Source organism: Loxodonta africana, chromosome 14, assembly GCF_030014295.1.
Source record: "Loxodonta africana isolate mLoxAfr1 chromosome 14, mLoxAfr1.hap2, whole genome shotgun sequence".
Lineage (NCBI taxonomy): Eukaryota > Metazoa > Chordata > Mammalia > Proboscidea > Elephantidae > Loxodonta > Loxodonta africana.
The window spans coordinates 45,918,673-45,990,761 of NC_087355.1; the positions used below are offsets into that span (position 1 = coordinate 45,918,673).

General features: G+C 40.4%; 1 protein-coding gene and 1 non-coding gene across 3 annotated transcripts; both read right to left on the reverse strand.

The window, feature by feature from the left end:
• Positions 1 to 18,623: 18,623 nt before the first annotated feature.
• On the reverse strand, positions 18,624 to 55,253 carry CFAP418 (cilia and flagella associated protein 418). 2 transcript variants are annotated; one of them, XM_003408400.4, is made up of 6 exons: positions 54,995 to 55,244; positions 48,271 to 48,358; positions 46,642 to 46,706; positions 46,026 to 46,091; positions 26,373 to 26,468; positions 18,624 to 20,782 (listed from the first exon to the last, which is right to left on the reverse strand). In XM_003408400.4, the coding sequence occupies exons 1-6, from the start codon at positions 55,135 to 55,137 to the stop codon at positions 20,629 to 20,631; spliced, it is 612 nt and encodes a 203-aa protein (XP_003408448.1). In that variant the 5' UTR covers positions 55,138 to 55,244; the 3' UTR covers positions 18,624 to 20,628. The 2 variants fall into 2 exon arrangements, with proteins under 2 accessions (XP_003408448.1, XP_064123986.1); XM_064267916.1 differs by lacking the exons at positions 18,624 to 20,782; positions 26,373 to 26,468 and adding an exon at positions 28,295 to 39,114 and having other exon boundaries at positions 54,995 to 55,253.
• Positions 55,254 to 55,657: 404 nt separating this feature from the next.
• Positions 55,658 to 55,739, reverse strand: TRNAS-AGA (transfer RNA serine (anticodon AGA)). The gene has a single exon. It is a non-coding gene; the product is annotated as a tRNA-Ser (tRNA).
• Positions 55,740 to 72,089: the final 16,350 nt, after the last annotated feature.

Genomic DNA, 72,089 nt, shown 5'->3' on the forward strand with positions numbered 1-72,089 from the left:
CTTCACTTGGCTGCTGCGTTTCTTCCCTTTGGGAGACGTCCCTGAGGCTTCACAATGGGTCAGGGCCCCATGGCACCTTGTAGTTCCCCTTCTGAAGCATTCACCTCACTTAGAATTATTTTTGTGGTTTATCAGCCTATTCCACCACTTGAGGATTACACATGTGGACCTCATCTGAGGAAATACACAGGAATCAAATTGTCTACCTCTGTAGAAAGAGATGATGGAGAAGCTCAATATCATCAGTCAGAACAAGGCCAGGGACCAACTGTGGAAGAGACCATCAATTGCTCATACACAAGTTCAAGTTGAAGCTGAAGAAAATTAAAACAAGTCCACAAGAGTCAAAATACAACCTTGAGTATATCCCACCTGAATTTAGAGACCATCTCAAGAATATATTTGATACATTGGACATTAATGACCAAAGACCAGACGAGTTATGGAACGACATCAAAGATATCATACGTGAAGAAAGCAAAAGGTTATCATAACTACAAGAAGATAGCCACGTACAAAACGTGATGACAAGAGCCCTGGGAAGTGCTCAATGAGATTTTCAGAGTGCCTTATTGTTCTGAGAACTCTTAAGAATTATCTGTAAATACATATCTGTATTGCTTATATGAATATAAAGGAACTCTGAAAAGATACACAAGAAACTAATAAAAATGATTACTGGGAGCGATTTGGGTGGGGGATCTGGTCCAATGGCATAGGAATGAGACTTTTCATGATAATTTTTATATTGTTGGAGTTTTGAACCATATAAATGTATTACCTTTTCAAAAATTAAGAATATCCATCAGAGTGCAGAACCACTAGGAGCCGTTATCAGCTCTCAACAGCTGTGGGGAGAGGGCATTTATTTATCAGCTGTCTTTCAAATGGGGACCTGGTTTCAGGGTTGGCCCTGACTGGGCAGGAGTGGTTCCTTTTGGCTAGGGGAGGAAAGTTGCCAACAGGCGTGCAGAACCCAGGGGACTGTGTGGAGAGGTCTGGCCTGGGCAGGTCACCATACCTAATAAGATGAGAGGGAGGGCATTAAGCAGGCCAAAGGAAGGGTGTCATGGATTGAACTATGTCCCCTAAAAATATGTGTCAACTTGAATAAGCCACGATTCCCAGTATGTGTGATTGTCTACCATTTTGTCATCTGATGTGATTTTCCTGTGTGTTGTAAATTCTATCTCTATAATGTTAATGAGATGGGATTAGTGACAGTTAAGTTGCTGAGGCAGAACTCAATCTACAAGATTAGATTGTGTTTTAAGCCAATCTCTTTTGAGAGAAGTGACCAGAGAGATAGAGGGACCTCATTACCACCAAGAAAGCAGCACGGGGAACACAGCATGTCCTTTGAACCTGGAGTCCCTGTGCAAAGAAGCTCCTAGTCCAGGGGAATATTGATGACAAGGACCTTCCTCCAGAGCTGACAGAGAGAGAAAGCCTTCCCCTGGAGCTGACACCTTGAATTTGGACTACTAGCCTACCAGACCCTGGTGGCGTCGTGGTTTAGTGCTACGGCTGCTAACTAAGAGGTTGGATGTTCAAATCCACCAGGCTGCTCCTTGGAATCTCTATCGGGCAGTTCTACTCTGTCCTATAGGGTTGCTATGAGTTGGAATTGACTTGACAGTGTTGGGTTTTTTTTTAGCCTACCAGAGAGTGGCAGAATAAATTTCTGAGTGTTGAAGCCCTCCACTTGTGGTATTTCTGTTATAGTAGCACTAGATGACTAAGACAGAGGTGTAGGGCATCAAGAGACTTTTTCCAGGGGCCCATCTGCTCCTGGCTGGACTCGATAATTTCCAAGATACCTCGTATCTTAATGAAGTTCCTATACTAACTGTGTCTTTTCAACACTCCTAGACTGCTGACTCGTCTGTAAAATGAAGGGGCTGGACTAATAATCTCTGACGTCCCATCCAGTTCTGACGCTCTGATTCTAAGATACCATCTCCCCTCTGGCTCCACGCCCCTTTCCATATCCCAAAGCCCCACCACTGCTCAGAAGAGATACAAGTTACATCCAGGGAAAACAAAATGTACCCTCTTGATACCTAAAACAAAAACACTGAAGAGCACTTTGGAATCAAAGCATCTATCAAGAGCATTCACAGTTCCTTCCTGTGTTTAAAAATTGTTCTTGGAGGTTAAGTGAAGAGCAGGCAATGAACTAGCTGCCTGTGCAGCTGACGTTCTTCCTGCCCGTGTGCTCTGGGGCTCCTGCCAGGCCCTCAAATCCCTCCTGATGCTGTGCACTCACTCACTGCTCAGGGGACATCTGTGGAGTTGAATGCCTGGGCCGCTGACTGTGACCTTAGAAAGGCTTCTGCCTCTGCGAATTTTTGCCCCCTCAACTCTGAGACTCTTACGGGGAAGGCCCCCACCTTCAGAAGGAAGTCAGTCTGAGGTCAGGGGCAGCAAAGGGTTGGGGGTGTGGTGGCAGCATTGGGGGATGACTGGGAGAACAGAAATCTGGGTGCTAGAGCATGGTGGACCCATGGGCACAGGGATTGTGATAGGATGGGAAGATAGGAGGCCCAGTTGGAACATACACTGAGGTCCTCAGGTTTAGATTTTGATATTACAGAAGATGAGGCAACAACTACAGATACAGAGACACACTGACAGATCCCGCAACTTAAAATCGGCATCCAGCCCTAATGGCAGGTCAAGAGCTACAGCATCCAGTCATGGCGGAAGAATAGGGAAGGGGTAAAGAAACCTTCCAAGCCTGCGATGCAGAACCACAGAACCCACCACTTACAATGCACTGTTAAAAATAAATAAATAAATAAAACCCATTGCCATCGAGTCAATTCCAACTCACAGCAACCCTACAGGACAGAGTAGAAGTGCCCCAAAGAGTTTCCAAGGAGCTCCTGGTGGATTCGAACTGCTGACCTTTTGGTTAGCAGCTGTAGCACTTAACCACTATGCCACCAGGGTTTCCATATATATATATATATATATATATACATATATACACATATATGTACACACACACACACCCCCTTATACACAGCTTATATATTACAATGTATATGTATATACGTAATCCTTATATGACTTGTATTTTTGTATTAAAATATTATTTTGTCCAACATAATACTTTAGAGTTTTTGTAACCTTGTTTCGAGACTTCATTTTTAAAAACTTACCTTAACTTGCTACGATAAATGAGAACCAGACTTCTCTTACCAGGAGGCTCTCTGGAGGAGATCGCTGGCCCCAGAAAGCCCATTTCTGAGGCTGGTGGGATAATAGGTGCCCAGGCAGCCAATAGAGAATTGGAACAGCAGCTGAAGAGCTGCTTCAGTCGTCTTCAAACGTCAAGAGCTCAGAGCTTTTGTCTGTCTTTCAGCTGCCCTGTAATGGCTGAGGGAAGTTCCACTGGGTGGTGCCTTCCTATGCCAGGGGCTTCTCTGCTGGGGGCTCCACGTCCCTATCACCAGGTAGCTGGGATTGGATTGCCTAAACTCTCTTTGCCAAGAAGGTCACCATTTATACATATATTTCTTTTTGGAATATGACGTCGATTGGCTCCTCTTACTTTGTATTTCTCAAATATTTTTCATGTGCCTATTTCTCCTTGACCTCCTCCCATTCTCAAGCCTTGCCCGACAGGAATTTTGTAATAAACTCATGTTCTCACTCCTTCCTCACCCCATGAAGTCCTCAACAAGAAGTCTTCGCTGATGGCAAAGTTATGGCTGACAAGCTCATCTGCCACTCTCTGGTGTCAAAGCAAAGGGAGCGGGGCTGAAACTCTAAAGCTATGGCTGGGAGAGATGAAGAGGGAGACAAAGGATCAACTGGATATTTCTTTTCCTTTTCAGGTCTCTGATCTTCAGAAGCTACTTAGGCAATATGACCCAATGTCTTAGATTTCCACTAAATATTATGTATCTACAATTTGAGCTACGCCATATAAAAAGGGGAAACCCTGGTGGCATAGTGGTTAAGAGCAACAGCTGCCCCATGGGGCAGTTCTACTCTGTCCTATAGGGTCGCCATGAGTCGGAATTGACTCAAAGGCAACAGACTTTTGTTTTTTATATAAAAAGGGAGGTTGGTAAATGAAAAGAGTTTGGGCTTTGAAGTCAAACAAATTTGGGCTGAAACTTCAGTTTAACAATTAAAAAAAGCTGAAACAAACACTTTCTTGAGAAAAATAATTTTTTAATTTGACCCAAGAAACAGTAAAGATATGTACAAATCATTATTTCATCCCATTCTCTGTACTTCCCTGTATATTTGAAATATTTCATAATAAATATATATTTTAAAAGGCCAATAATACTAAACAAATATAGACTCCATTCCTTTAGGTAAAAAATAAGTCACTCTCATACATAGTTAGTACTAATATAAAATGGTCCAATCTTATGAAAAGGTAATTTAGCAGTATCAGCTAAATAAAAACTGTGCATATTCTATGATCAAGCAATCCCACTTTTTTCTGTGTGTGTGAGAAAAAAACTTTTTAATTGTGCTTTAGGTGACAGTTTACAGAGTAAATTAGTTTCTCATTAAACAATTAATTCACAAATTGTTTTGTGACATTGGTTGTTGACCCCTCGATGTGTTAACACTCTCTTCTTCTCCACCCTGGGTTCCCTATTTCCATCTGTCCAGTTTTCATGTCCCTTCCTGTCTTCTCATCTTTGCCTTTGGGCTGGCGTGCCGATTTAGTGTTATATACGTGATTGAACTACGAAGCACGTTCCTGTGTTATTGCTTGCCCTATAGACCTGTCTAATCTTTGGCTGAAGGGTGAACCTCAGGAGTGACGTCAGTACTGAGTTAAAAGGGTGTCCTGGGGCCATACTCTTGGGGTTTCTCCAGTCTCTCTTTGTGTGTGTCTGTGAATTTGAAGTTTGTTCTACTTTTTAGTCCTGCTCTGTCTGGGACCCTCTATTGTAATACCTACCAGAGCATTCGGCAGTGGTAGCCAGGCACCACCTAGCTGTTCTGGGCTCAGTCTGTTGGAGGTTGTGGTAGTTGTGGTCCATTAGTCCTTTGCGCGACTTTTTCCCTTGTGTCTTTGGTTTTCTTCATTCTTCTTTCCTCTAGCCAGGATGGGACCAGTAGATGTATCTTAGATTTATAGCTGGAATTACTTTAGAATTTGTCTTTTCTTCAAAGGAGAGTTGATATGAATACATGTGAAGTTTCTGTTTCTTGTGTAAACACACAATTTGACCCCTCAATCAGCTGCTGAGTTATCGCGAGCAAAGAGGAAAACCGTGGAAAAATATTTGCATGGAAAGCATTTCATTGATCTGACTTGTTAACCACACAAATTTAATAAGACTAAAGTTAACAAACATAATAAGGAGTTCAATAGTGAAATCACTTTGGTTTACATTATTTGAAACAAAGCAATCCCACTTTTAATAATCTGTTCATGTGTAAATACAAGGATATTCCCTGAAACATTATAACAGAAATATATTGAAACAGAAATCTCTATAAATAGAACAGTGATTCAATAAATCATGGACCATCCATAGTATGGAATACCATGCAGCCATTGTAAGTAAATGAATCTATTTATACTGTCCTGGAAAGATGTCCATGACACATTGCTTATTAAAAAAAAAAAAAAACAAATGACAGAATAATATATGTGGCAGAACTCCATTTTTGTTAAGAAAAAACAATTTCAGTGAGTATCTCCATCCAGTCATCCAGCCATCCATCTGTCCATATGGACAGAGGATGGGCACCAAATTAACTGTGGGACTTCTGCTTTTTTGAAAAATATATATATTTCAACACACAAAAGAGTGAGAGTATGAAATTACATTTTTTTTCTTTTTTTTTGTACATTTAAATAAAAAGAAAAACAACTTAAAATCAAATCACTGTGTTCTGGGAACGTTTATGCTGAACGATTGTGCTCAAAGGTCATGAAGATACAGTTTCCTGGCCTCAGAAAGCCTGTCAGCAGAAACTGACTCACCCTTTAGTTCCTTCACATGGCTCTGCCAAGCCCGTTCACCTTGATTTCCAATCCTTTGTCATAGTTGAGGAATCATTTCATTGCTCCTCTTTAAGTTTAGACCCACCTGAATTCCTGGAAATGTTTAAGGAATGGGTTTTTCAAACAAATGGGTTAAAATGTCCCAAATTTCTTCCCAAGGAAAGACCACAACTCAAGATGACGAGTACCTCCTAAAAACAAAGACAGGTGGTTTAGACAAGGGATTATTTCTATTTTCAGCCACAGAAAACTTCTAAACTCCACCATACGGGGTATTGTGAATGACGGCAGGGAGATTTTCATGAAAAATTAAACAGATGATTTTTTAGAAAAGATTTCTAGGTGTTTTCAGAGAGACCAAAGTTCAACAAAGACACAAGATCCAGTATTCAGTGCAGGTCTGCCCCCTATGGACTAAATCCTCAATTTAATGAATTGCAGTAAGTCTGCTGGACTCAGAATGAGGGGTCTTTTTAAATCCCTGAGTCCCTGGAGCAAAATTTACATTTTTCTTCTCCACTGTAACTAGCTGTAGCCCCGTGAAGGCATCTTTAGGCCTGCCTTCCTTTGCTGGTCCCTCAGGCCTCAGCAATGTCCTAAGTTGGGCTCAGAATGTGACTTGATGACTCAACAGCTGACCCGAGATCACAGTAAAAATTTTGCACCAACAAAGGGGAAGTTTAAGTGAAGAGCTTTCCTTTGTGCAGTATGTCTGGTGGCAGTGTATATTTCTAGCACAGGATCGACACACAGGGTAGCAGTTTCCATTTTGGTCGTGTTGTCAATAATGAGCAAACTGGGGATGTCCAGTGTTGGATTTCACTAGGTTGTGAAATAGCCTAAAAATATCAATCCTGTCTGTAGATGTCTATATTCTGACATCTGGTATTGACCAGAGCCAAAGACACGTGACCCAAAGATTAATTACAAGTCCTTAGTAAATGATACGTGTTTTACCAACCCCTATGGTTTGCGCTCAGCTACTAACTTAAAGGTTAGAGGTTCGAACCCATCCAGAGGCACATGGCAAGCTACTTCCATAAAGATTACAGCCAAGAAAACCTGATGAAGTAGTTCTACTCTGTGACATACGGGGTTGCCATGAATTGGCATCAACTTGATGGCAACAGGTTTGTTTGTTTTTTTGGTATCCTGTCTGATGACTGGAAGCCCTGGTGGTGTAATGGTTAAGTGCTACGGCTGCTAACCAAAAGGTCAGCAGTTTGATTCCACCAGGTGCTCCTTGGAAACTCTGTGGGGCAGTTCTACTCTGTCCTGTAGGGTTGCTATGAGTTGGAATTGATGGCGGTGGGTTTGGTTTTTTCGGTTTGGGTCTAATGAGTAGGCTTTTGTTGCCACAAACACAACACAGGGCAGCAGCACATTAAGTGAAATGTGCCTGTACTTTGAAGACTTCCTTTAAAAGAGTGTCGCTTTGGGTCTCCTGCTGTCAGATAAAGCTTGGTGGGACCTAGTGGGTATGAACTGCTGACCTTTTGGTTAGCAGCCATAGCTCTTAACCACTACACCACCAGGGTTTCCACTCTCATATATACTTGGTAATCTTGTGAAACGATAATTTGGCAATATCATCTAAATAAAAACTATTCATATTCTATGACCAAGCAAGTCTACTTTTGGGGAGAAGAGGCTCAGGGAGGATGAGTGACCTGCAGAACCACCTCTATAAACTACAGAATTAGGACTCAAATCCAGGCAGTCTGACCCAAGGCCCGGGCTTCTACGTTACTTAATACAGCAGCTTATTTAGGGTGAGAATGGTGATTAACAGTGTTACCTGATTAGGGTCTGTGCCCCGGAGCAGTAGAGCCAATGAAACATACTCCAAGTCAGAAAAAGTGAGAAAGTTTATTAAGGAGATGCATACATCACCAGGGACCGGGCAGCAACACAGCCTGTCTCTATGGAGTCCCAAAGAGCAATTTTACATTAGAGCTTATATAGACTCTTACAAGGGTTACAAGTGTCTTTGTAGTCCCCTGCCAGACATTTTTTTATTAGGCTAAAGATACACATATCAGATACCTGGGCTCTGATTTTCCTGTAGGGGTTGTAGGCCACAGGTAGTCGGACAGAACAAAAGGTTATTTGCATCAGTTTAAAACTAAGAACAAAGTCATTAACATTTGGTCAAAACAAAGTCATTAACAGAGGTATGTGAAGGACAGGTAGGCAGAGCAAGTAGAACTTACAGATTCAGCATGGCATTAGTTATGTCAAGCACTCAGTTTGCCCATTTTGAAAAAGCAGAAAACATGCGGGGTGAGGGGGGCGGGTATTTGGTCATAACAAGGACAAAGGCAAGAAGGGGCATGCAGCTCCTTGGCTGAGGATGTGGTGCTGAGCTCATGAATGCACACCTTATCTGGGCCTTTACTGGGTGTGTCATACAAATACCTTTCCTTCTCATTGTCTTGGTTTATCACTGGATCTTGGATATTTCAGAATAAATTTGTGCTGGAAATTAAAACCCTTCCATAAAAGCTGAGTGGAAAGAAGCCCATGTGATCTTAAGGCATAGTCAGCTGCAGAAGGGAATCAATAGTTTAGTCTCTCATCTCACAAGAAAAATGTAAATATAAAGCATTGTATTCTTTCAGAGCACATTTTTTACAGTTTTCCCTACACAACTTGTGAATGTTACTATTTTTAAAAATTTTTATTGCGCTTTAAGTGAAAGTTTACAAACCAAGTCAGTCTCTCATACAAAAACTTGTATACCTTGCTATATACTAGTTCCTTTCCCTCTAACGAGACAGCACACTGCTTCCCACCATTCTCTATTTACGTGTCCATTCTGCCAGCTTCTGATCCCCTCTGCCCTCTCATGTTTTCTCCAGACAGGAGCTGCCCACATAGTTTTATGCGTCTACTTGATCCAAGAAGCTCACTCTTGACCAGTATCATTTTTTATCCCATAGTCCAGCCTGATCCCTGTCTGAAGAGCTGGCTTTGGGAATGGTTCCTGTCTTGGGCTAAAAGAAAGTCTGGGGACCATGACCTCTGGGGTCCTTCTAGTCTCAGTCAGACCATTAAGTTTGGTATTTTTACAAGAATTTGAGGTCTGCGTCCCACTGCTCTCCTGCTCCCTCAGGGGTTCTCTGTTGTGTTCCCTGTCAGGGCAGTCATCAGTTATAGCCGGGCACCATCTAGTTCTCCTGGTCTCAGACTGATGTAGTCTCTGGTTTATGTGGCCCTTTCTGTCTCTTGGGCTCATAATCACCTTGTGTCTTTGGTGTTCTCCATTCTCCTTTGCTCCAGGTGCCACGTACTCTGAACCCTAAAGGAAATAATCCTGGAAGAGACATTAAAAAAAAAAAAAAAAAAAACCCAAAACACTTTTTTTCTTTTCTCTTTTAAATAGGTGAGAATATTAAATCTCAAAGAGGAAAGTGACACGCCCAAGATCTTACTGCCTTCAGTGGATTTTAATCCTGGCTGCACACTAGAATAAGCGGGTGAGCTTTTCAAAAGTACTGATGCTCTGCCTCACTGAAGACAAATTAATGAGAATTTCTAGGGCTGGGGTCTGGACACTGCCTTTTTTTTTTTTTTGTAATTGTACTTTAGGTGAAAGTTTGTAGCTCAAGTTAATTTCTCATACAAAGATTTATACACATTGTTACGTGACACTAGTTGCAATCCTTATAATGTGACAGCACACGCCCCCTTTTCATCCTGGGTTTCCTGTGGACACTGACATTTTTTAAAGCTCCCTAGTGGGCTTTAAAAGAAGGACCCTGGTCCTTCCTCCATACCCAGGATTATCAAATCCATGTTGTTGTTGTTAAATGCTATCTAGTCGGTTCTGACTCAGCAACCCTATGCACAACAGAATGAAACATTGCCCGGCCTTGCACCATCCTCACAATTGTTGCCATGCTTGAGCTCACTGTTGCAGCCACTGTGTCAGTCCATCTCATTGCGGGTCTTGCTCTTTTTTGTTGTTAATGACTCTTCCTCCAATCCTGATACCCCGTTCTTCTTCATATAGTCCAGCTTCTCGGATTATTTGCTCAGCATACAAATTGAATAAGTATGGTGAAAGGATACAACCCTTACACACACCTTTCCTGACTTTAAACCATGCAGTATCCCCTTGTTCTGTTCAAATGTCTGCCTCTTGATCTATGTACAGATTCTGCATGAGCACAATTAAGTGTTCCGGAATTCCCATTCCCTGCAATGTTATCCATAACTTGTTATGATTCACACAGTCGAATGCCTTAGCATAGTCAACGAAACACAGGTAAACATATTTCTGGTATTCTCCGCTTTCAGCCAGGATCCATCTGACATCAGCAATGATATTCCTGGTTCCACATTCTCTTCTAAATCTGGCTTGAATTTCTGGCAGTTCCTTGTCAATATACTGCTGCAGCCACTTTTGAATAATCTTTAGCAAAATTTTGCTTGCATGTGATATTAATGATATTGTTCGATAACCTCTGCAGTTGATCACCTTTCTTGGGAATAGGCATAAATATGGATCTCTTCCAGTCGGTGGGCCAGGTAGCTGTGTTCCAAATTTCTTGGCATAGATGAGTGAGCACTTCCAGCGCTGCATCCATTTGTTGAAACGTCTCAATTGGTACTCTATTCCCAGAGCCTTGTTTTTTTGCCAATGCCTTTTTTTTTTTTTTAGTGCAGCTTGGGCTTCTTTCTTCAGCACCATCGGTTCCTGATCATATGTTACCTCCTGAAATGGTTGAATGTTCACCAATTCTTTTTGGTATAGTGACTCTGTGTATTCCTTCCATCTTCTTTTGATACTTCCTGCATCGTTTAATATTTTCCCTGTAGAATCCTTCAGTATTGCAACTCGAGGCTTGAATTTTTTCTTCAGTTCTTTCAGCTTGAGAAATGCTGAGCGTTTTCTTCCCTTTTGGTTTTCTATCTCCAGATCTTTGCACATGTCATCATAATACTTTATCTTCTTGAGCAGCCCTTTGAAATCTTCTGTTCAGCTCTTTTATGTCATCATTTTTTCCTTTTGCTTTAGCTACTCGATGTTCAACAGCAAGTTTCAGAGTCACTTCTGACATCCATTTAGGTCTTTTCTTTCTCTCCAGTCTTTTTAATGACCTCTTGCTTTCTTCATGTATGATGTCCTTGATGTCATTCCACAACTCACCTGGTCTATGATCATTAGTGTTCAACTGGTCAAATCTATTCTTGAGATGGTCTAAACTCAGATGGGATATATTCAAAGTTGTACCTTGGCTCTCATGGACTTGTTCTAATTTTCTTCAGTTTCAACTTGAACTTGCATATGAGTAATTGATGATCTGATCTGCACTCGGCCCCTGGCATTGTTCTGGCTGATGATAATTGAGCTCTTCCATTATCTCTTTCCAAGGATGTAGTCGATTTGATTCCTGTGTCTTCCATCTGGTGAGGTCCATGTGTATAGCTGCTGTTTATGTTGGTGATAAAAGGTATTTGCAATGAAGAAGTCATTGGTCTCGCAAAATTCAATCACATGACCTCTGGCACCATTTCTATCACCAAGCCCATGTTTTCCATCTGCTTTTTTTAGTCCTTCTTCTTTGTTTCCAATTTTCGCATTCCAATCACCAGTATCAGGCATCCTGATTCCATGTTCAATCAATTTCAGACTGTGGAAGTTGGTAAAAATCTTCAATTTCTTCATCTTTGGCCTTGGTGGTTGGTGCATAAATTTGAATAATAGTCATATTAGCTGGTCTTCCTTGTAGGTGTATGGATATTATCCTATCACTGAGAGTGTTGCACTTCAGGATAGATCTTGAAATGCTCTTTTTGACGATGAACGCAATGCCATTCTCCTTCAAGTTGTCATTCCTGGCATAGTAGACCATATGATTGTCTGATTCAAAATGACCAATACCAGTACCTCTCAGCTTACTTAAATGCCTAGGATATCGATGTTTATGTGTTCCATTTCATTTTTGACGATTCCCAATTTTCCTAGATTCATACTTCATCCATTCCAGGTTCCGATTATTAATAGATGTTTGCAGCTGTTCTCATTTTGAGTTATGCCACATCAGCAAATGAGGGTCCCAAAAGCTTGACTCCATCCACACCATTAAGGTCAACTTTACTTTGTGGAGACAGCTCTTCCCCAGTAGTCTTTTGAGGGGCTCAGCTTCCGGCACTATATCAGATAATGTCCCACTGCTATTCATAAGGTTTTCACTGGCTAATTCTTTTCAGAAGTAGACTGCCGGGTCCTTCTTCCTAATCTTAGTCTGGAAGCTCAGCTGAAACCTGTTCCCCATGGGTGACCCTGCTGGTATTTGAATACCGGTGGCATAGCTTCCAGCATCACAGCAACACACAAGCCCGCACAGTATGACAAACTGACAAGATGCATGGCAGTCTCTTATTCCCCACCCCTGAGCCTACAGCTTACTTGGCTAATGGATTACAAAACCCTTTCCTGCACTCCTAACCTGGCTGCCTTTTCATACTGTTCCTGGAAGCTACCACCTATCCATCAGCACTGGGAGGCAACCTGAAACCTAGCTACATCCAGGCACTCTTATCTTGCTTCCTCTAAACAAAACCACACAAAATATCTTCAAGTATTACTCTGGTAAAATTGGAAATGTATATTTTCTTAATCCAGTGCATTTATCTATTTGCCCATCAGGGTTCTACTGGGGAATACCAGGGTAAAAGCCCTGTGTTACTCAAGTGAGGCTCTGCTCTAGCTCACCTTGCAGAAAGCAACTTCTCCTTTTCTTTATACACAGCTGCAGAGTTGGAAGGATAAGCAGAGTCAGACGGATCTGGGCTTGAATCTTAACTCTGTTTACCATCTGTGTGAATTTGGGCAAGTTCTTTGTGCCTCAATCTGTTCACCTGTAAAACGAGAATACTGATGAAACTATCTCATGGCTCCATCTTTCTTTCTTCTCCTCCGGTGGTCACCCTGACAAAAGTGAAGCAGCGGGGGCTCTCACGCTTTTCCGGCCTTCTTTATCTGTCTGACCTCCAATGCCTTCAGGCCCCTGAAAATAACTTGTTCTCACTCCTTAGTACTCAAAGTGTCTGCAAAGGCCTTCTGAAGACAATGACTACGCTTCAATCTATTTTTTCTTGGGTACTTTGTACTCTTCTAGCCAGGGATAAACTTTGCAGTCTTCTAACAATTTTGATACTATTTGAATCAATTATATTCAAAACTGATAGCAAAGGATGTAAACTGCTGACTTGAATGCAAAAAACAGCAGTGTGGCAGCCTGGGTTACCACCAGGGTCAGAGTCTGAGCCTGCATAGTAAATCCCCCAGATCTCTGAACTCTACGGTGTTTTGGCTCTGATCACTACGGTGTTTAAGTTTCTTTCAGGCTCTCATCACAAGGCTGCTCTGTTCCCCCCATCCCCTGCCCCCAATCTCTAGCCACCCCCTGCCTCCCTCACCTCCCCTACTGCTGCCTCCTGGCAGCCACACCTTCTGGAACTCCCATTTCATGGTAAATGAATTCTTCATGCCCCCATCCTACCTTAACTGAACATATCTTTCGTGGGAATGCCTGCCCTGGGATGTCATTCTTTTCCACCGGAGTTCAACAGGGAGAGAATGTGCAATCCTCCTGGAAAGAGTAATTGTGAACAACAGTACCTGCACACAGTACTTACCACTGTGTAAAGGTGTATTTAGCAGTCAGGGTTCTCTCTCAACTCCTTCTAATTGGCTCAATTTATTACCTTATGGTACTAAACAGGTTTAATCTTTTTTTTTTTTTTTTAAATGATACGAGCATGATTTAAAAAAAAATTGTATTTTAGATTAGGGTTTACAGAGTAAATTGGTTTCTCATTAAACAATACACATATTGTTTTGTGACATTGGTTGCGACCCCCAAGACATGTCAACACTCCCCACTTCTGGACCTTGGTTTCCCTATTAGCAGCTTTCCCGTTCCCTCCTGCCTTGTCCTTGTCCCTGGGCTGGTGGGCCCATTTAGTCTCTTTTTCTTTTATAAAAAAAAAAAAATTATAGGCCTGTCTAATCTTGGCTGAAGGGTGAACCTCAGGAGTGACTTCAACACTGAGTTAAAAGGGAGTCTGGGGACCATACTCTCAGGGTTTCTCCAGTCTCTATCAAACTAGTAAGTCTGGTCTTTCTTTTTTTTTGAGTTAGAATTTTGTTCTACATTTTTCTCCAGCAATGTTAAACAGGTTTAATTCTTAATTCCATTTTACTTACCTCTCTAGTGTGGTCTCAGATTTTACCATTCCACTCCCTGGCATTTCACTATAAAAATCAGATCAAATCAATTCACTTGCAGTTCCTCAAACACATCAAGTTGTCTACTGCTTCAGCACATGCTGCTATCTTACTAACTCTCTATCCTTCCTTAAGATGACTTAAGAATCATCTTTGAAACAGGAAGAACCTCCTTCCTTCCTAAAGGATTTAAATGCATGTCCTTGGGCTTCCAAAGGACCCAGTTTATTCCTCCCTGAAGGCACTCATCTCCCATGTCCACTGACTGAAAGCTCCCAAAAGGTTGCAGAAGATGTCTTTTTAAAACCCAGGTCTCTTTGACTGGAGGATCTGAGCTTTTCACCTCTACATGTACCACATCTCTCTGTGTGGAAAGAATAACATTGAGTCCATGTGGTATTTTAAGAGGAACAGAATTCATACTATTTTCAAGCTAGAAGGAAACTTAGATATCATTAAATCTGACGTCCATTTTACAGATGAGGAAACCCAAAGACACAGTGGTTTACCCACAGTGCCTCAGGTAGTGGACACAACTGTTCCAGGGAGCTTCTCCATGACACTGAGAGAGCCTTCAAGACTTTAAAGAGCCTGAAATCTAATCTCTAAGGTGAATACAACGAGCAGATGGAAGGACAGAGAAATACCACCTGTAATGAACTGTGTCCCCCCAAAATGTGTGTCAACTTGGTTAGGCCATGTGTAGTTGTCCTCCATTTTGTGATTTTCCTATGTGTTATAAATCATAATCTCTGCCTGTGGTTAAAAGGATTACTCAGGTCACCTCCCTGATCCAAAAGGGAGTCTCCTTGGGTGTGGCCTGTACCACCTTTTATCTTGCAAGAGATAAAAGGAAAGGGAGGCAAGCAGAGAGTTGGGGACCTCATACCAGCAAAAAAGCAGGACCAGGAGCAGAATGCATCTTTCGGACCCTGGGTCCCTGAGCCTGAGAAGCTCCTCGACCAGGGGAAGACTGAGGACGAGGACCTTCCGCCAGAGCCGACAGAAAAAGCCTTCCCCTGGAGCTGACGCTCTGAATTTGGACTTGTAACCTACTAAAAAAAACCTACTAGGCTGTGAGAAAATAAATTTCTCTTTGTTAAAGCCAACCACTTGTGGTATTTGTTATGGCAGGTCTAGATAACTAAGATGCCATCTTTAGACTGGGGTGGGGTGTGGGTAGGGAGGGTAATCTGGACTGTGTACAACAACAATTCTCAACATTTTTGGTCTCAGGGCTCCTTTACAAAAATTACTTGTTGTAGCCTCCAGAGAGCTTGTGTTTTTTTTTTTTTTCTGCAGTTAGATCTATTGCTATTTATCATACTAGAAATTAAAACAAAGAACATTTAAAATACTTATTAATTTACTTAAAAGTAACAGTAAGCCTGTTACATGTTATTTTTGTAAAAATATATTTTCCAAAACAACTGTAGTGAGAAGAGTGGCATTTGTTTTACTTTGTTGCATATCTCTTTCATCTCTGGCTTAATAGAGGACAGCGGGATTCCCACATCTCCTGCTGCCTTCAAACTCTGGAGATAGGTTGTACTGGTTGAAGTTTTAGAAGAAAATCCAGCTGCATGCAGACATGTAGCTGGAAAAGAAAGAAATATTTTAAAAGTCTTTTCAGATAATTGTGGGTATTCTTTGATACTACTTCAAAACTCAACAAGTGGTAGCTTCTTGAAAGTTAGTTACAATGTGGAAACTAAAGCCGTATCAGTGAACTTCTAGTGCTCTGCTACATTAATATCCATTGCTCTATCTTGCACTTTAAGTAGATCTTTTTACCCATGAAAATACTGTAACATCACGCATTGGTCGTCTGACAAAATTGGTTTGCTGTATTATACAGATCTTTCAGACATCGTCACGCTTCATTACAGAGTATAAAAAAAATCGCTTGTTAATATCACCGCTAATCTCATCAGGAAAGTCTTTAAGTATTAGGAAAGCTGTCATGCTCACAGGGGTGGATACAAGTTTTTCAAAACTCTAATTTTTGCTTGAAGACTGGAATTTTATCACTGGCAACAAATATTGTCAGTTATTTTCCTGAAGGTAAATCACTGCTAATTTTTGAGAGAATGTATGCCAAATGTTCAATATGGAGTAACTATAGTTTGTTCATCAGCTGTTTTTGCAAGCAAAAATGGATTGCATGAAAAGCAGCTTGCTCAGCTCACAACCTGGACAATTATACAAGTGCTACTTCTTTGAGGAAATCATCACACAGTCAGAATTGACTTGATGGCAGTGGGTTTGGTTTTTTTTGGTTTAGGTAGCATAAGTGCTTTAGGGTACTTCCCATTTAGTCACACAGAATATTAAGATGTGTTTTCAGGGGCAGAGATTAATAAAATTAATAATTTTTACTGGCTTCATCAAGGATATTCTTAAGTGAAACTGCATTTTTTTTACTCTAAGCGCTTGGCACCACTGCTGTGAATTGTGCTAAGGTGCCGGTTTTACCTATCGCTGCTTTTTTGGTGCTGGTTTTACCTACCACTGCTTTTATACCGCTGGTACAAATGTCAACACAGTGAAAAAGGAAATTAACATATTAGTGCCATGAAAATAGGTTTGACCTCGTGAACCCTCTGAAAGACCCTTGGGGACTCCTCTGGAGGGTACCACAGTTTAGAACCCCTGGTATACAAGATACAGGCTTTAAAAAATAAATAGGATTTTGACTGAATATGGTGAGCGAAGGTGGGATTAAGAAAGTAGTGAAACTTGAGGTGTCTCTGCGGAACAATGAGTAGGCACTTTGGCTGGAGGAGGAAAGCAGAAGCAGATAAAGCTGAAAAGGCACCGTAATGCCTTTATGAGAATCCCAGTTAAGGCAGGCAGGAGGAGCAGGGTGGCAGGCTAGTGGGAGTTAAAAAACAAAACAAAACAAAACAAAAACAGCTTCAACTTATATAAAATAAAGCTGGCCATACACTTGTTATAAAATAAAAATGACAGCACTGCTATTTTCCCCATCTGAATGTTTAGGAAATGACTAGTGTCGTTAAATGCTTTACTGTTAAGAAACATGCTGCATTATTACTTTAAATTAGACAGCATTCCTTTTAGAGGGAAAATGAATGAGACATTTATTGAACACTTATTCTGAATCAAACACTATGGTAGTCACTTTTCATATGCTATCTCATTTAATCTTTACAAGTTTACAAAAGAGGTATAACCAATCATATAGACGAAGCAATGACCCCTAAAAAGTCAAGTAATTTTCCAAGGGACATGACTTTCAACTTCACGTCATCCATTAGCACAAGCATTTGGGGAAAGTCTAAAAACAGATGAAATTATCATCCACAAATGTATGTTCATCCTGTGCAATCTTTTAAAATAGGGCACAGAATGGTTGTCACAAAACCAAAGAAAAATGCGAAGATGTGAAGTCCCTAAAGATGTTGTATATTCTGAATTTTTTCTTTCCTTGAGGAACTATTCAAATAGAGCTGATTAATGGGAGTAGCATGTTGTCTGATAGATATTTTGTCAAAACATAACAGCTGGAAAAAACCAGCATTTGAAATATATTGCTAAGCTTTATCATAGGACTACTGGATACGCCTTTGAATTGTGGTGTTGGTGGGGAATACTGAATATACCATGGACTGCCGAAAGAATGAAGAAATCTGTCTTAGAAGTACAGCCAGAATGCTCCTTAGAAGCAAGGATGGCGAGGCTGCGTCTTACATACTTTGGACACGTTGTTAGCAGGGATCAGTCCCTGGAGGAGGACATCATGCTTGGCAGAGTACAGGGTCAGCGGAAAAGAGGAAGACCCTCAACAAGGTGGATTGACACAGTGGCTGCAACAATGAGCTCAAGCATAAAAACGATTGTAAGGATGGCGCAGGGCCCGGCAGTGTTTTGCTCTGTTGTGTGTGGGTCGCTATGAGTTGGAAGCGACTCGACGGCACCTAACAACAACAACAACTGGATACAAAGCCTTTTATAAAAAATATTTTCTTTTGTATCAGGTCAGTAAGAAAAGAAAGGAAAGCAATTCAAATTCATAGTCTGATGCCACCTTCCTTTGCCCAAGAAAAGAAGTTTACTAACAACAACAGGATATAGGTATATACTACCGTATCAACATGGTTTGTTCTTTCTGCATTTGGACCTGCTCCTTTGAATATCCACGCTCCTTTACACGTGCATGCACACACACACCACACACGCACGCATGCACCACACAGAGTTAAATTTATGGCCTGCCTCCCCCCTCAATGTAAATAAATACTCTGTTCAACTGGATGGTTGCACAACCTTTTTGTTGATATTTTAAAAAGAAATTATCAAAAGTACTTCAAATTAATCCCCGTGTGACTATTTCACTATAAAAATTAAGAAAATGTAACTAAATACAGAGTAAGGATATTTATTCATTTAGATGCAGGATAACGGTCTGCGAGAATGACACAATTCAAATAATGTAGCTACCTGGCTTGACATTAGATTAATATTTTCTAAAGGCAGAAAATCCTTATAAATTTTGACAACAAATAGGCAAAACAACTTGGAAGTTTTACTAATTTTGCATTTTTAAATTATAGTTGATTGGAAACTAAGCTTTTCTTCTACATTGATACGAAAGTAGCTGCATTTTGCCTTACATTACAATCTGTAATGATTTATCTATTTGTAGGTAAACATAATATTCTTTCTCCATTTTAGACAAAAATAGCACAATACTAAAAAGCTTACAAAGTAAATTACCAATGAAAATATGAACTCATATACATTTTGGACATTAGGAAATTATTATAATTATCACATTGTATAATGCCAAATATGTGCAATGCAGTCAACTTACAGGATAGTTATAATGAAATAATAAAAAAGAAAAACGAAATAAAACATGACAGTTTTTACCTCTCCAAAGTAGAGGCAAAGTAGGTAAAAAAAATCTTTTCCAAGTAATGATTCAGTAAATTTGCTCATCTGAATAAACAGAAACCACCACTATTGTGGTTAACGTGCCAAATTCTACTAGGTTCTGAATGTGTGATCTTGTTGCTCTGTTGTATTTTAGATACAATTACAGTGAGAGAAGTTTCACAGAGTAAAAAATTTTTATTGACAGATAAAATCTGTAAAAATATTCTTAATACAAAAATACAAGCATCTGCCACTATGGGAGTGTTCTGTTGCAATGCTAGACCTACCCGAGCAAGTTTTACAAGCTTGTGAATGTGTCATGGCTAGGAAAAGGATTCTAATAACCAGGTCTCTGCAATCACTCCCTTTCAGGGGGCCCTGGGTTACACATTTGAGCTATACATTAGACACATGCAGTAAACTGCTTTTGGCAGACTGGAAAGCCCCTAGAATCTCAATGGGGTTGGGAGATGGTAATTTTGAGGTAACTGATTTCCTGATAGTCTTGCTGTTGTGGGGCTCTCAAGTCTCAGTGATGGCAAGAAGGAGCCCAACCAGTTACATGTTGGTTGATCCATGCTTTATTTCTCTTTTCACGCACTGATCTAATAAACAGTTTGTCTACCTGATCCGACCAGAAAAGTCATAGGCTGCCTGAGAAAATGCCTTACTTGCTGTTCTCTTCACTTCATAGGGACTTACGCATTAAAGGCAAAGTGCTTGGAAAATCCAACAATGACTTGTCTTCTGTATTAGGATTTTTCTTTATGGTTCTAGCTGTATAAAAAAAATCTTTTATAAATGAATATTTGCTAAAATAGTAAACTAAATACTTAACTTTTCATATCTAAATGAAGAAATGCTAATAGTAGTATGTATTTATCATTATTGTGCATAATACCTCTTTGAGTTGGTGAGGTAAGATCAGATATAGGCAGTGCTTTTACAATATACCTGCACTACTGAAAACCCCTCAGTTCAGCCACTCACCGCCTGGTGTCTGCCATGTTTAATTATGACTCTCGGCAACAATAGACGTGACTGTGGGAGGTGATGCAGACACCCCTATGATGACCTGTCTGCAATGGCCAGTTTTATCCTCTTTAATGGCTATAAATGAGGAATGTTTATGTTAAGTGTATTAGCAGTCAATAATACTGTCGTTGCCAACAAAACGTTATGTATTTGTATGAAACTCCATCATTAAACTGCCATCTAACAGCACATAGGCTAGCAAAGAAGAAATTGGTCACCTTGTTAACTTAGTAAGTGAAGTGTCCATATAGCAAAAAGGAATAATTCCAAAATGTTGAAGTACATTATTTCCTCCAGTCCATCTGGTCTTCAAAAATTTGTGGAGTTCCTAAATGAAATTCACCGCCTTCTTCCGAAGTGCAGCTATTCCTCCGTACCTTTACCTAAACAGCATCCTGATCACCAGAAGCTGCCCTCAGGAATACACTTGTCTGACTGTGAAGAATCTGAAGCCTTAGTGTTTACCACAAACCCAGCGAAGCTGATGATCGGTCTGAAGGTCAGTCAGTTCTTCGACAGTTCTCCAGCTACACTGGCAAGCGTATGCCCGTGCTCCTGCCTTCTTTACCAACTTTGTTTTTAATTTGTGGAATTCTGGCATGTTGTTCCTATTAGTAAAACATGAAGGTTTTAGCATAGTGGCTTTGCTCAGTGTTTAGTGACTTAAAAAACAGTTACAGTTGATTTATTATCTTTACAACTTCTGAACACTAAACAACCTTGGTTCCCTCACACTAACAACAGAAGATATACTGCCGTGTTCTCTTTCTGATGATGTTTCCTTGCTATTTAGTACTTTTTAACGGCAATCCTCTAGGCCTGTTTATTAAGGATATTGTAGAGCACGATGACCTAAAGGGTTGAAGAACTACTGATATGTCCTTTCAGAGATACGGTATGAGAACAAAGTGGGAAGGGTGGTGTTTTGTCTCCTGTCTAGACTCACCTGAGCATCTGCCACCATGAGATTTTAGAAGCCGGCAATATGGTAAAGGGAGGGGGTACGGCAGGCATAAAGGTAACAGGCTTCCGATGAACTACAGAAATTTTTCAGTAATAGGGAACAGTGCCTGTTATTTTTATGTGATGAACTCATATTGTATCTTCCATTTGCTTCAACTAGCTACTCATTTACTATTGGGAACAAAATAAATGCCTATCCTGAAACAAATGCTAATAATGTCAAAATAATGAAACTAGTGGGGAGTGCCATCATAAGAAACGATAACTATTATGGATTGAATTGTGTCACCCCCAAAATATGTGTTGAATTTCTCATCCTGTACCTGTGGATGTGATCCTCTTTAGAAACAGTTTCTTTTGTTATGTTAACTCATGCCAGAGCAGGGTGGGTCTTAAATCTAATCACATCTGAGTTATAAAAACAGCAGGATAAACACAGACACAACAGGGGAAGCTGCCATGTGAAGACAGATGTATGCCGCAGACGCATCTACAAGCCCAGAAACTCCAAGGATTGCCAGCTACTAGAAGCTGAAATAGACAAAGAAGGACGACTTTCTAGAGTCACCTCCTGAATTCTGATGGTGAGAAAATAAATTTCTGTTCTTTAAAGTCATCTACTGTGGTATTTCTATTATGGTAGTGCTAGGTAACTAAGACAGTAACCATCTTATTTAATGCTATTATATATATACCAAAAAAACCCAAACCAAACCCACTGCCGTTGAGTTGATTCCAGCTCATAGCGCCCCTACAGGACAGAGTAGAACTGCCCCATAGAGTTTCCAAGGAGCACCTGGCGGATTCAAACTGCCGACCTTTTGGTTAGCAGCTGTAGCACTTAACCACTACGCCACCAGGGTTTCCATTATATATATATGTATATATATACACACACACACATATTAATTTAAGTTTAATTAATTGAAAATAAACTATGATTTTCATGGTAAACCATGTACTGCGTTTACGTAAACACTCCATGGAAGAATAAAAATGGAAAATATACCAAAGTGATGAAACAAAGTGAAATGATGAAATAGAGCAGAAACACTAAAAAGGAGATACAGCATTACTTGTTGATGTCACCGCAATAGAAAGGAGGTTACAAAGTGCCCTCTGGTGGTCAATGGACACCACATTCAGTACTGCGGTGTATAAAATTCAGACACTATTTCAGAACGTTAGAACCTTACAGAAGCTGAGAAATTTTCCAGGCCAAGTGTCTGGTTTCAGGAAGCTGAGGCTCTGACTAGCTAAGTGAGTTACCTAAAGTTACAGTGAGTGAGGGGAAGAATTGTATAATCTAAATTTTATCGGGAAAAAACACTAAGTTGGTTAAGTTAAAGAAAATATCCCTTATTCAATCTGCAATATATTTCGACAAATTTAACATTTAATACTTAACTGAATCCTTAATGACGGATTGTACAAATAGGAATCACGAAAAGCCAGGGAACTAATATGTTTCAAATGATTTGTAAGAAGCACACAAAAAAATCATTCCATTACTTCCCACAAAGAAAACACAGGATTTATTGAAAAATAAAGGCATCTTACTTATTGTGTCTGGGTGAGCAATAAGTATAGCTTATTCCTTTTTAGAAAGTTCTAGAACTTGTCTAAGCTAGAGTACACTTACTTCCATCACCTGTAAAAGAAGGACAATAATACAAGCAACCGCACAGTGTTTCCATGGATAACAAATGTACAGATCATTAACACTAAAAATAAATGGCTCCCCACGTTCTGCTGGACATTCAATAGCACTCTGCAAATCTTTTAACTTGCTTTGGTCACCACCCCTTCTTGGTTTCTCCCAGTGACTACTCCCCACTCTCCTAAAGTGTTTCATCTACCTCCACTCCCTTACTTACACCCATCGCACCCTCATCCACAAAGAACTAGGCCACCAGATGTGAAAACCAGCAACTTTCCAGCTTTCAGAATCTTACCTCCTCCCACTCAATCACAAAGGAGGTGTTCCTCCTCCCCATCCCAAGGCTTGATTTCCATCAGCAGTCTGGACCCCATCATCTCTGGGAGCTTGTTACTCACATGCCCTTCCCCTCTCATGTCTTCCATCTTTCCTGCTCTACACAATAGAAACATCCAATTATCTCCTATCTTAACAAAAAACGATCTCTAAACTCTGCATTCTCTTCAGTCTTCCATGTTACCTTCCAGGGTAATATTCAGTCTCATGGCTTCAACTACTACTTTACAGGTTTTATTTCCTACCTTGGCTTCAAAGACAAAGTTTCAATAGCTAGCTGGACAACAGCCATCTCTTGTAAATGAACATTGAACTTCTTCTGTCAAATGTGTTCTTAAATTCCCTCTATCGATGGGCAATACCATCGTTCATCTATGTAAACCAAGACAGAAACCTAGGACTCACCCTAGATAATATTTGTCTCTCACTTTTCCACTGCCAGGACTGCCTCTAAGTATCTCTCAAATACATCTACTCTTCTTTACCCTCCTCACCATCACAATTCGGATCCTTATTTCTGTCTCATTGGATTACCACAACATCTTGTCATTAGTCCCCATAATTCTAAGGTGGCCTGGTTCCCATACAGTAACTCCCCAAACACGCCATTTGGTTTCACCTCTCTGTGCCTTTAAAAATACCTCCCTAAAAGAGTACTAGCCTCCATCTTGTTTGTCAGACAAACTCCTAATGATACTTCAAGACTTTGAGAAGCCTTGCCTGATGCCTCAGGGTGGTGGAGTGTACACCTTTTACTCTCTGATATCACTCATCTTTTATTTAGCTCTACTGCCACACTTGTTGTACAACATTGGGTTTGTTCTTATGCCTCTCTCCCTCTCAAAATTATGCACTACCTGAGAGCAGAAACTGGGTCCTACTCATCTTGAGAGCCCAGCATCTAAGAGTGCCACAGACTAGGTGCTGGTCTGTTGGATAAATGCTAATAAGTGTTAAAAAAAAAAAAAAAAAAAAAAACCCATATCAATGACTTATATCTTGATTGTGACGACAGCCTTTTCTTTAGCTGCTCTATTCTCTTATCTCCCAAACAATTTCTAAAGCATCGAGGGTTGAGATAGTATTTTCTTTTGATTTACATAACTACTTGTTAAACCAAAAAACCAAACCCAGTGCCGTCGAGTCGATTCTGACTCATAGCGACCCTATAGGACAGAGTAGAACTGCCCCATAGAGTTTCCGAGGAGCGCCTGGTGGATTTGAACTGCCGACCCTTTGGTTAGCAGCCATAGCACTTAACCACTACGCCACCAGGGTTTCCAACTACTTGTTAGTTTCTAATAATACAAGAAATCCTCTAGTTGTTATTGTTTTATTTAAAAATAAATATTTTTTTTTAACCAGGCTGCCACAAATCTAAAGGAAACCAACTGATGTTCTTGATGAGTCTGAGGCATTGAAAGTTCCTCAAGCACCAACAAAACCACCAGTCAGCTGACTTTATGCTCGTGCTCACCATAGTTTTGATGTGCCATGTGCTCTATTATCCTGTACTAGTTTTAGAAAAATTGATGGTTTATTTTATCACTTGCAGGATTATTAATCATTTACTAGATTAACCAGAAGATAGTGAGTAGCTGAGATTAGAGAAGTAAAAAAAGACAAAATAAGTTTGATATTAACGCTAATTTTTCCAACTATGAGCCTAAAAATGAGCTAACACAAACCTAAAGAGTAGAGGGTCCCTGACCTGAGATTTTGGGATTGCACTAGGCTTTGTTTAGGTTGGGGACTGTGAAACCTCTCAAACTGTCATTTTTCCATGTACTTGAATGTTTACATTTTTCTTGTGGAGAGGATTCAAAGCTTTCATAAGATTTTTAGAGCCGTTCCCAATGTGAAAAAGTTTGTTGTTGTTAGCTGCCAGTGAGCCAGCCATCGACTCACAGAGACCCCATTTACAACGGACTGGGCCATTGTGATCCATGGGGTTTTCACTGGCTTATTTTCAGTCTTAGTTTGGAAGCTCTGATTTTCAGAAACAGATCACCTAATCTGTCTTCAGCTCTGCTGAGATCTGCTCAATATCATAGAAACATGCAAGCCTCCACTGACAGATGGGTGGTGGCTGCGCTTGAGCTGTACTGGCTGGGAATCAAAGCCGGGTCTTCTGCATAGCAGGTGAGAATTCTACCACTGAACCACTACTGCCCCGTGAAAAAGTTAAAAAGCTATTAAATTAGGGGAGATAGTCCTACGGATTTATAGGAGAATAGCTAGAGATGCTAAAAGAGGTATGGAAGACCTTTTCATCCTTTTCTTTACACTCTTGAAAAGCGCTGCAATATGTTCTGAATACTTGTATCTGAAAATATAGTCTGTGTCAAGGCACATGTTTTGGGGGGGCCAAAAATGCCTGATACTTTATTCATTTTTATTCAAAAATTTTTATTTGAAAATAAAACTGTATAATTCAAATACATTTTAATAACTTGTAACATCTTAAAAAATTAGATATTCAGTTAAGTGTGTAAGAATGTACAAATTACAAAAATTTGTGTAAGACACCATTACCAGCAATAACAAGGATGGTGCGCATCTACCAGCGTAAGACCTTCAATCTTATATTACACCAAGTGCTGTAACAGGTACAAAGTGCACAGGAAGGAAGAGTTTACTTCCAAGTTGAAAGGGTGGTGAGGGAATCATAGAAGATGCATGATGAATTGTACCCTGAGAGACAGGTAGGGTTTAGACAGATAAAATGGTGGGAAGGTGTCCTAGCAGGTGAAGAGCTTGTGCAAAGTCATAGGGAATGGGAGCACCGAGTAATTTAGTGTCACTAAAATCTTGTAAGGGTGAAAAGCTATTGTGGAAAGACAAGGCTGGATGACAGCAGATAAGAGGGGGTCTGAATCAGGAGGGTGTTGAATGCCAGGCTAAGGAACCTGGACGTTATTATCTAAGCAGAAGGGTGTTGAGCAGGAGAATGGCATACTCAGAGCTATACTTTAAGGAAGCTCTGAGCAAGGGAAAGATGATCTGAAAGAGAAGAGACTGCAGACAGAAAAATCAGTTGTTATGCCCTCATTTAGAGGTAACAAAGTCCTTATTGAGGTGGACAGCAGACAGATATGAAGGAGACCGGTGAGAAAAATATTGTAGAGGTAGAGTTCACAAGAGCTGGCTAAGTCCACCAAGAGACATTATAACAAAATAAGAAATACAAAGTTGTACTTGGTACATTTTTCACAGAACGAAGTTCCTTAGAAACATACCTGAAAAACAAATAATTGCATGATTTGTCCCACATATAGTCATCGTAGCTTACTATCCAGAAATCACAGGCTATACAACGCAGATGGTCACATGCTCTGTTTGAAGAAAAAGAATCAAACATAAAAGATTATTTATGTCTAAATATGATAATATGGTGATTTGTTCATACTATATAATTCAGTTATTATGAATACCACATATTACTGAACAAACAGAAAAGTAAAGATCAACTTGATCAAAAATTTTTGTACTAAAGGACTAATTACATATTTAAGTTTTCAGATTAAATTTTTGCACAACCCTACTTGTTTTACTGAGATCTTGCACACTGATACATAAATACATGTATGTTTTACAGGTATAAAATAAAATGGGCTTGTGGATCCTTTAGTTCAATGGTTTTCAAACTGTCCCTGAAGGAGATCTTCAGTTAAACTAACTTCTTTATGCCTCCTTTCCTACTGAAATTTCCTGTTGGTTTTGCAACATCTAGGGAAATTTCCAAATTTTAAGGGATGCTTCTTTCACAGAATTTGCCATGTTATATTGAAAGAGACATTTCCCCCATAAGCTACTTCAGTGCTGGGACAGTATCTTACCAGTTTTTGTTTTCTTACTACTTGGCATAGTGTGTTCATTCACTTACTTAAAAAATATTCATTGAAACCCTACAGCTAGGCATAGTCCTAGGAATTTGGGATATATAAGTAAGCAAAACTGACGAAGATTCTGTCTTCATGGAGGTTAAATTCCAGCAAGAGAAGAAAAAAGCAATATTTATAATAGCTAAACATGTAGTATGCTTCAAGGTGAAAAGTGTTTTGAATGAAATAAAAGAGTAGGGTAAAGAAAATTGAGAATACTGGGAGTTGGTGGCTTGCAATTTTAAATACGGTGGTCTGCACAGACCTCTCTGAAAAGGTATATCTCAGCAGTTTCTTTAAATACAGTGATAGCTGTCAGAAGAAGTGGGGTTAAGGTTATGTTTAAAAAGGGAGAAAAAAGCAACATGCTTGTATGTGGATGGGGAAGCTCCAAAGAACAAAACTCTGATGATACAGGATAGAGCAGGTGGAACTGCTAGAATGATACCTGGCGAACAGTAGGTCTTCAGTGAGTATCTGAGGAATTGAGATGCCAAGGAATTCTCAAAGCACAATTGTGTATTTATTATATAGTAACTTCAGGAGTAAAATGATAGTATACAGCAAGTTAAAAAAGAATTGTAAATTGTTGCTGCGAACAATTTGGTTTGAATAATAATTTTGATCTTCTTCATAGAAATCTCCACTGTTTGAAATGTTTACAAACTAGAATCAATACAGATACATCTGATCAACTAAAACTTAGAAGACAATCAGAGTTTTGAAGACACCAAAAACAAAACGATAGAGGGGAAGAAGACATTTTCAACACACAGTTGAATACATACAACAAAGGGTGCTTATGAAGGAAAACGAACCTATAGAAAACTGGGCAAAGGGTATAAACAGGAAATTCACAAAAGAGGATATCCAAATAAACATAAAACTGTTCTCAATCTCACCAGTAAAGGCAGCACAGACTAGTAGTTAAGAGCGTGGGCTCTGGACACAGACTGCCTGGGTTCAAACGCTGATTCCACTGGCTGTGTAACCACAGTCAAGTAACTTAACGTCACTGGGACTTAATTTCCCTACCTGTAAAAAGGGGATAATGATAGCACTTACGCACCTCGCAGAATTATTACGAGGACCTGATGAATTAACATTGGCGAAGTGCTCATAATGGTTCCCCGCACTTGTCGTTGTTGTTAGGTGCTGTTGAGTTGGTTCCAACTCAGTGATCCTATGAACGATAGAATGAAACTCTGCCGGGTCCTGCACCAACCTCACAATCATTGCTATCTTTGAACCTACTGTTGCGGCCATTGTGTCTATTTATCTCATTGAGGGTCTTCCTCTTTTTTGCTGACCCTCTACTTTACCAAGCATGATGTCGTTCTCCAGGGACTGGTCCCTCCTGATAACATGCCCAAAGTACTCGAGACAAAGTCTCACCATCTTCACCTCCAAGGAGCATTCAGGCTGTACTTCTTCCAAGACAGGGTTGTTGATTCTTCTGGCAGTCCACAGCAAATTCAATATTCTTCACCAACACCATAATTCAAAGGCATCAATTTTTCTTTGGTCTTCCTTATTCATTGTCCAGCTTTTGCATGCATATGAGGCAATTCAGAATACCATGGCTTGGGTAGGGTGAACCTTAGTCCTCGAAGTGACATCCTTGCTTTTTAACACTTTAAAGAGGTCTTTTACAGCAGATTTGCCCAATGCAATACGTTCTTTGATTTCCTGACTGCTGCTTCCATGGGCATTGATTGTGGATCTAAGTAAAATGAAATCCTCAACCTCAATCTTTTCTCCATTTATCATAATTTTGCTTACTGTTCCAGTTGTGAGAATTTTTGTTTTCTTTATGTCGAGGTGTAATCCATACTGAAGGTTGCAGTCTTTGATCTTCATCAGTAAGTGCTTTTCAAGTCTTCTTCACTTTCAGAAAGTAAAGTTTTGTCATCTGCATATCAAAGGTTGTTAATGAGTCTTCCACCAATCCTGATGCTACATTCTTCTTCACCTTCTCAGACTATTTGCTCAGCATACAGACTAAGTATGGTGAAAGGATGCAACCCTGATGCACATCTTTCTTGATTTTAAACCATGGAGTTTCCCCTTGGTCTTTTCGAACGACTGTTTCTTGGTCTTTGTACAGGTTCCGCATGAGCACAATTACATGTTCTGGAATTCCAAGTCTCTGCAATATTATCCATAATTTGTTATGATCCACACAGTCCAATGCCTCTGCATAGTCAATAAAACACAGGTAAACATCCTTCCGGTATTCTCTGTTTTCTGCCAAAATTCATCTGACGTTAAAGCAATCACTCTTGTTCCACATCCTCTTCTAAATCTGGCTTGAATTTCTGGCAGTTCCCTGTCGATGTACTGCTGCAACTGCTTCTGAATGATCTTCAGCAAAATTTTACTTGTGTGTGATATTGTTTGATAATTTCTGCATTCTCTTGATCACCTTTCTTTGGAATGGGTACAAAGATGGATCTCTTCCAGCAGGTGAGCCAGAGTCTTCCAAATTTCTTGGCATAGTTGAGTGAGCACTTCCAGTGCTGCATCCGTTTGTTGAAACATTTCAATTGGTTTTCCATCAATTCCTGGAGCCTTATTTTTTGCCAATGCCTTCAGTGCAGCTTGGACTTTGTCCTTCGATACCATTAGTTCTTGATCATATGCTACCTCCTGAAATGGCTGAACGTCAACCTATTATTTTTGGTACAGTGACTCCGTGTATTTCTTCCATCGGGTTTTCATGCTTCCTGAGTCATTCAATATTTTGCCCATAGAATCCTTCAAAATTACAACTTGAGGCTTGAATTTTTTCTTCGGTTCTTTCAGTTTGAGAAATGCCAAAAGTGTTCTTTCCTTTTGGTTTTCTATCTCTAGGTTTTTGCACATTTCATTATAATATTTTACTCTGTCTTCATGAGCTGCCCTTTGAAATCTTCTGTTCAGCCCTTTTACTTCATCATTTCTCCCATTCACTTTAGCTACTCAACGTTCAAGAGCAAGTTTCAGAGTCTCCTGACATACGTTTTGGTCTTTGTTTCCTATCTTTTAAAAAAATTTTTATTGTGCTTTAAGTGGAAGTTTACAAATCAAGTCAGTCTCTCATATAAAAATTTATATACACCTTGCTGTATACTCCTAATTGCTCTCCCCCTAATGAGACAGCACATTCCTTTCCTCCACTCGCTCTTTTAGTGTCCATTCGGCCAGCTTCTGACCCCCTCTGCCCTCTCTTCTCCCCTCCAGACAGGAGATGCCAACAGAGTCTCATAGGTCTACTTGATCCAAGAAGCTCATTCTTCACCAGTATCACTTTCTATACCACTGTCCAGTCCAATCCCTGTCCGAAGAGTTGGCTTTGGAAATGGTTCCTATCTTTGGCTAACAGAAGGTCTGGGGACCATGACCACCGGGGTGCTTCTAGTTAGTCTCAGTCAGACCATTAAGTCTGGTCTTTTTATGAGAATTTAGGGTCTGCATCCCACTGCTTTCCTGCTGCCTCAGGGGTTCTCTGTTGTGTTCCCTGTCAGGGCAGCCATTGGTTGTAGCCGGGCATCATCTAGTTCTTCTGGTCCCAGGCTGATGTAGTCTCTGGTTTATGTGCCCCTTTCTGTCTCTTGGGCTCATAATTACCTTGCGTCTTTGGTGTTCTTCATTCTCCTTTGCTCCAGGTGGGCTGAGACCCATTGATGCATCTTAGATGGCCGCTTGCTAGCATTTAAGACCCCAGACGCCACTCTCCAAAGTGGGATGCAGAATGCTTCCTAATAGATTTTATTATGCCAATTGACTTAGAAGTCTCCCAAAACCATGGTCCCCAAACCCCTGCCCCTGCTACACTGGTCTTCGAAGCATTCAGTTTATTCAGGAAACTTCCTGGCTTCTAGTTTAGTCCAGTTGTGCTGACCTCTCCTGTATTGTTTGTTGTCTTTCCCTTCACCTAAAATAGTTCTTATCTACTATCTAATTACTGAATACTCCTCTCCCTCCCTCTTGTAACCATCAAAGAATATTTTCTTCTCTGTTTAAACTTTTTCTCAAGTTCTTATAACAGTGGTCTTATACAATATTTGTCCTTTTGCAACTGACTAATTTCACTCAGCATAATGCCTTCTAGATTCATCCATGTTATGAAATGTTTCACAGATTCATTACTGTTCTTTATTGGCACGTAGTATTGCACCATGTGAATATACCATAATTTATTTACCCATTCATCCATTGATGGGCACCTTGGTTGCTTCCATCTTTTTGCTATTGTAAACAGTGCTGCAATGAACATAGGTGTGTATATATCTATTTGTGTAAAGGCTCTTATTTCTCTAGGATATATTCCAAGGAGTGGGATTGCTGGATCATATGGTAGTTCTACTTCTAGCTTTTTAAGGAAGTGCCAAATCAATTTCCAAAGTGGCTGTACCATTTTACATTCCCACTAGCAGTGTATACGTGTCCCAGTCTCTCCACAACCTCTCCAACACTTATTATTTTGTGTTTTTTGGATTAATGCCAGCCTTGTTGGAGTGAGATGGAATCTCATTGTAGTTTTGATTTGCATTTCTCTAATGGCTAATGATCGTGAGCATTTCCTCACGTATCTGTTAGCTACCCGAGTGTCTTCTTTAGCAAAGTGCCTGTTCATATCTTTTGCCAGTTTTTAAATTGGGTTATTTGTCTTCTTGTAGTTGAGTTTTTGCTGTATACGTACATTTTAGAGATCAGGCGCTGATCGGAAATATCATAGCTAAAAACTTTTTCCCAATCTGTAGGTAATCTTTTTACTTTTTTGGTGAAGCCTTTAGATGAGCATAGGTGTTTGAATTTTAGGAGCTCTCAGTTATCTAGTTTCTCTTCTGCATTGTTAGTAATGTTTTCTATACTGTTTATGCCATGTATTAGGGTTCCTAACGTTGTCCCTATTTTTTCTTCCATGATCTTTACTGTTTTCAATTTTATATTTAGGTCTTTGATCCATTTTGAGTTTGTTTTTGTGCATGGTGTGAGGTATGGGTCTTGTTTCATTTTTTTGCAGATGGATATCCAGTTATGCCAGTACCTTTTGTCAAAAAGATTGTCTTTTCCCCATTTAACTGACTTCGGGCCTTTGTCAAATATCAACTGCTTATATGTGGATGGACTTATGTCTGGATTCCTAATTCTCTTCCACTGGTCTATGTATCTATTGTTGTACCAGTACCAGGCTGTTTTGACTACTGTGGTGGTATAATAGGTTCTAAAATCAGGTAGAGTAAGGCCTCCCACTTTGTTCTTCTTTTTCAGTAATGCTTTACTTGGCTGGGGCCTCCTTCCCTTCCATATGAAATTGGTGATTTGTTTCTCCATCTTCTTAAAAAATGCCGTTGGAATTTGGATTGGAATTGCACTGTATGTGTAGATGGGTTCTGGCAGAATAGACATTTTTACAAGGCTAAGTTATCCTTGAGCAAGGTATGTTTTGCCACTTATGTAGGTCTTTTTTGGTTTCTTGCAGAAGTATTTTGTAGTTTTCCTTGTATAAGTCTTTTACACCTCTGGTAAGATTTATTCCTAAGTATTTTATCTTCTTGGGGGCTACTGTAAATGGTGTTGATTTGGTGATTTCCTCTTAAAAGTTCTTTTTGTTGGTGTAGAGGAATGCAACTGATTTATGTATGTTTATCTTGTATCCTGCTAATTTGCTGAACTCTTCTATTAGTTTCACTGGTTTTCTTGAGGATTTTTTAGGGTTTTCTGAATATAAGACCATGTCATCTGCAAATAGAGATACTTTTACTTCTTCCTTGCCAGTCTGGGTGCCCTTTCTTTCTTTATCTAGCCTAATTGCTCTGGCTAGGACCTCCAGCACAATATTGAATAAGAGTGGTGATAAAGGGCATCCTTGTCTGGTTCCCAATCTCAAGGGGAATGCTTTCAGACCCTCCATTTAGGATGATGTTGGCTATTGGCTTTGTATAAATGCCCTTTATTATGGTGAAGAATTTTCCTTCTATTCCTATTTTGCAGAGTTATCATGCATGGGTGTTAAACTTTGTCAAACGCCTTTTCTCCATCAATTGATAAAATCATGTGAATCTTGTCTTTTGTTTTATTTATATGATGGATTATATTAACTGTTTTTCTAATGTTGAACCATCCCTGCATACCTGGTATGAATCCCACTCGGTCATGGTGAATCACTTTTGGATATGTTGTTGAATTCTACTGGCTAGAATTTTGTTGAGGAGTTTTGGATCTAAGTTCATGAGGGATACAGGTCTGTAATTTTCTTTTTTTGTGGTGTCTTTACCTGGTTTTGGTATCAGGGATATGCTGGCTTCATAGAATGAGTTTGGGAGTATTCTGAAATACCTTTAGTAGTAGTGGTGTTAACTCTTCTCTGAAAGTTTGGTAGAACTCTGCAGTGAAGCCATTCGAGCCAGGACTTTTTTTTGTTGGGAGTTTTTTGATTATCTTTTCAATCTCTTCATTGTTATGGGTCTATTTAGTTGTTCTACCTCTGTTTGTTAGTTTAGGTAGGTAGTGTGTTTCTAGGAATTCATCCATTTCTTCCAGGTTTTCAAATTTGTTAGAGTACAATTTTTCATAGTAATCTGATATGATCCTTTTAATTTCAGTTGGGTTTGTCTGTATTAGCAGGATACAAGATAAACATACAAAAATCAGTTGGATTCCTCTACACCAACAAAAAGAACTTTTAAGAGGAAATCACCAAATCAACACCATTTATATTACATTTCTAATTCGGTTTATTTGCTTCCTCTCGTTTTTCTTTTGTCAGTTTGGCCAATGGTTTATCAATTTTGTTAATTTTTTCAAAGAACCAGCTTTTGGCCTTGTTAATTCTTTCAACTGTTTTTCTGTTTCATTTAATTCTGCTCTAATTTTTATTATTTGCTTTCTTCTGGTGCCAGAAGATTTCTTTTGTTGCTCTCTATTTGTTCACGTTTTAGGGATAATTCTTTGATTTTGGCCCTTTCTTCTTTTTGGATGTGTGCATTTATTGATATAAATTGACCTCCGAGCACTGCTTTTGCTGTGTCCCAAAGGTTCTGATAGGAAGTGTTTCATTCTCATCAGATTCTACGAATTTCTTTATTCTATCCTTAACGTCTTCTATAACCCACTCTTTTTTGAGCAGGGTATTGTTCAGTTTCCAAGTGTTTGATTTCTTTTCCCTTTTTTTTCTGTTACTGATTTCTACTTTTATGGCCTTTATGGTCAGAGAAGATCCTTCGTAATATTTCGATGTTTTGGATTTTGCTAAGGCTTGCTTTATGACCTAACATGTGGTCTTTCTAGAGAATGTTCCATGTGCACTAGAAAAGAAAGTATACTTGGTTGCTGCAGGGTGGAGTGTTCTGTATATGTCTATAAGGTCAAGTTGGTTGATTGCGGCATTGAGATCTTCCATGTCTTTACTGAATTTCTTTCTGGATGTCCTGTTCTGTGTTGAAGTCTCTTACTATAATTGTGGAGCTGTCTTTCTCACATTTCAATGTGCTAAGAGTTTGTTTTATGTATCTTGTGGCCCTGTCATTGGGTGCATAAAGATTTAATATGGTTATATCCTCCTGGTATGTTGCTGTTGTTAGGTGCTGTTGAGTTGGTTCCAACTCATAGTGACCCTATGCACAACAGAACGAAACGCTGCGTGGTCCTGAGCCATCCTTACAATCGTTTTTATGCTTGAGCTTGTTGTTGCAGCCACTGTGTCAATCCACCTCATCGAGGGCCTTCCTCTTTTCTGCTGACCCTGTACTCTGCCCTCCTGGTATACTGTGCCTTTAATTATTATATAGTGTCCCTTCCTTATCCTTTGTGGTAGATTTAACTTTAAAGTCTATTTTGTCAGAAATTAATATTGCCACTCCTGCTCTTTTTTGATTGTTGTTTGTTTGATATATTTTTTTCCATTCTTTGAGTTTCTGTTTGTCTGTGTCTATAAGTCTAAGGTGTGTCTCCTGTAGGCAGCATATAGACAGATCATGTTTTTTAAATCCATTCTGCCACTCTCTCTTTATTTCAGTCCATTTACATTCAGTGTAATTATAGGTAGGTATGAATTTAGTGTTGCCATTTTGATGTGTTTTTTTTTTTTTTTGTGCTGTTGACAGTTTCTTTTTCCCACTTAATTTTTTGTGCTGAGTAATTTATATACAGTCTTTTCCTCTTACTCGTCACTGTTGATTTTGTTTCTGCTGAGTCTCTATTTTTTTCTTGTATTTTATTTTGATGTGCAGGATAGCTTGCTCCTTTGTGGTTACCTTAATATTTACCCCTATTTTTCTAAATTTAAACCTAACTTTTATTTCTTTATATTGCCTTGTCTTCCTCTCCATATGAAAGATCTATGACTACATTTCTTAGTCCCTCTTTATTGTTTCAATGTTGTCTTCTTTTACACAACATCACTATTCCCGTTTTGGGCATTTTTTTTATCTTGATTTATTTTTGTGATTTCCCTGCCTGGGTTGACATCTGATTGCTCTGTCCATAGTTCTAGTCTTGGGGTAGTACCTGATATTATTGATTTTCCAACCAAAGAACTCTTTTTAGTATTTCCTGTAGTTTTGGTTTGGTTTTTATGAATTCCCTAAACTTCTGTTTATCTGGAAATGTCCTAATTTCACCTTCATACTTGAGAGACAGTTTTGCTGGATATATGATTCTTGGCTGTCAATTTTTTTTCTTCAATTCTTTATATAAGTCATCCTATTGCCTTCTTACCTGCATGGTTTCTGCCAAGTAGTTCGAGCTTTTTCTTATTGACTCTCCTTTACAGGTGACTTTTCGTTTATCCCTAGCTGCTCTTCAAAGTGTCTCTTTATCTTTGGTTTTGGCAAGTTTGATTATAATATGTCGTGGTGATTCTCTTTTAAAATCTACCTTATGTGGAGTTCAATGAGTATCTTGGATAGATATCTTTTCATCTTTTGCGATATCAGGGAAGTTTTCTGCCAACAAATCTTCAAAAATTCTCTCTGTATTTTCTGTTATCCCTCCCCATTCTGGTACTCCAACCACTCACAGGTTATTTCTCCTGATAGAGTCCCATATGATTCTTAAGGTTTCTTCATTTTTTAAAATTTTTTATCTGATTTTCCTTCAAATATATTGGTGCCAACTGCTTTATCTTCAAATTCACTAATTCTGCTTTCCATTTGCTCAATTCTGCTCCTCTGACTTTCTATTGAGTTAATTCTGTAATTTTACTGTTAATCTCCTGAATTTCTGATTGCTGTCTGTCTATGGATTTTTCCAGCTTATTACACTTTTCATTATGTTCCTGAATAACCTTTTTAATTTCCTCAAATGCTTTATCTTGTGTTCCTTGGCTTGTTCTGCGTATTGCCTGATTTCCTTCCTGATGTCTTAAAGGGCTCTGTATATTAATTGTTTGTATTCTGCATCCGGTAATTCCAGGAAGGCACTTTCATCTAGAAGATCCCTTGATCCTTTGTTCTGAGAGCTTGTTGAGGTGATCATGGTCTGTTTCTTTATGTGATTTGATATTGACTGTTGTCTCTGAGCCCTTTATAAGTTATTCCATTAGTTTATTTTGTTTGCTTACTGTATCGTAGCTTCTTGCTTTGTTTTGTTTTGATATGCCCAAATGGGTTGCTTGAGTGAACCAGATCGATTATGCTCACCTCTGAAGCTCTGACGTCCTGTCATCAGATGGCTAGAGCTGTTATCAGGTATATCTGTCTAGGAGTCCATTCACTTTTCTTGTAGAGATTCAGATCAGGTGTCCAGGTAGCTGTTCATCAAGTGTGTGGTACAGGCTCTGTCCTACAGTCTTCGAGGGGCAGGAGTGATTGGTGTAGTTACTGGCATCTGGTTGCAGCGGGGGTCACGCTCTGAACAAGGCAAGGAGCTAAGAATCATCCCCCAAGTGTCTCTGAGGAAAGTGCGTCCCTCTTCCCTAGAGCGTACATGTGGGTGGGTTCTGCAGACGGACTATGAGCACCCAAAGTTTTTGGTCGTAAGGACTGGGAGGTACCAGTTATCCCTGGACCCCTGTTGTAGGTGGCTGGGTGACCTGAGTGGAGCCACCAGTCCTTAGGCCCCTGATGTGGGTAGGTGAGGACCCTGTTTAATAGGCAAAGCAGTGTCAAACCTCAAACACCCACCTCTCCATCGCACAGCTGAAACAGCTATAGTCTGCCAACAAGGGTCTATTCTCCTGAAATAGGCCCACATAGGTCCATGCAGGGGGTGGAAAGGCACTCAAAGTCCAGGGACCGTTTATGCCTGCGTTGGAGCCGCTTCTGTCCTGAGCTCCCCAGGTTAGCAGAGCTGGCAAATTATCTTTTCTGCCTGTTGTGAATTTATTCCTTCTCCAAGGCTGGGAGGATGGCTCTAGGTGCTGAACAGGGCCTATCTTAGGCCTGGGAAATCAACAGCTGCTGAAGCCAACTTGGGGGCAGGGTCACGGTAAAATATATGCAAGTACTTAGCTTTTGCCAAGAATGTTGTTCTTCTCTGGTTCCGGAGGTGAGTAGGCTGTGTGGGTGGCTGCTTCTCCCTGAGGAAACTATGGCTGAACGTTAGTAGCAGGTCACTGCAGCTGCTCCCGAGAATGGTGCCTGAGGGCTCCCAGTGATTCAGGTCTGGTAACTCCTCTCTGCTTCTGAACCGTCTCTTCCTCCCCCTGCCGCTCAGTTTGTTTTCTAACTTTGCCTTTGACGTTCAGGGCTCCTAGCTTGTCATAAATAAACTTGTTTCACTTGTTTTTTCGTCTTTGTTGTAAGAGGGCTCGCCAGAAGCATCTGTCTATTCCACCATCTTGGGCCCACCTCTGTTTCCTGTCTTTTTAATGATCTTTTGCTTTCTTCATGTACAATGTCCTTGATGCCATCCTACAATTCGTCTGGTGTTCAAAGCAATGGTTAGTGCTCAATGTGTCAAATCTACTCTCGAGATGGTCTCCAAATTCAGTGTGGATATACTCAAGGTCGTATCTTGGCTCTCGTGGACTTGTTTTAATTTTCTTTAGGTTTAACTTGAACTTGCATATTAGTAATTGATTGTCTGTTCTGCACTTGGCCCTTGGCCTTGTTCTGACTGATACTGAGCTTGTCTGTTGTCTGTTTTTACAGACGTAGCTGATTTGATTCCTGTGTTTTCCATCCAGTGAGGTCCATGCGTATAGCTGCTGTTTATATTGTTGAAAAACGGTATTTGCAGTGAAGAAGTTGTTTGTCTTGCAAAATTCTATCATGCGATCTTTGGCATCATTTCTATCACCAAGGTTGTATTTCCTTCTTTGTCTCCAACTTTCGTATTCCAATCACCAGTAATGATCAATACATCTTGATTGCAGGCTTGATCAATTTCAAACTGTGGAATTTGGTAAAAATCTTTAATTTTGTCATCTTTGGCATTAGTGGCTGGTGTGGAAATCTGAATAACAGTTGTATTAACTGGTCTTCCTTGCAGGCATATGGATATTATCCTATCACTGACAAAGTTGTATTTCAGAAAAGATCTTGAAGTGTTCTTTTTGACAATGAACATGATGCCATCCTCTTCAATTTGTCATTTCTGGCATAGTGGACCATAATCGATTGATTCAAAATGGCCAATACCAGTCTACCTCAGCTCACTAATGCCTAGGATATCAATGTTTATGTATCCCATTTCATTTTTGACAACTTCCAATTTTCCTAGATTCATACTCTTTGTACATTCCATGTTCTGATTATTAATGGATGTTATGTCTGTAGCTGCTTCTCATTTTGAGTCATGGCACATCAGCAAATGAAGGTCCTGAAAGCCTGAGTTCACCAAAGTCATTAAGGCTGACTCTACTGTGAGGAGGTAGCTCTTCCCCAGTCATATTTTGAGCGCCTTCCAACCTGAGGGTCTCATCTTTCAGCACTATATCAGACAATGTTACACTGCTATTCATAAGGTTTTCGCTGGCCAGTTGTTTCAGAAGTAGACTGCCAGGTCCTTCTTCTTTATCTGTGTTAAGTCTGGAAGCTCTGCTGAAACCTGTCCATCAAGGCTGATCCTGCTGGCATTTGAAATACTGCTGGCAAAGCTTCCAGTATCACAGCAACACACAAGCCACCACAGTATGACAAACTGAGAGTCGTGGACCTGGTGTATAGAACTTGTTAAAAAAATTAAAATATTATACAAACACATTTAAATTTAAAGCAACCACAAAATATTTTTTTAGCCAATTAAATTAGCAAAAAGTAACACTTTCATACTTTTCTGTTGGTTATGTAAACTGCTATAATCTTTTGAGAAAAAATTTGGCCTTACTTTAAAATTAAAAGTATACCTAGCTGTTGCACAAGCCATCAGGAACTATTATATATATATAAAAACATTGATACATAAGCATATATTTCAAGAATGTTTACTGCAGTATTGTTGAAGTGATAAAAAACTGGATACCACCTGCACTCTATCAAAAGGGGAAAAAAACTGAATAACATGCACTATATTCACACTATGGAATATTACCAAAACCAAATCTGCTGCCGTTCAGTTGATTCCGACTCATAGCAGCCCTACAAGACAGAGCAGAACTGCCCCATAGGGTTTCCAAGAAGGGGCTGGTGGATTCAAACTGCCAAACTTTTGGTTAGCAGCCGTAGGTAGGTCTTAACCACTGTACCACAAGGGCTCCTATGGAATATTCAGCAGTTGATAAAGAGAATGAATTAAATTTGACTAGTGACTGGAGGGATGCCCAAAGCACGGAGCACAGTAATATATATAGTGTGGTCCTATTTTTGTGAAAACAGCCCCCAAATTCCTGTATAGGTGTCTGTAAGTTTGTATGAACACGGAAGACCATTTAAGAATGTGGAAGTTTACATACTATGCGACACTGGCTGCCTCGGGAGTGGTAGGAAAGGAAGGGAGGGAGGGAGATTATTATTTTTCTCTTTATACATTTTTAGATTTTGTTTTTACTTTTTTCTATAATACTTATGCAGTTAAAAAATAATTTAAAAAAACCTTTAGATTTTTACATTTATTTTCCTCTGAAATTCAGATATGTGGATTTCAAAATTGTCTGAAAGTTTCTTTGAGAATAAATGCTTTGTATTTCTTAAAAACATTATTAATCATAGCAGTAACGAAACATTAAAAATACATATAAGGTTCATATACAACTCCATATTTTCTTTCAAACTGTTAGCAATTTATGAAGTTGTTACATGTGGAAATTTGACACAATTACACATTTAAATTAAGATTTTGAATGTACAAGTCAGGAAATGCAAAATGATGGCTCCCAAAGCTGCCATAACTTGCTTTCTTATGCATATGTAGTTTATTACATGATTGTACAGAGTGTTAACTTTAATGCCTTAATACATATGTGCAATTTGGCTGAATTACTGCTGTTGTGGGAACTATAATTTAGAATTTCCTGACATTTTGTATGTGTAAAATCTCAGCCATAATGTTAAACACAGCTTTTTAATTTAATTTAAAATTTAGTAGTTTATTCAAATCTATTCACACTACCACATTTTCCTACAAACACTGTCCTTTGAGAAAAATAAAATTAACTTGCAGCTAAGAAATCATTCCGCTGCTACGATTCACTCTATTAGATCATAATTAGTACCAGTCTATGAATAATCCATTCTTGCAAGTAGTTTAAAAAATAATTAGCCAAATAATTCGATTTGGCTTGAAAATACCAGGTTGGTCTCAAGCACACCAGTTACTAATGCCACCACACTTCTGGCTACTACTCATCCTTTCTGCCAACTGGGTAGAAGACCCTAAAATCATTCAGTATTACCTTCAAACCAGACCTTTATCCAGAAATCAAACAAACAAAATAAATGGAAAACAGGTAGAATATACTCATTTTCCTTTATGTCCTGGGCATGTAAATCAGTCCTTATTTTCATGGCTTAAATATACTTCCGTTCCATCCCAGAAACCCAGTGCTGTCAAGTCAATACATAAAAAAAGCATGTCTAACATAAAACCATGATTCCAACGAGAGATAAATTGTCAGATCTTTTTCTCTAAACCAAACCAAAACCTACTGCTGTCCAGTTGATTCCAATTCCTAGTGACCCTGTAGGTCAGAGTAGAGCTGCCCCATAGGGTTCCCAAGGAGTGGCTGGTGGATTTGAACTGCTGACCTTTTGGTTAGCAGCTAAATGCTTAACTACTGCACCACAGGGCTCCACTAAAGTGTTCAGGAAATACAAATCTGAAGGTGTCACCAAAAGCTATGTCCTTTTGTCGAGCTAATATACGGAATCTTCACAATTTTAAAGATGTTTATGGTGGGAATACCCAAAATACAGCCCACCACAGTATTTTGCCCAGATACTGTGGTTTTCACTAAAATCATGTCAGATCTACCCAGTGGGGCTGAAGAGTTTTGCTGTCTGGGCAGAGTATGAAAATAACAGGAGCTGCAACAGTGAAAGCAGTAAGGCTCTTCCCTTATATATAATATATATCACACGGCCTTCTGTAAAATGGTATGGTAGAAAGCATAATGAACTAGGAATCAAGTTACACATTAGAGCTCTTACTTTGTGATAATTTGTTATGTGACTTTGGGCTAGACACATTGATCACTGAATTCTGTCAACTATATATTCTAAACTTATCTGTTGTAAAAGATCTCTTTAAAGTGTTAAAACGCAAAGGTGTCACCTTGAAGACAGAGTTGCACCTGACCCAAGCCATGATGTTTTCAATTGCCTCACACGCATATGAAAACTGGACAATGCATAAGTAAGACCGAAGAAGAACTGACACCTTTGAACTATGGTGTTGGCGAAGAATACTGAATATACTCTGGATGCCAAAAGAACGAACAAGTCTGTCCTGGAAGAACTACAGCCAGAGTGCTCCTTAGAAGCAAAGATGGCGAGACTTTGTCTTACATACTTTGGGCATGTTATCAGGAGGGATCAGTCCCTGGAGAAGGACGTCATGCTTGGTAGAGGGTCAATGAAAAAGAGGAAGACCTTCAACAAGATGGACTGACACAGTGGCTGCAACAATAGGCTCAAACATAACAGTGACTGTGAGGATACTGCAGGACCAGTCAGTGTTCCGTTCTGTTGTACACAGGGTCACTATGAGTCAGAACTGACTCGACGGCACCTAAGAACAACAACAACAAACATATTTCAAATGTGACACCTTTTCCCCACAACCACTACCACCACCGACGTCACAGCTGCCGTCACCTTTCCTAGGCCACTGCAATACTGCCTGCCTGGTTTCCCTGTGTCCTTTCCTTTCATGCCCCTCTAACTTCCAATCCATTTTCACACAGCAGCCAAGATGCCTCTTTAAAATAAACACAAATCTGATTCTATTACCCCATCTGGTAAAACAAGGAGCTGTGGTGGCACAATGATTAAGTGCTCAGCTGCTAACCAATTTACCAGTGGTTCTGTGGGAGTAAGCACCTGGTGATCTGCCAGTAAGGACAGCAGTCTAGGAAACCCTGTAAGCAGTTCTACTCTATTCTTTAGGGTAGCTCTGAGTTGGAATTGACTTGACAGCACAAAACAGCATCTGCTAAAAAACAAAACAGAACGCCCAATGGCTTCCCACTGCATTTAGGATACACTTTTCTAAAACCCTTCAGAGGACCAAAGGCCTCTAAATCATCTGTTCCTCAGCCACCTCTCCAGCCCCATCTGGAGCCATTCTTTCTCCTACTTATTCTGCTCCAGCCCACCCAGCTGCTCCCTGCTCCTCCAACACCCCTAGCTCCTTCCCATCTCAGGCGTCTTCCAACATAGTGTTCTCTCTGGCTCCATTGGTCTTCTCCCTTTGCTTGACTCCTACTCATTTTTCGTATCTTAGTTTAATTAAATGTTATTTGCTTAGGGAAGCATTCCAGACTCTTTGTATTAGTTCAGGTACCCATTATCTATGCTTGTTGTATCCTGAACTTTCCCTTCATATCACATATTACATCGAAACTAAATAGTTATTTACGGAATTATCTGTCTAAAGTCTATCTCCTCACTGTGACTGAAAACATGAGGGCAATGAAGTGTCCATCTGTTCACCACAATTTGTTCATTCAATCCCTAGGACCTAGCAAGTGGTTAATGGATATGTGTTTGATGAATTTAACACTGGTCCCTTAATTTCCTCATTTAAAAAATGGTGCTAAAAATTGTTGCTTTATCTGGATCTTGGGTTTTTATCTATGGAACAGATGAACTTATATATATATATATGTAAAGTGATCTGGAAACTATAAAATGCTTCACATATAAAATGTTTTACATGTACACGAATATGGATGTACTTATCTTTCTATGAGTGAGATCTATGAAAAGGGCAGTCAATGACTGCTATCTTTGTGGCGGGCGAAGAAGAAACAACCCGTGAATATAAACACTTACCTATGCATATACATGCAAATGGTATGTGTTTTCTCCTTCTGTAGCCGTGCAGAAGATAGGAATGGGGTTTGATGGATTCTGGCATTCTCAAGGACCAATATTATGTGATAGGACCCTCGAGCTTTAAAATCAGGCCCTTATTTTTCCTACTGAAATTCCATGAGGAACAAGACTCTCCTGTGCTAGATCTAAGTCAAAGTACACACAAGAATATATCGTATATAAGAAAATCTTAAACAGTTACTCTTTGGAACTGAACCAGAATGTATTGTCTTTTTCTGAAAGATCATCTTTAAAATCAGAAGGTACCTGTAAGTAAACCCTGATATATATATCCTGAGATAAAATGGAAAAAAAAAAATAGTAGAATATAGAACTCTTGCCCCTGAGATATAACATAATGAGAAAACTGGATTAATGCATGAGAAAGACACATAAGTAACTATAGTGTAGTGGACCTACAGTGGCCAGCTGCTTTTGCACCGTAGGTAGAACTTTCATGCATTATTTAATTTAATCCTTACAATACCTCCATGAAGGGTGTATCTTTTTTATGGATGAGGAAACTGGGGTTTTAGAAGCTACCATCCGTTTCTGAGGCTTCCTAGCTTGTAAGTGGCACATTCAGGAGCTGAACTGAGGCAGGCTGTCATCAGTGGCCTTCCTCTCAATGCCACAGTTATAATCATTTGCTTCTTTATCTGTTCCTCTGCTGGCCAGTGTTTTATATTTCTTTGGCATCTGGTGCCTAGCCCAGGGCCTAGGGCATGGTGGGCATTTGATGAATATTAAAAAATTGAAAACAAGAAAATTCCAAGGAGGAAAAAAATATGAATCTGAAGTAGATGAATTAAGCTGATAAGACAGTAGGGGACATGCTTTGGGAAGGAGGGTCATTCCAAACAGGGAGTAAATGTGGCAATGCTCAGAGGCAGAAAAATGAAAGTGAAAAGTAGAGGATGATAATGGAAGTTCTAGGGAGAGTGGGCTCACGCTTTAGCTGGAAAGGGAACTGAAGTGACAAGAAGAAGAATAGGATAACAATTTGGCAGAGCACACAATGAGTTCAGAGTTCATGTGAGACAAATGACAACTCTCATTTCCTTCTGAACAGGGTAGGGGTGCTCCAAACAATCTCTAACGCTCTATGTGGTGAGGCTAGAGAAGGACAGAAGATGGAAGTGGGGTGGTAACTGGACACTGCTGCTATAATTCATACATGACCTGACACAGGCTTCGACTAGGAGCTCAACAGCTCTGGGAATGAATGACACAAGTCTAACTGAGCTAACTCAGGTATGGTAACTCTGGAATGATAGCAGCAAACCTATGGTCTTCTCTATAGGCAGTTTGTGTCTCTAATACTTCATATAGGCGGTCTTCAACACATGATGATTCAACTGCCGTCAATTCTTATTTACAGCACTCACGGCAGGCAGCACCCTGTGGATTTATACTAGCTTATTTGTTGCCTGGTATTCCTGGTTTAAGGCTTCCCCAGACTCCCAATTTCACTTTGGTCCTATAGTCCTTCTTTCCAGGCTTCTAAGGATCTAGGCCAGTACCACTATAACTCTCCCAACAATGTCTTTTTAGATCCTTCTTCTATCACGCAATGTAACAGCTACCCTTCCAGAAATGTTATCACCATGCAATCAAATATTTCAGTCATTTCTTCCATAAATATATAAACAGAAAATAAGTGTTTTAGAAATAACTAGACAAAAATATAATAAAGTAACTAACGTAAGTAGGCTTCTGTCAAGAATAGAATCCAAAATAGCAGGACAGTAGAAAGATTTGCTTAAAAGCAATCTGTTTCCCCATATTATGATATGGATGTGCTAGGACTATGGGGCTAATATGGGCTTGGGGTAGGTGGCATCATGACTGTAAGAATGCCCTGACAGAGGTCCTGAGGGGGGAACATGGGCGGAAGAAGGGGTGAAGAGAAAAAGAAAGAAGGGTTTCTGCTTTTGAAATATGTAAATAGGTAAAACCAAGTGTTTATATTTGAGAACTTTTTGGGTGTCGCACACTTGTAGCTTCCCATGCTGACTGGTTTGTCAGTGTGGGTAATGAGTCCTGCAGCTACATAGCCACATTGTTTCACCTGTCTTACCCAGTGGCTTCACTGCCTGGAAGGAAAAATGGAAATGTGGAAGTTTACTCTCTCCGTGTCCTACATAAACTGCGCTGGGACTGGAGTGATCCAGGTACTCTGAGTGGGACTTTAAAAGTCCTCAACACAATAATCGATATACACCCGACATCATAGCTTTAAATAGCTAACCCCTAAGAATAATAATAAGGAATAAGGAAACCCTGGTGGCATCGTGGTTAAGTGCTATGGCTGCTAACCAAAAGGTCGGCAGTTCGAATCTACCAGGCGCTCCTTGGAAACTCTACTGGGCAGTTCTACTCTGTCCTACAGGGTCGCTATGAGCTGGAATCGACTCGATGGCAATGGGTTTGGTTATTGGTTTTTAAGAATAATAAACATATCAATAAAGTGTTCTTAAATTGGCTAATAAGATGCTTCTCATTATAAAACAGATTTATGCCAGGATGACAAGAACTACATTTTAATGACATGGCATCAATTCTGAAAAATCTAATAAGAGAGTAGAATATATTTCTGATATCCTACCTCTGTGAGATATTTGTTCCAATCCCACGTGGAGCAGTACTTCCACCAAGGTACACTGGACTGCAGCTAGATGTGTTCAACAGATGGGAGAAAAGTGAAATTACAACAAAAAGAAATATGAGAAGTTAATTTAGCCTCGTTGACTCTATGTTCTTGTAATCAAACTGTGTATTTTTCCTAGCAAGCCAACTGTTTCAAAGAAGAGGTATTTATCTCACAATCACTGCTTTATTGGATATAACACGTACATTTAGGAACACTCAAGGAGTTAAAATGAGTCACAGAAAAATGTGTTTGCCAAATAATATAAGAGACAAAGTAAATACTGAAGAATATAACAGAACATTAATTCTGAGAAACTGTTCACACTTTTTTTTTTTCGCATGGCAGAAAATTATTTACAATAGCAATAATCTTTCATTCAAGTTCTTTATACACTAAGGGGTCACAGATCACAAAAATACTGAAGATATTACTAGTGCCTTTTCTCTGGAAAGCCAACCAGTGCTTTGTTGTTCAACGTCACTGTTGTCTAAATGGTAAGAAAATCTACTAGACTACGGTTATAGTGTTTGCTCACCAGTGTGTATAATTTACCAAAGCAATCTTAACTTACCTTTTACCAAGGCCTTGAATGGAAGCTTTGACAGATGTGTTACCTGAAGATTTAGACTTTAATTTCTGTTAAAAAAACAAGAAAAGGCCAAAGATAACTTCAGAGAACTGTAACGCGAAAACTAATATTCTTTGTTTTATAATAAGAATATTTTTAAATGGTTTAAATAAAAATCTTGGTGGCATCATTATGTTCCTGAAATAAAAACTATGACCAAAACCTTTTAAAGGCAAAAGGGAAGTAGAATTCCCTGAGGAATTTTCAAATTACTTTGCTAACTTTTAGTCTAGGATATTGATATACTGCCATTATTAGCCCGCACAGATTTAGAGTCCTTTTATAACTCTTCAGTTAATACTGGGATTTAATATGAAGGACCTGCTGTTTAAAACTTCATCCTGGAAAAATTCAATTGAGGAAGAAAAAAAAAAAAAATCAGACTCATTTTAAAGGCTGTGAATGGCACTCATCTGAACTAAAAATAAGCTAACAGAACTCCTGGGTAACTTCAAAAATATTAACCTTGATCAAATGGAATGGTATCAGCCAACAGACGTTCAAGGAAAATGTAGAGCTATTTAGTCACAACTATACAGTAGTACCTATATGGTTGCATAACATCATCATCATTAGCAAGCATTTATTAAGTGTTAGCCGATATATGGTACCAAACAACATAAACTAACCACACACTAAGACCACCGCCAAGAAGAGGAAGTAAGACGAAGAAAAGGCAATTTAAACTATGCAGGGACATGTCTTCATTTTACCTAGTGGGTTAGAAAATTTAATGGAGGTAAAAATATTTGATTTTATGATTTCTCTTCACTATTTTATTTCATGTCAAAGAGAACTGGAATACTTTTGGGTGCATGTCTGAGAAATAATAATGTGCATGATTCTCTCCTTGTTTTGGGGAACACGTTTCATGTACCACATTCTTCCTTACATCCAGGCTCAGGTTTATGGCTCTAAGCAGGCACACTGTGACATTTGTCGTTCATTCCTGGGCTTTCTTGGATGGGTCTAAGAGCAAGAGGGTGTGGGGAACAGTACTCTCAGGAACATAATACGGCCTCTGAGGAATCAACTCAATGGCAACTAACAACAAGGACAATGTGGGCATGGACCAGCCATCCACAGACATCTTTTTTTCCTCACCCAATACAGAAAAGTAGTGGGCTGTAAATACGTAAGTGGCTGTCATATTATTTTCTGAACTTATCATAAAGCTCAAATATACACAGACATTTTAAAAATTAAAAAAATGACGATTTAATCACTGGTTCATGGGATAAAAGTGACACGAGATCAGGAAATTTTTCAGAAAAGTATTCTTAGAGCTGACAAATACAAGCGAGTAACTTGATCCGTGAGTTGACTCTTGCTCTGATACCTTTTCTAATTTCTCATTCTTGCTGAGAAATGAACAGTAAAACACATATCCAGAGTTCCTAGTATTTTAGTTTTTCTACCACTCTAAGTGGAATAATTTATTTAAATAATTATATTTCTCAGAATTCAGAGGGCTACAGATAGCTACTTGTGCCTTCTTTAAGTTTTCAGACTATTCTAAATACACCTGGGAACAATGCAAGAATTATTGCACATTTATAACACTTGACTTACAAAAGGTTTTTTGTCAAAGTTAGGCTCTTCAAATATTTCATTAATAAGACTGTCAAGATCCTCTGCTTTTTTAAATGTGTCTGTCAATCTGAAAAAGAAAACACACCTAAAGCTGAAGAACAGATAAAGCAACCAGTATCAAAAGTTTTGTTTAAATAACGTCCATTATTAGAGTTGATAATGGAAGAATAAACATGATATTAATTTTTTTTCCCTGCTAAGGACAGCCTAAGATTGTTGAGACAAAGACATAGCTATGTCACATATGTACTTCACTATCACTACACTTATAACACTTCAAGCTAAACATTACATTCAAGAGAAAGCTGAGAATGTACTTTTCCAAATTACATCAACCACTTAGAGGATGCAAAATACTTACAATTTTAAGTAGAACCCAATATTATAAACAAAATATAATTTTAACCAGTCTTTCTCATTTTTTTTTCCTACAGGTTCCATTATAAGCAAACTAACCGTATCCCTTTACTAAAAAAAAAAAAAAACCGTATCCCTTTACTAGAGGAGCAAAAGTTATGTAATTATATAACCCGTACCAAAAAAAAAAAAAAAAAAAAAAAGCCATTTGTTTGACCAAATATCTTAACTACCTCTTTATCTTCTGCAGGTAAAGCACACAAACTGCTACTGCAGAACAGAACTTCTATGTAATAGCTAACATTTATCCAACACTTACTATATGTCAGGCACTGTCTTACGGCTTTACATGGGATATACAGGGAGAGCCGGAACTCGACAGGACTGCCTTGTTTTCCCGGGCCTCACAAAATTTTCCACCTTTGACACAGTGGAGTCTTACCACTTTTTTATCACTCGTTTTAGTGGAAAATATTTTAGTTTTCCTTCTCTGACAGGTTTTCGCCTTACACAGGTTCTGGCTTTTGCAGGCTTTACTGTAGTTCTCTAGATGAATAAACAGACACTGAGAGATTCAGGAACTTGCCCTAGGTCATATACATAGTGGGCAGAGAGGCTTGGAATCTAGGGCAGTCCATACACCTATCTGGCACTAAACAAACTCTCTCTAGAGTTTAATATGTTGCAGATGCTGTACCTCAACTTCATAGGACCATTACATTATTTGTTTTAGTAGAAGATAGAAACTCTCAAATTTTAGAAATGTATTTACTCTTTGAAAATTTCTGAACATCAGGAATTTAACATTTTTTGTTGCTGTTATTGCTTGGAGTAAAACAATTAACCTGGAGCAAGGAAATCCAGAGACTGTTGCCTAATACTGAATTGCTTATTTGATCTCTCTCCAGGACTCTGCCTCTTTAGTTGTTCCCTAACTTGTATCTTTAATATCTTTCACTCTATACTGGCTTCTTCTCTTGGCTTACAGGTAGGCTCAAGTCTTTCTTCTTCAAAAAAACATTCCAAAAAACTCTTCTGTTGAAGCTGCCACTCTCTCTCACTCACTCAATACTAAAGAGTAGTCTATATCCATTATTTCTACTTTCTTATAAGTAGATAGGAGCCCTGGTGGTGCAGTGGTTAAGAGATTGGCTGCTAACCAAAAGGTTAGCAGTTCGAATCCACCAGAAGCTCCCTGGAAACCCTATGGGGCCATTCTACTTTGTTTTATAGGGTCAATATGAGTTGGAATCAACTCAACAGCCATAGATTTGGATTTGGTTTGTAAGTAGATTGGATTTAGCATCAAATGGTGACCTAGATAAAGGATTCTCAACCTTGGGAACTATAGACATTTTGGGCCAGATAATTCTTTGGTTGGGGGTAGGAGGAGGGGGAGGCTATACTGTGCATTGTAGGATGCTTTGTAACAATTCAGGCCTCTGCCCACTGGCTACGGAGCCCTGGTGGCACTATGGTTAAGTGCTCATGGTTTGAACCCACCAGCTGCTCCTTGGGAGAAAAGACTTGGTGATCTGCTCCTGTAAAGATTACAGACAAGGAAACCCCATGCGGCAGTTTTACTCTGTCATATAGGGTAACTATGAGTCAGAATCAACTCAGCGGCACAAAACAACAGCAAACCACTGGATGCCAGTATCACTCCTTCCCCAGATGGGACAATTAAAAATGTCTCTGGACATTACCAGGTATCCCTGGATGGTAAAATCATGACTGGCTGAGAACCACTGACCTAGTTTATTTAGCCTTTCCAAGCCTCAGATATATTATCTGTAAAAATGAGATCTACATGACTATTTTAAACTCCTTCTAGGTATAAAATGCTATCTCCGACCTCTACGTAATTAGTTTCACTATACATATATATATTACTGGAAACCCTGGTGGCATAGTGGTTAAGTGCAACGGTTGCTAATCAAAAGGCTGACAGTTTGAATCTGCCAGGCGCTCCCTGGAAACTCTACAGGGCAGTTCCACTCTGTCCTATAGGGTTGCTATACTCTCTGGGGTCTCCTCTCTCATGCAATTTCACAACTTCAAGAATCAGATACATTCAAACTTTACCAACCTCATCAGTACTGTCAGGCACCCGAACCATCACCTTACATAATATTCTGGTTTGTTACTAGATCATATGACTTCGGGATGTCTACACTTACTTAGGAGCCTTGGTGGCATAGTGGTTAAGAACGTGGCTGCTAATCAAAAGGTTAGCAGTTCAAATCCACCAGCTGCTCCCTGGCAACTCTACGGGGCAGTTCTACTCTGTCCTATAGGGTTGCTATGCTACTCTGTCCTATAGGGTTGCTATGAGTCGGAAGTGACTCGACAGCACCAAACAACAATAACACCACTTAATTAAGGAGCCCTGGTGGCACAGTGGCTAAGTGCTGGGCTGCTAATTGGAAGGTCAGTGATTTGAACCCATGAGCTGCTCCAGGGGAAAAAAGACCTGGTGATCTGCTCCTGTAAAATTATAGTCCAGGAAACCCTGTGGGGGCAGTTCTATTCTGTCACATGGGGCCACTATGACTCAGCTCAACAGAAACTAACACCACACTTACTTGCGACATGCTATACCCAACCAAACCCACTGCCGTCGAGTCGATTCCAACTCATAGAGACCCTACAGGGCAGAGTAGAACTGCCCCACAGAGTTTCCAAGGAGCGCCTGGCGGATCTGAACTGCCGACCTCTTGGTTAGCAGCCGTAGCACTTAACCACTATGCCACCAGGGTTTCCGTGACTTGCTGTAGTAATGAATAATTAGAAAAAGAGTGCCAGCATTTTGTTCATAACTCATAGTTTGTTTTTTTGATGCTATAATAATCTTAATCAAATGTTAAGCTTTCATTGGTTTCCTCCCTAACTCTGCTTCTTATTGTAATCTTGATTCAAGATGCAGTTTTTGCTGAAAATAAAAAGTATATTCAAAATAAAATCTAAACACTTAAACTTACAATTAAATACGAGAGGTATATATAAAAGTTTTGGAACCAGATAGCTGGTTTTAAATCTAATTTTACCATGCCTTGGTGGATTTGGCAGTGTAACTTTGGGCAAGTACCTATATTTTTCTAAGCCTCAATTTTGTCAGTGAAATGGGGATAATAACATTATGCACCTCATGGGGTTGTAGTGACTAAATAAAGTAATACATGTAACGTACTTAGCACACAGAAAGGACTCAATAATGTTGGTGATTATTATTATAGCTATTATCTTGGAGGTTATGATATTATCTTTAAATATTCCCATCTGTATCATCCTGAACCACTTTATACCTATTACAGTACCACTCAACCCGCATCAGTCTCTCTTCTTTTCTGTAACTAATCACATATTTTTCTTTATCATTTTGAACACTTCAACAAATTTCATGTGTTTTGACCAGTTATGTTAGCAGTTGTTCCTGGTATCCAGATGTAGTGCATTTATTTTATTATTTGCAGAACTATCATTTTAAGAGCCAATTTCAGTATTTTAACTCTTTTAAGGAAAAGACAGAGGATACTGCTATACAATTGCCATAAATTGGTTCCTAGCTTTTAAACATCAATTGTGGCCCATGGCAAAATTTTGATGTTTGACATTAAATACCAGGTAGAGATCATATTTGGTACTGGGTTTAGGGCCTTTGTTGCTATTTTTTGCATAATTTATCTTTACAACTACATTGCCAGATGACAAACATGAAGTTTTAACACATGAATGACAATAGTACTGGTTGGCTACAGCTTTTATAAATGTATTACTGAAAAATATGATACACTAAATAGTGGGAAGGTGTTATAGTTTGACTTGTGTCCCCTCAAAATATGTACCTGTGGATGTGATAATGTCTGGAAATAGGGGTTTCTTCTGTTATGTTAATGAGCCCATTACCAGAGTAGGGTGGATCCTAAACCTAATCACTTCTGAGTTACAAAAACAGCAGAATAGACACATATACACACAGGGGGAAGACAGATGCCATGCCATGTGAGGAACTATCTATAAGCAAAGGAATGCCAAAGATTGCTGGCACACACCAGAAACTATGAGAAAGGCCCACAGAAATAGAGAAGGAGGAGACCCTGATTTGGACTTTTAGCCTCCAAAGTTGTGAGAAAATAAATTTCTGTTCTTCAAAGCTAGCCACTTGTGGTATTTCTGTCATGGCAGCAGTAAGTGACTACGACAAATGAGGTGTTAGAAGTACTATAGATGGATTTCAGTCGTGCAATAACAGCCTACAGAGAGAAGCATTAAAAGACCCATGCTTGGAGAGGACCCACCCTTGGAGAGCCTTGGAGAGCAGCCCTTTCCATTTTCAGCAGCCTGCTCCAAGACATCCTACCCTCCGCATGCCAGTTTTCCTAAAATGAACAGGCTCTGGAAAGCTCTCTAGCCTCTAAACACAAGTAAAAGACTACAAATAATCTCAAGGTAACATCCCTGTGGGACAGGGATGGTGGATATGCTGGAAATGGGTACGGAAGGGCTTCCAGCATGTAAGATAATAATATACACGTTAATGAAAGTGATATTTTCATAAACATTCAGGAAATGAGCTTTAGCCCATTTAAAGTAGTCATTTTAGTTGGCTCTAATTTATTTTTTTAAAAATACTGCCTAGCATTCAACTACTTTTTAGAACTTCTATTTCTGAGCTCCTTTTATCTTCTGAGGGCGAGTTTTTATAAACAGACAAATGTCATCGGAGGTAAGTCTGGTGAATAGGGTAGCAGTGGAGTTGGGTAACACGTCTGGGAAAACACACCTCCCACGGATTCGGCCATAAATTAACAAGACTGACTTTCTTGGGTGGTTCCTAAGCTGCCTCTGTGTACAGTCTGCCCTCTGTATCTGAGGGTTCCACACCTATGGGCTCAAGTACCCTCGGATCAAAAATATCTGGGGAAAAAAAAGTTATGTTATTGCTTGTGTATACTACGTAGTTAAGCCTATGATGGTTGGGTCTGTACTGAACATTCACAGGCTTTTTTTCTTATTATTCCCTAATACAGTATAACAACTATTTACATAGTATTTACATTAACCAAAAGACCACACCCATTGCCATTCAGTGAATTCTGACTCACAACGACCCTATAGGACAGAGTAGAACTGCCCCATAGAGTCTCCAAGGAGCATATGGTGGATTAGAACTGCCAACCTTTTGGTTAGCAGCTGTAGCTCCTAACCACTATGCCACCAGGGTTTCCTGTATTACATTAGGTATTGTAAGTAATCTAGAGATGATTTAAAGTATACACGATGTGCATATGCCATTTTATATAAAGGACTTAAGCATCCGTGGATTTTGGAATGGGGGGGGTGTGTCCTGGAAGAAATTCCCCACGGATATCTGAGGGGCGACTGTAATTCCACAAGTGTTTCCAAAATGTTTTTAGGCAAGAAGCAATTTTCAAAAGATTCTAGCAAGACTTGTTGCAGAGCCTTCCAAGTCATCATTCTGAAGGGCAATACTCAATGTAAAAATTTTGTTTCCTTCGGGGGGCAGGGGGATAAGGGGAAGGTGAGAGACCTATTATGATTACATAGTGTAATAATTTTGAAACATAGTTTTTGGGATCAGAAACCAAGACTTAAAAAAAGTTCCCAAATTTTGATTTAGATGCCTGGGATCCTCTAGGATCTCCCTGGGACCCTTACCTGAATGCCTCAGGGGAGAACGAAGGTGGTTGGACTAATACAATGATCACAACATCTAACCCTTTTATCATCAATCTAATTTCACCAGCTTCCTGATCTAAACAAACAAATATCGGCAATGGCGTCACAGAATCGAACAGAATCATTTTCTTCCTTAACAAATGGCCCAAGGGTTACTCGGCCTGGGGAAGGGGGTCAGAGGCAATAGGATGAGGGTCTCTGCGAGGGCACCTCCCAAAAGGCGATGAGAACCGCTCAAACACCCTGAGGAAAATCTGGCGCTGGTCAGTGCACCCCTCTCGGAGCTGAGGAGAGGGGCGCCTACGCTGGACCCCCTGATTACGACCCACTGTCAGGCGGAGACCGGGTGAAAGAAACTAGACGAGAGCCGCGGGCTCTGAGAGGGGGGCACCCGCGGGCCAGCTCGCCCGGGTGTGCAGGGGGCGGGGTCTGGGCGAAGCAAGGAGATGCCAGAAACCCCGAGGATTGGGCGTTGGAGATGTGTGCTACCCTGGGGGTTGGGGGACTGAGGGTCCAAGCCCTATTCGAGAGGGAGCCGGAGATCGCGGGTGGGGGCACGTTTCTTTTGGGTCAGGCGGCGGAGGGGCGGCTTTGGGGCCTGGAGCAGGCTTTACCAGAACAGCCCACCCCTCCCGCCCGTTAGAACCTGAGATTCTCTTTCGCGTCGGCGCGGCTCCGGTCGCTGCTCTGGGTGCCTCTGGGCTGCTCGACCATGCCCAGTCTCAGTGGGTCGGGTCTGCAAAACTTGGACTCGACCTCATCCAAGAGCTCGTCCAGATCCTTCGCCATCTTGAATCGCCAAGTCTCCCTCCAGCTCCCCTAGCCGCAGCGCCGGATGGTTTCTAGGGGCAACGTGAGGCCCTGCCGCGCGCCCTCTCCCTCGCCCGCTGCGAGCTTCGCGCATGCGCACGTCGCCTTGCTGGACGCCCGGAGGCGCCGACTGGGCCCGGGCGCTAACGCCGCAGCTGCGCTTACGGACGCGGGGGTCCGCGAGCCCTCGGCAGCGCCTGCTCCCCGTGAGCCCGTAGGTCGGAACTGTCTGTTCCTGTGTGACCTCGAGATGCTTTGCTTGTCTTTGTCCTTGTTCCTGCTTGTCGCGTGTTACTGTCATATCTCCCTCTCCTGGGTCTAAGTCGTAAGCACAATCACACGATTGCCAATTTCCTCGTCTACTCCTCCTCCGGCCCTCTCGGCGTCCCCTTTGTGTTTCAGCCATTCATTAATTCCTTAAATAATCTGCAGAAAAGCGGGGAAGAGCTCTCTGAAACAAAAACAAATGCCAATGTCGTGTATCAAAACTTCACATTCCCGTAGTCGGCAGGATTCGAACCTGCGCGGGGAGACCCCAATGGATTTCTAGTCCATCGCCTTAACCACTCGGCCACGACTACTTCTGCTAGCAATTTTGGCAGTGACAGTCTATGTACACTCTACGTAAGTAAGTTTGGAGTCTGGAGAAAATTAGTATAAAGCTGTTCTGTTTGATAATAGCAAATCTGAATTTTATAGCTGTAATAGTTTTTTTTTTTTAATAGTTTTAGCTGTTGAGGACACAGTGCATATCCCGTTCAATCTTTTCTTTTTCAGCAGAGAAAACGAAGTTCCAGTCACATTTCCAAACTTAAAAAACCGGTGAGAAAGGAAGGAAAACTCCGATACTACTTTACACCCACTTGCACACTGACGAAATCAGGGAACCGGGAACCCTGAGGCTACCGACAAGCCTCTGAGTCTTCTCGCGTGACTCCCAGCTCCACCCCTCCGTTCTCTTTGGCAAACAGCTCCCAGGACTCCCTTTCACCCACGAGGGACTAAATTACTAATACCTACCTATTTAAATTCACTATTTTTATGTAGGGCCAGACAGTCCGACCATGCCGTAAAGGCACTACTTTGGAAAGTACAAATGAAAGTTATTGTCATTACTGGTATTTCTAAAGTACTGTCCGCGGTGTAACCTGTGCTTTGAGTATTTCTAAAATAGGGCAGCAAAGAGCTTGGCACCACTGGAAACTGAGAAGATAGTTTGATCCTGATGATTATCGTCATTCATTTGACTTACAGTTTGTTCAAAATATCTTAATGTCCCTGAAGAGCAGCATGGAGTGGTGTGCTGGAGCTGTTGGTACCTGCTCGCTAGAAAAAAGCCCACCTTTAAATTTTTGTCAGTTATGTGAGCCAGTTCTGAAACACAACCATTAAAAAAATTAAATTGTATAAACTTACAGTTGAATTAAAAACAAAGGTAATACGCGAAACTCATCACATCCTAGTTATTTCACTACATTTTACTGTAATTTATGCTATTTAGGTTACTTACATCTATTGTATTTGTATGGTGGAAATACTGTATATGGTGTGCCATTGCGTAGTTCTTTTTAATTTCCCATTCAGCGGTGTCACTTGAGTACCTTGAAATCCACCACGGTGGGTGTACTTAAACCAGGGAGATCAACAAATAGTACAAATCATAAGTTTTTCATCCTAAGAACTGACTGTTAAACCTTTACCGTGTACCACTAAATGTTACCTTCAAAACAATTCTGAATATTCCCAGCAAGGCAACTTGGGAAAAAAACAAAAACCAACTTAAAACAACTGATAAGCAGGAAATCATACAATATCCTAGGATTCGAACGGCTGAAACAAAGCTGCAGGCAGTGGGAGAATAACCAAAACTGCCCTACAAGTAGATGGAGGGAGGAGTCAGTAAGGCCTTCTTGCATTTCCTGACCTTTCCCCATCAAAACCAAAACCCATAGCTATCAGGTCAATTCTGATCCATAGCAAACCTATTGGACAGAGAACTGCCCCATAGAGTTTCCGAGGAGCATCTGGCAGATTTGAACTGCTGGCCTTTTGATTAGCAGCTGTAGCACCTAACCACTGTACCACCAGGGTTTCCCTTTCCCCGTTAGAGATTTGTTTTTTCCAGTAGAGCATTGCCTCCTGTTAAAATGTGATAATACATTTTCACTGTCATGATTACACCTTAGCAGGGATTGGTTTGTAAGGTTTGCTAGTGGGTACCTAAAAAGCAGAGAATGGAGACTTGAAGGAATATAATATCAGTATGGTGTTTTGGCAGGTGAGGAGAGAAGGGGAAGGTAGATTCTGAATCTAGTGGATCACCACAGTGGGAAACCTGGGAGCACAGAATAATCTGGTTCTGGGTGACTTTGTAAGGAGGAAAATACAGGAGGGAGCCAAGTATTTCGGTATCTCAAATACTGAAAAAGGAGGAGGTGTTGAAGACCAACTTCTGTGGTTTACCCTATTCTTTGAGGTCGGCCTTGCGGCTGACTTTGGGAAAGGGGAGTTAGAGCTGGGACATAGGTCTGTTCTCCTTTGAAGAGGTCCTTTGCGAATCCTGCCATTACTGTCCAGGATCTATTGGCTTGCATTTTACCGCTTTTATCCTTCCTCTACTTACTATTTAAAGAAAAATTTCCCCTACATCAGGTGCATTTTGTTGGCTACTTTAAATCCTTTTTTTTTTTGGGAATAAGACAGCATATAAATAAACAATTCCATATATTTAAACTTCTTCATCTCCTTATGTGTGCATCATCTCTTAGTTCTGGGTCCTCTGAGGGAGATGGAGTTTCCATTCAGCAGACCTGATGATTGGGTTCAGTTTAGGTTCCTTGAAGCCTTACCTCCCCACCGCCACCTAAAGTCTGGCTTTGCCACCAACCTTATTTTCCTCCTTAGGGTTCCCAAGATTGGGGGTGGCCTGGGGCTAGCTTCAGACTCTGTGGAAGAGCTTCTGGTTGGGGGTAGTAGTGGGTGGTGGTGGTTATGGTTAACCAGAGCCTAGTGAGTGTACGTGAAACTGGCTTCCAGCAGAAAAACAGGAAAAAGCCATTTAACTTCCTGTACTTGATATTGAAGCTGCTCTTGCACCATGGTTCCAGGGAAGTAATGGATACCTGCTATCCAGTTTGACAGGCTTAATGTTTTAATTTGTCTCTAGAAAAGATGAAATCTGAGGTGGTATGCACCAGTAGTTGAAAGAATCCATTAACATGTAGAAGATGTACAGGAAACACTGTGAAAAGAGAAAATGTTTCTGGTGGTGTTTTGTTTGAAGAACATTAGAAAAAAATTAGAGTTTGTTCCCTCCTTCCCCACTTCCACCCCCATTTTAATAAAATACCAGATATAGATCATCCAGAGTTTGGCATTTTGAGAATTTCGTTTAGAGTTCATTAAATTTTCCAGTGGGTCTCCTCATTTTAGTCAAGTTCGGAGTTTATAGGAAAAATGCCACACAACACGTAAGTGTGACACATATGTGTACAGCTGTGTGACAAATTGTAAAATGGTAAATAATGTACTATTAAACATCTCCAGGTGTCAGGAGTGATACTAGAGTGAGCTTCAGTGGATTCTAAACAATGGATTATAAAGAACATATACATGGCTTTAGAAGATTCCTCTATATTATGCAAATTGCATTAGAAGATTAAAGAAAAAAATATTATATATTCCTTTGATGTTTTCTAAAGTGAGAAATCTTATTTATTATCTCTATAATTGTTAATATGGAGTCCCTGGGTGGCACTAATGGTTAAGTGCTCGAAAGGTTGGTGGTTCCTACTCACCCAGAGATGCCTTGGAAGACAGGCCTGGTGACTGCTTCTGAAAGGTCACAGACTTGAAAACCCTATGGAGCAGTTCTACTTGGCACATATGGGGCCTCCATGAGTTGGAATCGACTGAATGGCAACTAACAACAACATAATTGTTAATGTATGTAGGCAATGTTGTCTTTCCCAGTGTTGAAAAGTGTGTCAGATATTTCATAAAGAAGTACAGCTAAGTGCTTTCAGGTGATGCAATTATTAAATGATCAAAGGGGCATGCTATATATTATTACACTTAGTATTCCAAGGAAGTATTTTAGGGAAAAGTGTCCCAATTAAGAAAACAAAGCCCTGTTGGCTTTTCCAAGTAATCGAAGAATGCTCTGAGCTTGCGTTCTTGCTAGCGCCATTATAAATGAGTTAGAGGTGGTGATACAGCTGGTTCTGTTGTCCCCCACAGCTCCAGGCCAACCCCTTCAGTTACAAGGTGTTTTATAATCCTCCTGGCTATTCAAATAATGAATTGCAAGGCCTCTTTGAATTCCCACGTACTTAGGTTTAATTTTCTCGGCCCTGCTTTTCTCCCCATACTTCGCAGGCCTTCTAAAAAAATACCCACTGCTGGGCAGCAACCTTCTTGTGAGGGGAGGCATCCGCCTGGAGCAGTTGTGAGTCTCCCAGCGGCTGTTGCTGTGGAAGAATTGAAATAGCACTGAGGCAGCTCCAGTTCTTTTAAGTGGTCCCTGAGTTAGGCCTCGATGTCATGTAGGTAAATTCAGTCCAGAACATGCAGAATCTTTATTGGAATTTGTACGTTCATCTCTCACAGCTGTGGAGAGTTTAGACTAATCACAACTCTCACTGGGATACTATCATCTTGGTAATTTGAAAAAGGATCAGGAGCCTGCAGGCTTGGAACATCTTGAGAAAACCCTAGCTCTGAAATACATCATCACATGTGGGGGCCACCACTTGCGGCATCATCGCAGAGAGCTTAAGAATGCTGAAATCAAGTATTGCTCTGGCGTGGTTTCAAATGGCCTGAGAAATTTGAGAACTTTTTTTTTTTTTTTTTAACTGCAAAACAGATTCTTTCCTCTTCCATCAACCCTGTTGCTGTCAGTGTGTCCAATGTTAGGTGCCAGAAATGAGCATAGCCTCTTAATGATAACAATGCCAAGGTTAACACCGTCTCCAGGGGTTCTTTCCAGAATCTGTTAGGGTGTATTTTGATCCACAGACACGTTCAGAAGGCGTGTATCTCCTTAGCCTTTCTAGTCTCAGTACATTTCTCTTCAGCAGCTTGGATAAAACCTGTCACTTTTTGCCAGACCTTCTCATGCTTTGGGGCCCCTTGGACACTATTTTTCATTGACTCCACGTGTCCATGGTAGGACTAGGTTCGAAGTTGGTATTTGGGAAGCAGCCTTCGTCAGCACAGAGGCCTAGCGAACTATGATCGTTTGTTCAAAAGGGTAGTATTTGCCAGATGTGCTATAAGAGTGTAATATAATTTTTGACCCCACCCAAATGGATATTTTATAACCATCCACATAGCAACCAGCAAACAGATCAGCCCGAGGACACAGGCGCTGATGTATACGGCTCAAACCAGTCAGCCCTCTGAGGAGTCAGTAGTTCAGCCTCTTATGGAGGCCTCACCATTAAGATGTTCCTTCCAGTTCTACAGTTCTATGGGTACAGCTCCCTTTTTACTCTTCCGTGTTTCATATCCATTTTACTTTGTGATTTTGACCCTTTGGAAAGTTAAACCTGATTAAAGGAAAAAAAAAAAAAAGGATCATTTGGGGAAATATGGAAGCGGCGTAGGAATTTCAGCCAGGCACTGTAATGAAAGTATAGTGAGAACCAAATCAACTGAAGTGATTGAAAAGCCACGTTAGGTGCGTGTTGGTCTTCCATTTACCTCGATTGGCCATAGTGCTTCGTAGGCAGAAAACCAGCGTTTAGAGCAGAACGGTTTGTTCTATTTCCTCTGTCATATTTCCACATGTCAACCAATCTTTATGGCCTTAAATAAAAAGGTTTCTAAAAATCCAAAAGCTCTTTACCTACACAAAAAGCTCATGGAAGTCCCTAAGGATGAAACCAATAAGACCATCTGCCTTCTGATGAAATATCCAAGGAATATTTGGGGACTGGAAAGGACTTTAATGGTTGTATATAAACCGCATTTTATAGATGAAGCAGTCAGAGCCTGAGAGGTGAAACAATTTATAAATTCTTTGATTATTCAGACATTTTCTTTGTAAGCATTTATTGAATTACCTTATTTCATTATCATCCTGGTTATTCTGACTAACATTATTTCTAGTGGCCATAAAATTGATGATGAAAAATTTAAGGATTTTGGAATCCTTTCATGGCCAGATTGACACACCAGTCAATACAAGTATATTTCATTCTCCTAAGTTCTTTAATTCTGATTGTTTGTACCCCACTAGACAGCCCAGGACTTGCTTTCCCCAGCATGGGTGGATCTTGAAGTAGTTTGGAGGGCTTAAGTCTGGTATCCAGTAAGCAAAATGCCACACTGCTGTCTTCCACCAGCCCATGTGTGATTGGCTTCTGCTCTGCCTTTAGATTGAACTCTGCTTCTATTCTTGGGCTGAAACTTTGTCCAAGCCCCAATTCCTTGTCCAAGGCCCTGATAAGCTCTTGGCCCGTGTTGGTCCCCTCATCCTGAGGGATTGGCCCCTTGTCTCTGTACATCCTGACTAAGGTTATATTTCAATATGAATGAGTCCATCTGGGATCAAATCTGGCCACCCACAAGCTCACAAATTCTTACTGCCTTTCTAGGTCCCCAGTTCCAGCCCCTCCAATAAAAATGTCAGGCTAGGTCAGACTCAAGCTTGCCTCCAGATGATGTGATTAGCCTGATAGACTTCCTTTCCATGAGTAAGCCTAAGGTCAGGACAGTTCTTTTGGCCTGGGTCACACTGAAATGATTTCCATCCTCTTTTTAGCCCTGCGTTGAGATCTCAGCATGCATCATCACAATGATTGTGTCAGTTAGAGTATTCTCATGTCTGCCATACAAATTATGGAATACCTACCATATTCTTGACTCTTTATATAATTTATTTGATTTAATCCTCACAGCTGAAGAAATAGGATCAGAGAGGTCAAGTTACTTGCTCAAGGTCACACAACCTGGCTTTTGAAATTGGGTCTAAATGCAACACTAATGCTTATTTAACTGTGCCATGCTGTATTTTACATGGTATTATTAATCTTAATGCAAACTTCTCTCCTTATTAAAAAAAAAAAAAAAGCTAGGATAAGGGTAGGGGTTCACTTTATTTGGTTTTTAAACTACTTATGAGGACTTGGCAGACAAATTTTCCCAACCCAATGACTTAATTCTTAAATTCTTGTCTTGCGGGTGATCTTTCCAGCTCAGGGTCTATGAGTATACATAAGTTTATACTGCTCTGGCCAGCTTTCATTATTCTACATTTGTTGTAATTCCCCACGGCGGTAGAATCTGTCTGTAGTCTCTTAACATTCTCCAACAACCATCCTGCATGCCCAGAGAAGATGAGACTTGAGTGTGAAAAAAAACACCTACAAGTTCAATCAGCCAGGAAACATTTAAAAGTCCATATTCCAAGGAAGAAGTAGTAGAATGAATTTACACACTGGCCTTCGACTGAAATCCAGGCCAATACCCACCACTCTAAGTACAGTTGACGATCTACTTCTGAAAGATCGGTCATTGAAAACTCTGTGGAGTGCAGTTCTGCTCTGAAACACATGGAGTTGCCATGACTCAGAATCCACTCAGTGGCAGCTTTTTTTGTTTTTCCAAATAAGTACAGTTAAACTAAAGATCTTAGACCCAAAGGCTATTCAAGTCACCTGATGTTTTTAGCCTGGCCTTTAGTTCTACCTCTATCAGTGTATAGTGATTTTGAATGAGACATTGAATCTTGGATGAGCAAGAAGGTTTTCCAGTTTTCTTATCTGTGAATTGTGGCTAGTAAATAGTATGCCTTAGCTTTCTATGGTATTATAAACTAAAAAAAAAAAGATAGCTTTCTTAATCTAAGAGCACATAATTAAATGAAGAGCAGTACTCTAATGGTGGTGAACTCAAAATTTTAGAAGTCAGATGGACCTGGGTTTCAATCTCATGTCTCCATTTACTAGCTGAGGCATTGGGGCATTTGAATGAATTGTTTATCTTCTCTGTCAGTTTCTTCAGGTTTAAAAATGGGAATAGTAATATAGCACTTACCTGGCAGGGATGCCCTGAGGGATGAATGAGAGCCCAAGGCAGAGGCTACAGAATTGTAGAGCAAGTGAGAGAGCCAGGATAGTCTTGAACAGTGAGAACCTAACAAACACCAAACCCATTGCCCTCCAGTGGATTCCGAATCATGGTGACCCTATGTGTTACAGAGTATAACTGCTCCATAGGGTTTTCTTGGCTGAATCTTTACAGAAGCTGATCGCCAGCCCTTTCTTCCACAGAGCCACTTGGGTGGGTTCAAACCGCCAACCTCTAGATTAGCAGCCAATTGCAAACCACTTGCATCACCCAGGCTTCCTAAACAATGAGACCCAGCAGAAAAGACCATCCTATCTTCAACTGCATAACACCCTCTTTGGGCTTGCCTGCTGTTTTCCCTCCAAAGCCAGGATGCTGCTTTGTGACAGACCAAGCAGAACCCTTTCATGACTGTTGGGATATAACGTTGCACATCAACATTTTCCACCTCAGGTTTATTAGGAAACTGCTTTCCTACTGACAGTGCATGTTGCCACAAGGCAGGGGCCTTTATGACTGTTTGAAGAAATGGGCATATGCCACAAAATTACAGTTTTTACAGAGTATTGTATGAGGTACCTGAATTTTTGGTAGGAAAAATAGAAATTTTGAAAAATTTTATTTGGGACACATATGCCTCAGTGAACTCTGGGAAGCTCGGGGAGGGGGGTAGAATTAGTGGGACACCGTATGTCCCACTGGACTTTAAGAATAGGCTTATGGGAGGGGGCAAGAAAAAAAATGCATACTACCTACCAAAAATTCAGACACACTCAATGATTTGGTATGCTTCCATTAATGAAAATACATGGCATCAACAAAAAATTCAAAGCAGAAAATAATTAGGTCTTGAATTACTTAAGTCAAGCCTACACATCAAAGACTACTTTGCTCAAACACCTATTACATCTGGGGAAATGTTATAAAATGATTTTTATTAGTGGGCTAACAAAGGTGGCCCCTTGTCATAGCCTTTGGTATATAGAACTGGTCCTGCTTAGGAGTTGGTAATTTTGCCAATGGGTTCAGGATCCCCCTGGAAGGAAAGGGACAAAGACCTTGGCTCTTCTCTTTTGAGTTAATATCATTAGACACTGGTGGATTGAGATGGATTGGACTGAAGTTTGCTGGCAAAAAAATATCAAGGGCCCCAGAGTGGAATTCACCATGGTCGTGTCTGCACTGATGACCTGGATTTAGCACTGGGACTGGGTTGAGTTCTTATGGGGAAGGGATAGCTCACAATGGGTGACTGAGGCAGGACCCTTTCACACCGAGCCACACTAGCAGAGGAATGATGACTGAGCAGATGCATTTTACCTAAAAGTATGGAAGTACCACTGTGGCTTGTGAGCAGCAAGCATATCTCCATGCCAGGGATAAATCAGCCATCGAAGTAGGTGAGAGCAGTGTGAAGTGTGCCCATGAAGTAGTCACCAAAGCAGTGATGCTGATGGACTAATAGAACTTTCTAGCTCCTTCACTCACATGACGTTTGGAACCATGATCCTTTAGAACTGAGAAAGGCAATAGAATGTTGGACCACATAGGGATGGGGGAATGGAAAGGTTAAGGAAGGAATACCAGACTTCCTGCTGGTAGTGACTTTGGGGGCTCAAATGATTCGCTAGAAAAATAAAATAAATTAAATACTATTTGTACTTTAAGCTGATGAAGCATATATCCTAGATAACAATTGTTGTTGGGTGTCATCGAGTTGATTCCAATTCATAGTAACCCTATACAACACAGTAGAACTATCCCATAGGGTTTCGTAGGCTGTGAGTCATAATCAGCTCACTGGCGGTGGGTTTTTTTTTTTTTAATCTTTATGGGAGCTGATTGTCAGGTATGTTCACCTGTGGAGCTGCTGGGTGGGTTCAAACCATCAACCCTTTGGGTAGCAATTGAGCACTTAAGCATTGTGCCATCAGGGTTCCTTGGTTAACAATAATAGTTATCATTTATTGAGTGCTTACTATGTGTGTGACATGGAGACTGCTCTTTGTCCAACAAAATCTCTTCTTGCAAGACAAGTGATTAGACTGTATTTCTTGACCTTCTTTGAGTTAGATGTGCTCCTGTGACTAAATGCTGAGCAGAAATGCTGTGTGCCACTTCTGGGCCTCAACCTCAGGACAATGGAAGGGTCTCCCCCATACCCTTCACTCCCCTCTTTTGCTGGTTGGAACCCATAGCGACCATGCAGAAGTTGGCAAGGTCCTAGAGGATGACAGAGTAAACAAAGGAAGGGACCTGGGTACCTGAATGATTGTGTGGAGCAGAGCTTTTCTGGAGCCCTGGATTGCTCACTCTGTAACTCTTATGTGAGAGAAAAATAAGCTTATTTTTCCTCTATGTTTCATTTCTCAGACTTAAATGGACACAAAAATCACCTGGGAGATTTTATTAAAATATAAATCCTGATTCAGATTGTCTTGAGCAGGGCTTCAGATTCTGCATTTCTAACAAGCTCCTGTTGTTGTTGTAGTTAGGAGCCTTCAAGCCAGTTCCCACTCATAGTGACCGTATGCACAATGGAATGAAACACTGTCCGGTCCTGCGGCATCCTTATAATTTTTGTTATGCTTGAGCTAGTTGTTGTGGCCACTATGTCAATCCATCTTGTTGAGGGTCTTCCTCTTTTCCACTGACCCTGTACTTTTCCAAGCATAATGTCCTTCTCCAGGGACTGATCCCTCTTGACAACATGTCCAAAGTATGTAAGCAGTCTCACCATTCTTGCTTCCAAGGAGCATTCTGCTTGTACTTCTTCCAAGACAGATTTGTTCGTTCTTTTGGCAGTCTGTGGTGTATTCAATATTCTTTGCCAATACCACAATTCAAAGGTGTCAATTCTTCTTCGGTCTTCCTTATTCATTGTCCAGCTTTCACATGCATATGATGCAATTGAAAGTACCACGGCTTGGGTCAGGCGCACCTTAGTCTTCAAGATGGCATCTTCGCTTTTCAACACTTTAGGTGATGCTAATGTTGTTGGTCCAGGATCTATACTTTAAGTCCCTCCCCCAGGAATTCTGATCTAATTGGTCCAGAGTGGGGCCCAGGAACGTGGTATTAAAACAAAAAACACTCCAGGTGATTCCAACTTGCAGCCAGGGTTGAGACCCACTAGGTAAGACGAACATTTTCTGAGGCTGTAGGAATCTGGTTCCTTTCCTGGTGCCCGTCAGAGAAGGTGATTCCTTTTGGCTTTTCTAAATAGCTTTGTCATCCTATCTTCTCACTGGATAGTGCTTATGGATAGTGCTTCTAGTTGCTTGTCTGTAACTACTGGGAGTACTTATTTCCTTCTTAAACATCATTTCAGCCAGAACCTTCTTTTTTTTGACATCTTCTTGTTTGACATCTTGTTTTGGTTGCTGAGCTTTGTCTTTGAACAAAATAATTCAAAATGGTGATGTGTAGAAAAGCTGATTGTTGGCTCTTTCCAAAATCTGCCTTTAGGGACCACGTACTGAGCATTTAACCTTAAACACTGAAGCAGCAGTCTAAGCTTTCAGCCCTAAGACAGACTCTTGCCATTGCTGAGATGGATGATGTAATAATTAAACTACTATTTTGTGCAATCAGTTTTACCCTAAGGTTCCAAAGCCTTAAGAACATCTGGTGGCAATTTGTTAGTTAACACAATATTACTTTCCATTTATTAAGTGTTGATAATGCACTCGGTGTTGTACAGAATACAATTCCTGCTCAGAAGTCAAGACAGACGCAAATATGCCCCAATAGACAGAAGATGGGCTTATAATAGTTAAGGATTTTTCCTAAAAACTAATTTTATGTATGTTAGTTGAAAACTCATGGTTTTGGAAAAAGCTATCATTTATATACATTTTCTGCAGTTTACAGAATGTTTCTATATAGATCATAGAATTTAATCTTCATTTTAGCCTCTTCGCGTTGTGCAAGCAACAGGAAATCTGACTCAAACTGTACTAATCAATAAGAAAGTTTATTATTGTCTTAACCTTAAATCTAGAGGTGTAGTGGGTTTGGGATTGCTAATCCAGCAGATCGGTGAGGACTCAGGTGGTTCCTGCCTTTCCACTCTGTCGTCTACAGCAGCTTCACTCTGTTACACATGGGGTCGCCATGAGTTGGAATTGGCTAAATGACAACAGGTTTGCCTTTTTTTTGGTGGAGCTTTGTAGAAGTTTTTTTTTTTTTTTTTTTTAAACCCAGTGAAAAACAGCTGGACTATCTTCACTTTCCTCCTTCCCTTTGAAAGCCCCATATGGCTTGGATGGCACTGCCCTTGCCTGCTTAGGACACTGTGCTTCCTGGGATAAAGGACAGAAATGCCTCTATGTTCCTCAGAGAGGTCCAACAAGAATTCCCAGCCACAAAGGATACCTCTCTGGTTTTTCAGTCAATTCCCTCAGAAAACATATTCTGATTTTGTCCATCTTTAACTGCAGCTGTGCATAGGACTGATGATTGAAAAATATGTGTATATATGTATTTGTTTTTCCAAATAACTCCACTTATCTCTCTTCTAAGGAGCCTTGGTGGCACAATGGTTAAGCACTTGGCTGCTAACCGAAAGGTTGGCCATTGGAACCAACTCAGTGGCTCCTGGGGAGAAGGATGTGGTGATCTGCTTCCAGAGACATTACAGCCTAGGAAGCCCTACGGGGCAGTTTTACTCTTTCGCATGGGGTTGCTTTGAGTCAGAATCCATTTTATGGCATCTAACAATAACAACAACATCTCCCTTCTAGTTCTTTTTCTTCTTCTTCTTCTTGGTCTTTGCTCAGATTTCACTGTTCCATGGAACACATCCCATTGACCCGTCTCTGCTCCAGACTAATTATGTCACGTTTCGCTAATACTAGTTACATTTTCCTTTCAGGTGGATTTAACTTTTCCTTGTGATGAAATGTTTTCTGTGCACCAACAGGTTTGGTCGCAGTTTGCCTCCTTCTGCAGCTCTCTGAAACAGGAGGGGTGGCCATGCCTCCCTCGCCCTGGGGCCAGGGCACCACAGGCCCCAGGAGCTGGTGAACAGTTCCCAGAGCCTGGCAGGCCTTTGGTTCTGGGGAGCTGCACTTCATTATTGTTGATCTGTCAGTCTGCCTTCCTCAGGTACAAACTGACCGGCCCCCAATACTGCCAGGAAGCTGCTTTATGGCACAGGCTGGATTTGTACAGGTTCGCAAGCAACCTTCACCACAGAAATCAAGTCCAGTCTAGCTGTTGTCTGAACTGCCAGGTTATTTCTCTGCCTTGATCCACTTGCCAAGTGGTTATGACCTTAGAGTGCAAATCTTAGCGTTAGTTTGTGTCCTTTCTTTATTATCAAGCAGACCAACTACCAATTCTATAGAAACTTGAGGGCAAGAGAAGTCTCAGAGGCTGGCTAATCTCCCAGATTGGATCTGCTAGTGAGGCAGTAGGAGTACTGGCGGTACAGTGGTTAAAACACTCAGCTATTAACCGAAACGTCAGCCGTTTGAACCCATCAGCTGCTTCGAGCGAGAAATATGTGGCAGTCTGCTTCTGTAAAGATTCGCAGCCTTGGAAACCCTATAGGGCAGTTCTACTCTGTCCAATAGTGTCACTGTGAGTCAGAACCAACCTGATGGCAGCGGGTATTTTTTTTTCCTGAGTGAGGCAATGCCTGCCTGGACGTAATTTAGTTCTTATAGGTACAGGGACTGCTTCACAACTTTATTGTTCTCATATTTTACTTTGTGAATTTCTAAGCACCAATAACAGCTACTACATAACTCTTACTGTGTGCCAGACACTGTTCTGAGTGCTTTAGATATATTATTTCATTTAATGCTTTTATCAGTCTTGGTGGCATAGTGGTTGAGAGCTACAGCTGGTAACCAAAAGGGTGGCAGTTCAAATCTACCAGGTGCTCCTTGGAAACTCTATGGGGCAGTTCTACTCTGCCCTAGGAGGTCGCTATGAGTTGGAATTGACTCTACTGAACGGGTTTGGTTTTTTATGTGGTAGATTTGTTATGACGCTCTGTTTACAGACCGAGAAACAGAAATTGCCTCAGAGAGATGAGATTCTTGCTCGTAAATGGCAGTACCCAAAGCCCCAGAGCTGATAAGGGTAGAGCCAGGATTTAACCTGAGGTGGCCTCACTCCAGAGTTGTAACTACCATGCTCTACTGAGGGACTGACTTAGCTCATGCTGAAGCCAGAATGGAAGTTGATTTATTTACAACAAGAGATGTAATAACTATGATAATAAAAAAAAAAATGATAATAGACATTGGTTATTTTCTCTGGATACTCCCTCCCGGTCAGCAAATTCACTTGGAAGTCCAAATCATTCATTGATTGTTGCTGGATTGAACAAACCTGTCTTGGAAGAAGAACAACCAGAATGTTTCTTAGAAGCAAGAATGGCAAGACTTTGTCTCATGTACTTTGGACATGTTATCAAGAGGGACCAGTTCCTGGAGAAGGACATCATGCTTGGTAAAGTAGAGGGTCTGTGAAAAAGAGGAAGACCTCGATGAGATGGATTGACCCAGTGGCTGCAACAATGGGCCCAAAGACAGCAACAATTGTGAGAATGGTGCAGGACAGGGTAGTGTTTCGTTCTGCTGTACATAGGGTTGCTATAGTCGGCAGCAACTCGATGGCACCCAACAACAGCAACACAACAGATGAGCATAAAACCAGAACAAAGGAAGTACAAAATATTGATTGCAGTGGCTGGGTGGAAGACCAGGGGCACTGTTTCCTCTTTGGGCTCTTGGTCACATGGCCTTAGCCTGATCTTTCTGAGATACATCAGTGTTTGGAGCTAAGGGGCAATGCCTAAGTCTTGACCCATGAAGTTCCATATCAGTGCCAAGAGTCTGAGGCACCATCACCACCAGCTCCACACTGGGAAACAAACAAAGAGGGAACCAAGATGAGAAGCCAAACCTGGGACCATGTGTGATGTACGAGGAGGCTCTAAGCAGGCCATGGGAAATTCCAGAGGAATTTCCTAAGCCAGAGCCCAGATGTTTTCCACAGCTTTTTTTTTTCTCTCTCTCTTTTTTAATTGTACTTTAGACAAAGGTTTACAGAACAAACTAGCTTCTTATTAAACAGTTAGTACACATATTGTTTTATGACATTGGCTAACAATCCCACGACATGTCAACACTCTCCCTTCTCAACCTTGGGTTCCCTATTACCAGCTTTCCTGTCCCCTCCTGTCTTCTAGTCTTTGCCCCTGGGCTGGTGTGCCCTTTAGTCTTGTTTTGTTTTATGGGACTGTCTAATCTCTGGAGGAAGGGTAAACCTCAGGAGTGACTTCGTTACTGAGCTAAAATGGTGTCTGGGGGCTATACTCTAGTGGTTTTCCATGGCTTTTTATGTGTGTCCCTGGTGTGGGCATCCTAGGCGTAGTTAAAGGAGCTGCTGAGGAAGAGACTTGATATCTAGGATGCTGGGGGACTTGCATGGTTTACCGTTCTAGGGATGTGCCTAGCCTCGAATTCTGACCTTAAGTATCAGAATCAGACCACCTTCTGTCCTGGGTGGGTCGGAGTCACAATGACACTCTCAAATTGCTTTTTAAAGTACTTTTGATTTTGAAATATAGATTCATAGCAAGTTGTTAACATAGTACAGAAGATCCTGTGTACTCTTCACGGAGTCTGCCCCAGTGATAACATCTTACGTACTGGAGTACAATGTCAAAACCAGGAAATTGACATTCATACAATCCACAATTATTCAAATTCACCAATTTTACATGCACTTATGTTTCTCTGTGTGTGTGTGTGAATACTTCTATGCAATTTTATCGCATGTGTAGATTTGTGTACCCACTGCCACAATCAAGATACAGAACTGTTACATCACCGCATTAAAAAAAAAAGAGATCCTTGAAAACCTTTTAAAAAAGGAAAATCCACTTCTGAAAGTACTATCAGCTCATGCTGCTACAATACAGTCGAGGGGGTTAGAATTTCCTTTACATATTTTAATTTTGTTAATATTTTTGTGCAAACATACTCTGTTTGCCTCTATAGGACCTAACAACACTTTTGTCTTTTAGCTTATTGGGAAGTTACGTTGCTCTGATTTTCAACACACTGTTAAGTAAGCCATCTAAAGGGGAGGGGAATTGGTCTGTCTACATACCCAGCACTTGGAGCCCTGGTTGCTCAGTGGTTAAGAGCTCAGCTGCTAACCAAAATGTCAACACTTCAAATCCACCAGCCGCTCCTTGGAAACCCCATGGAACAGTTCTACTCTGTCCTGTGGGGCTGCTATGAGTCAGAGGGGCAACTGGTTACTCAGCACTGAGAACAGGGCTTAGCACATAGGAGGCACCCAATATACATTTCTGGAGTGAATTAACCCGTTATAGCTTGATTATTCCTACTCGGACTCTCAGGGAGGGGCTGCCCCCAAATGTGTTCTCAAACACTGGTCACCCTACAGTTCTGTCCCAATTACTGACCTTGATTTCGGGTCCAATTCAATCCTAGAACTTTCACTGCATTGTTATTTTAATGGTTTCTTGTCCATGATGGACTACCATGTGCTTTTTAAAATTGCAGTTAAAATTGTTTAGCCTAGAATAAAATGTATTTGCAAATATGCATGGATACTGCTCATGCCTGCCCCCTCCCTCTTCATCTACCTTCTAGCCTGTTTGTTCACTCAACTCTTCATTTCGTTGGACTAAAACATCTACCAATGCAATGACATTTACGCCCTTCTTACCCCAGATATAAGTTCTCAGGAACATGTCATTAGTGGAGAGGCAGGGCAAATTGTATATCTTTGCAAGTTCCAAATGCTTGAATTTCATTATACCTGCTTCGTGATTCTTGCTAAGATGATGCACTTTGAGTGGT

Excerpts from the sequence above, each read along its gene's own strand:
- CFAP418 (XM_003408400.4), bottom strand. The coding sequence starts at position 55,137 with ATGGCGAAGGATCTGGACGAGCTCTTGGATGAGGTCGAGTCCAAGTTT. Across the intron at positions 46,707-48,270 it reads ACTTTGACAAAAAACCTTTT|AAATTAAAGTCTAAATCTTC; the intron begins GTAAGTCAAGTG and ends TTTTTTTAACAG. Across the intron at positions 20,783-26,372 it reads TGCAATTATTTGTTTTTCAG|GAACAACATGCCAGAATTCC; the intron begins GTATGTTTCTAA and ends TTTTACTAATAG.